This window comes from Vulpes vulpes, chromosome 1 (assembly GCF_048418805.1).
Source record: "Vulpes vulpes isolate BD-2025 chromosome 1, VulVul3, whole genome shotgun sequence".
Taxonomy (NCBI): Eukaryota; Metazoa; Chordata; class Mammalia; order Carnivora; family Canidae; genus Vulpes; species Vulpes vulpes.
The window spans coordinates 51,064,064-51,125,011 of record NC_132780.1 but is presented as its reverse complement, the minus strand read 5'-3'; the positions used below and the strand labels follow the sequence as shown (position 1 = coordinate 51,125,011).

The window sequence follows — 60,948 nt, the reverse complement described above, 5'->3', positions numbered from 1 at the left end:
AGCTGTGCTGTGGAGGTGGCAGGGCATGGAAAGGAAAGAATCACTGGGAGGGATTGGTTCTAATGTTGGATTTGGTGACTGCTTCTATCTACAAAGGAAAGAGATTCAGGAAGCTCATAGCTTCTTTTTCTTTTTTAAGATTTTATTCACTTATTCATGAGAGACACACAGAGAGAGGCAGAGACACAGGCAGAGGGAGAAACAGGCTCCCCCGTGGTGACAAAAGTCCAACAGTGCTATAAAAATATTAGAAAGAATACTTTATTTCAAAGCCCATGAATCAGAAGATTGTGTAAAGAAGTTACTCTAATCTAAATGTCTCTGCACAGTGGAATGCAGCTGGTGACTCCAAAGGGTGACCAATTTGCCTCTGGAGCAGCCACACCCTCAGAGGTCTGTGGAGGGGCCAGCCACATCTGAAACTGGTCCAGTGCAGTCATGGGGGTGGCTCTGGAACAGTTTTTCATTTTTGTAGGGCTGCTGGTGTGCCTGGTGTGCCTGGTGAAGAGTGTGAGATTCTCCAGGTATATTTTCCGACACTTCTGGAAAGTTTTGCCAAAGTCGTTCTTGAAGTCAATGGGACAGTGGGCAGGTAAATACAGCTTTCCATCTCCTGTTTCTTGTTTATGTCTTATTGTTATGTATATCTCAAAAGATAAATTGCATCCTTTCCTTTTGAGAGCAAAGATGTAATTCCTTTGGGTGACTTTTATTTGGGTGCCTGGAAAGCATGAGTGAAATTGGAATTATCTAAAAGACAAGAGGTGGGGCATGAGGAGAATTAACCAGAAGGATGCCACCTGATTCTTGCCTCTGTTTGTCCTCTCATCCTTATTAGCTGGATTTTCTCCTTTTTGGAGTTTCTGGTGACACAAATAATAGTACTGCAGAAACTTCTGCATCCTTTTCTCCAGATTTTTGAAGGCTCAGGGTACTGCCATTTTATGAAGAGTGTCTCAAAACTCGGAAATACAAATAATTTCACTTCACTTTATCTAAAAGAATTTTGCTGAGCCCTTTCATGAAGTGAGGGTATTTACAAAATCAAGGTAACAAAGGTCCCTACAGGAACACATGTTAGAGATGGTTAGATATAGAATCTCGGTTTGGTTTACATCCCAAGTAGACTGATCACCAACCAATGGGATTTATCTTCTGGAACACTCTCACAGAATTTCAGCCTGATGACTGGGTTTAAGGTGAAAAACATTAGGCTATGATTTCAGCATCTCTTTGAATGAAGTGCTAACGTTACATGAAGAAATCTAGTGACTTAAAAAACAACAACAAAGAATTCAAACAGCTTCAAAAGTACCATGCCAGGCTAAATAGGCGAGATTATAAACAACCTTATAGGGCTGCCAGATAAAATATAAGGTACTGAGTTATATTTGAATTTTGAATAAATAGGAATAATTTTTTAGTATATGGCATCCCAAATATTATGTGGGACATACTTCTACTAAAAAATTATTTATGATTTACTTGAAATTCAAATTTAGCTGGGCATGCTGTATCTTTACTTGCTAAAGCTGGCAGCTGCAACCCTACTAGCAGAAATAAGAAAAATTGACACATGAAAGTCATTTGGAATGAAAAATGGGTTTTTAACTGTTGCATGTTACATCTGAACTGTGTGTTTGTGTGTGGTTTGTGAACATTCCTTCACTCTTGGGGCAATATCTTCAGAAAACGTGCTCAGTAGCTTGAACTTGACCGTTCTGGATCTAAATATCTTGCTCTACACAGATCCAGATGCCATGCACTTTTCAAGTGCTTAGAGCTCTGCACAGTACTGCTCATCAGTGTAAGGCGAAGCCCTTCTGAAAACACACACTCTAGAAGAAGTTCACGTGGGGCCAGAGACAAGTGTATTTTGTTGCCTCACATTGAATAAACATAATCTTAACCTGTCCTTTGAATCAATATTGAATAGAGTCATCACTAGCGAGATTAAAATGTCTTTGAGCATAGGCAGATCTCTGGGAGAGTATATATTCCTGGTGGGGAGCCAGAAGAAAATCCAATCACTAAAGACGAAAGTGTTCAACTCCTCAGAACTCTGTGGTCGATTAGGCAATTATGTCACTGGTGTATCTTTATAGATTTGTGGCCCCAAAGTCAGGTAGCCGCGTTTCAAACCCTCTTGTCATCATTTTTAGCAATGTGACCTTGATTGAGTTAGTTTCTCTCCCTTAGCCTCCTCCTCTATAAACTAAGGAAAACAATGGTCTGGGCATTAGGAGCTTGTTTTGAATGTTAAAACACTTGAAACAGTACACGGCAGAAAGTAAGCACTCCACAGAAACCAGTCATTTATTGATGTTATTATTTTAACTATTTTGAAGATTCCCATAAAAGGTGGGGGGACAGTAGATAACCCTGAGCAAAGCACCTGTTTCAAGGGGATCTAGTGATATGCATGGATGCACCTAAAGGGACCCCAGTGGAGAGATAAAACCATTAGCAGTTCTGCAATGAGAGTGGCCCGGGGCACCTGGCTGGCCCCATTGGTTAAGCATTGGGCTGTTGATTTCAGCTCAGGTCTTGATCTCAGGGTCGTGAGATGGAGCCTTGAGTCAGGATGCACACTCATCGCAGAGTCTGCTTGTCCCTCTGCCCCTCGCTTACACTCTCTCCTTCTCTCTCTCTCTCTCTCTCTCTCAAATAAATCAATAAACAAACAAATAAAATCTAAAAAAAAAAAAAATGAGCGTGCTCTGCCAGTGTGTTTCTGGAAGCTTGTACAGCTTGGCTCTTACTCTCCAATAAGCTAAATGTATGTTTTATTCACACTTGTGGACAGTACAGCCTCCCATTGATGTGCAAAGGCAAGCACAGACACATAAATACTGAACTGTAGCACTGTTTCAAATCACAACATTCATGAGAATGAGGCTTACCTAGAACTCGCTCATAAAATATCGGTCTAATGTTTGGATACAAAGGGTCTAGGCCCATCTGGTTGTTACATGTTAATCAATAGATAAGCTGAGTGCAGATTCTTCAGGTCCCTTTATGTCACTGTATCCTCTTTTGGCATTTCTGTGTTTTCCTCTTTGTTATGTTCCTCATCTCCCTGGGCTTTGGGCACTGCTGACCTGTGGGGGGGATGGGAAGAGGAAAACACTCTGAAATGTCCTTCCTTACAGTGATAGTTGGATGTGTTGGTAGAGAGATAACAGGACACACTCTTTGGGGTCTGAATGAAATGTTCCCTGGCTGAGGTTCTTTGTTTTGTTTTGGAGGGTATCTTCCACAGCCTCACCTACTCTTCAAAAAAAAAAAAAAGAAAGAAAGAAAGAAAGAAAGCTTCATTTGGAACATTTCATAAGGGAAGTGAGGGCTGGTTGCTCCGGAGTTGAGTGGAATAGGGCTGTGTAGCTGAAGGATGCTGTTTTGAAACGCTGTGTCCTAGGCAGTAAGCCTGCAAAAAAATGTAACTGGTGAGAAAGAGCACTTTAGAGATTAATTCTGTCTTTTAAAACCTTTTCTGCTTTTTGCAGTGATCACTGGAGCAGGAGATGGGATTGGGAAAGCTTATTCATTTGAGGTAAGTTGTGTTCTTGGAGAGTTTCCCCTCCCTTGTATTAGACTCACCATGATCATGTGACAGCCACCCCCAACACTAGTTTTCTGATTATAAAAGTCACAGACATGAATTTGGGAAAACAAATATTTTCTATAAAAAAGAAAATTTAAAAATTATAATCTCACTCTCTAGATACCTTTAAAAAAAACCCACAGTGATATTCAGAGTTGCCATTATCATCCCTTAGGAGTTGTTTTAGGAATTTATGGGGACATTGTGATTGTCTATGAATTCCTTTTATTTATCCTTACTTTATAGCTAGGGTATGTTGATTAAAAAAATTTGTGTGTGTGTGTGTGTGTGTGTGTGTGTGTGTGTGTGTAGGCAGGACATACTACCTACAACTGTCATTTCAAGAATAATGGACATTATAAAGTATTATACAAAGAGAGGATCTGATAGGACTGAGAGTCACTGGAGTATGATTAGTATCTCTGAGTATTTCCTTCCAGGCTTCTTATTTACCTGCAGATAGATATATGGGTAATTATCATTTTTAAAAATGTACTTCTAGCATATGTAGTTTTGTATATTGCCATTATTGTTATGATTGCTATTCTTACAAATTCCACATTTTCATTCATGAAATATTGTTTCCTGGAGTTCCTCTTATTTTATTCCTTCATCATGCCTATTACTGACCTCTAGAACCATGTAAAATACAGCAGAAGAAACAATCTTTGAAATTATAAAAGGATGAAAAAATCAATAACGCTTTAGAAATATACTGAAAAGTACTTCAGTTACAAAAACCACATTCAATGACAGTGCTGTACCCATGCATCCTCTCATCCCCAAAGCCCACATCGTGATAGACGCCAAACCATCGTGTGTGAAATGGACAGTGCAAGGTGCATCGGAAGCACTTGCTAGAAACATTTTTAAAATTTTTATTTATTTATTCATGGGAGACACGGAAAGAGAGGCAGAGACACAGGCAGAAGAGGAAGCAGGGGGCAGCCCCGGTGGCTCAGCGGTTTAGCGCCGCCTGCAGCCCAGGGTGTGATCCTGGAGAACCAAGATCGAGTCCCACGTTGGGCTTCCTGCATGGAGCCTGCTTCTCCCTCTGCCTGTGTCTCTGCCTCTCTCTATCTCTGTGTCTCTCATGATTAAATAGATAAAACCTTAAAAAAAAAAAAAAGGAGAAGCAGGCTCCTTGTGGGGAGCCTGATGTGGGACTTGATCCCAGGATCCTGGGATCATGACCTGAGCTGAAGGCAGATGCTCAACCACTGAGCCATCAGGGGTCCTGGGTTCTTTATCTTAATTTGTGGATAGCAACTTTCGGATGAACTGTGGTGCCCACTCCGGACATTGCATTTGGAAACAGTGAAGAAATGAATGGCTAAGTTTTCACATGATTTCCTCTAAGTAGAAAAAAAGGGCCAAGTCTTAAGCCATCAAGGGGACAATTAGTAGGTCAGGTCAGTATGAATTTGAGGAAAGAATCTGGAAAATCATGAAGAAAATCATGGATTTCAAGGCAACCCAAAGAACTAAGAGGTAAGGCCATGGATCTTTTGTATGAGAGATTAGGTCCTCTCCAGAAACTTTGCCTCAGGTAGAAAATAGTTATATAAATGGTGATATAATTCTAATGCAAACCGCTGGAAAAGCTTTCCTTCTGATTTTTGGGTGAAGAAGACACAAGGTATGGAAAAGGTTGCTGAGTGGTCTCCTCAATCTCCACACTCAAATATGACCGAGGTGCCCCCATTCATTCTTCTTTGAATACTTTCTCTGCCCAGCCCTCTTCTCTTTTTCTGAGTCTCCAATCACATGGATATTAGATCTTTCTTATAGCCCAGTGGATTTCCGAGATCCTGTTAATTTTCTTCATTGTATTTTTTCCCCTGTTGTTTAGAGTGGGTAATTTCTATTGTTTTCTCTCTAAATTCACTGATACTTTTCTTGGTCCTTTGTATTCTGGTACTGAGCCCATCAGTTGAGTTTTTTATTTCATTTATTTTATTTTTCAGCCCTTAAAGTTTCCATTTGGTTCTTCTTAAATCATCTATTTCCTTACTTAAACTTTCTCTTTTTGTATTTGTCTAAAAAATGTTTGCAGTTGCTTTTCAAAGCTTTCTTATGATGGCTGCTTTAAAACCCTAGTTTGAGGGATGCCTGGGTGGCTTAGTCTTAAAGAAAAAATCCTAGTCCGAGAACCCTCACATCTGTGTCATCTTGATGTGGGCATGATGATTGTTTTGTTTTTGTTTATTTTTTTTAAGATTTTATTTATTTATTAATGAGAGACACACAGAGACAGGCAGAGACATAGGCAGAGGGAGAAGCAGGGTCCCCACAAGAAGCCCGATGTGGGACTCTATCCCAGGACTCCAGGATCACACCCTGAGCCAAAGGCAGAGGCTCAACCGCTGAGCCACCCAGGCAGCTCGATTGTCTTGATCTCATCCAAATTGAGATCTTTCTCAATTTTTTTTGGTTTTTGGTATGATGAGTGACCTTTGAATTGTGGTCATTTTTAGTTTTTTGTTATGAGACTCTGGATCTTATTTCAATCTGGTTTGGGTTGTACCAACACTGCATCAGCAGAGGGAGGAGGGGGTGCCAGCTTGTTCCTACCAGGTAAGGAGCCTAGGCTTTCCACTTGGTCTCCATTAGGGGACAGCACTGCCTCCTTGTCGCTGCTGGGTAAGGGTGGGACTGCTGGCTCCCTGCTGGGGGAAGAGTGGCCTCACCACCCCTGGGGTAGTAGTGAAAGTAATGAGAGTCCTGACTCTCCACTAGCTTCCTCCTTTACTGTTCCAGGGAAGGGGGAGAGGAAGAAGGGACAGATTGCCTTGGCACTGCCGGGTGCAAATAGAAGTTAAGGTCCGCTGACATGGGAGGAGGTGGCTGGGATGAATGTCCTGCCTCCCCACTCAGCCTTCCCTGATGCCAGCCTGGCCATGGCTGGGGACCCTTGTTCCAGTGGTCTCCAGGGTGGAAGACTCAGATCCTGACTCAGCTTCTGTGGGTGGGGGTGGGGTGTGATCATAAAAATTTTGTTTTTAAGCTGTTTGCCTGGAGTAAAGCAGTTCTTTTCTATAGTTTTCTGCCTTGCAAGGCTTCCTCTTCTTCGGTTCTTTGGTTAGAGAAAGCAGGCTTTTGCTGTGACTTTCTATGTCTGTACCTGCAGTGTTTCTAAATTGCCAGCTTTTCCACCAATAAGTCTGGGATATGTGAGGCAAATAGAAAACCCTTGAACTCATCACTGTGCTGTGTCTCAGGTCTTGAGGCCCTTTGCTCATCTTTTCCCTATCATTTGGAGTCATTTTCTATTCATTACGTGCATGTCGCACACTTTAGTTACATATCATAGTAAAAATGGGGAAAAGTACTTTTCCATCTTTCTGGGAGTCTATTCTATATTGCATTTTAACCTAATCTGTATTTATACTTAGTGGAGCAAAAGAGGCTTTGCCTCCTGCTAAAGGAATTTCAAGTGGTACTGGAAGGAGGTGGAAAACAATTGTGGTGAGGGATGGGGGGAAGCATGAGGGGATTTGCTATTCCCCCCTCTGAGGCCACTGCTTCACCCTGTCTTCACACCAGTTGTGCTCCTTTACACCTGAATTTCTTTTATTCAGAACCATCCAGAGGAGGCCTTGTCTTCCCTGGTGTCACGCACCTGTTACAGACTAGCAGCAGCAAACACATTTCCTGGGGCAGGCCCTCCCAGCCGCAGGGCACCTTCATCTCTGCTGCGGCCCTTCTGGAGGATGGGGCCACAGTGCATTCTGGGAGATGGGGTGCTTCTGAGCTCAACCTCTTGAAGGAAAAGAGGAAACACCTGTGTATGGAGCCCGTCAGCCTGGACATTCTAGGAATAAAATTGAACACTGCTCAAGTGGATAAAGGGAACAAATACTAGCTGGACAAATAAGTGTTTTCTGTGCCCCACCCCCTCCTGGCCCAGACCACTTCACATAGAACCTTTAAAACGTCTGTGGCTCTTGAGAGAAATGGCACAATTCAGGAGAGGCTGGACACCCACCAGGAAGCAAGCATCTTTTGTGCTGAAAATGCAAATTGTTTTTCATTTAATGGGCAATCTTCTCTTCAGTAGGCTGATGAGAAGTGAATTGTGAGACAAAGGTGCTTAATTCTTTAGCCTCAATTTTGGTGGATACCAACGCTCAAAATGAGGCTTTGGAGGTGCATGTGGGAGGTATTTCCACAGGGAGAGAGAGAGAGAGAAAAAAAAAACTCTGGGATATCACTGGAAGGATCAGCCTTGAAATGGGACAGTCTTTTGTTTTTTATTTTTTTAAAACCTTTTATTTTCCATTTAATTTTTTAAAATTTAAATAGACTTAATTTTTATTTATTTTTTTTAAAGATTTTATTTATTTATTCATGAGAGACACAGAGAGAAAGAGAGGCAGAGACATAGGCAGAGGGAGAAACAGGCTCCATGCAAGGAGCCCAACGTGGGACTCGATCCAAGGACTCCAGGATCACGCCCTGGGCTGAAGGCAGGAGCTAAACCACTGAGCCACCCTGGGATCCCTAGACTTAATTTTTAAAGAAATTTAAGGTTGACCACGGACTTGAGTGGAAGGTACAGAGAGTTCCATATCCCCTCTGCCCTAAGCATGTGTAGCCACATACTATTGACATCCCCTACGGCAGCGGCATGTCTGTTACAATGGATGAACCTACATTCACGCTTATCACCCAGAGCCCGTAGATTACCTCAGGGTTCACTCTTCTTGGCTCGATTCTTCTGTAGTGCTTGTTTTTTTAGAGGAAAGCATGACACGTGCGCAGCAGAAAATGTTTTTGTTTTAGAGAACCTTCTTCCCACATTCCCTTCCTTTCCTTTGCTCACTCTGGCCAGAATGGAGCTTCATCTAGAATCAGTCAAAATCGACATCAAAATCTTTGAGAGACCAGGATTTGGTCTCGTCACTATTTTTTTAATTATAGCCATTCTAATAGCTGGGTAGTGATGTCTCATTGTGGTTTTAATTTGCATTTCTCTGATGCCTAATGATCTTTATGTATATTTTTTTAATTTGAAGAGATATAAAGAAGAAAACAGCAAAAAGGCCATCATCTAGGCCATTGCCTAGATAATTCCTATTACAGATAAAAGTAATGCAGGTATAAAATGGAAAACTCGTAGTACAGAAAGGCACAAAAAAGAGAAATAAAGTCCTCTCCACACCACTGCCATTAGCTGCTCTGTGAAGGCCACCAGTGTTAAAAATGTCTTGAGATTCCTTTCAGAAAATATAAGGAAAAATTATAGCCGTTCCCATACTTCCACGCTGATACTACAGTAAAGATTGGCTATAGAACAGAGACCCAACAGTAATGCAGAGACTTAAAAAAAAAAATGTGAGCTTTCCTGGCTGGCAGGTGCTTCGGCAATGTTCCTTCTATCTTCAAGGTTGGAGCTGAGTCACCAGCACGTCTGTGTCCCGTGAGCCCACCTGCACAAGGAAGGCCAGTAGCATGGTCTAGTCACATGGCCAGGAAGGGGAGGAGGAAGGCCTTAGTGGCCACTGGCAGTCTCCAACAGAATTTACACTTGTATGTTTAGTTTCTGCCCATGTGGGCACAAGTGGGATCTTACAACCATGACTCTTACTCTAAACTTTGCTTTATTCATTTAATAACACAGCGTGGAGATCTTCTATAGGTGGCTTGCATTCTTTTGAATGATTTCAGGGTTATCTTATCCCAGGGATGTACCATATCTCTTTTGTCAGCCTCTTAGAGATAGGCACTCAGGTTGATTTTCACAAATAATGTTCCAAGATACACTTTCGCATATAGACTTAACGCACATCCAAGTATACACCCCTCTCAATAAGCTTGCTGGCTCCATGAGTATGTGCACTTATATGTTGGATACCCTTCACACTTGACACTAACATAACACTGTATAACAATACTGGAATTAAAACAAAAATGTGATAAAATCATTTTAAAATGTTGGACACCCTTGCTAAATAGTTCTTTATATGAGACTGAACAAATTTTAACCCATCTCCTATTATTATAAGGCTTAATATTTATATAGAGTACATATGTAATACAATATACAATATATATTTAAATATTATAAATTTTACTTTTTGTTTCTCTGATGCATGTATTCTTTACTGTTAACACCCAGAGAACACTAGAAGCAAATTGCATGACCAGAGATGCTTTGCTTTCATTCGTTCCCCTCTGGCAGTTCCAGTGGCCTTCCCCAACATCTGGGATGGTGCAGATGCAGGCACTATCCCCAACCCCAATGTGGTGGATCAGGGCATGGTGCTTCTCAAGTCAGCGCTCCTGGCAGCTGCAGGTAATGGCACAGATTTGGCCCTTGGATTATAATCACTTGGCCTGCTCTGCCTCAACCAGCCCAAGAAATATAACTGCTTTGCCCTATTTTTGAATATCATCACACATTTACTTGGCAATTTATGGTGGTGTTTTGTCATTTCAGCAAGGAAATTCCTCTTCCTAGTGTCAAAATTCCTCTCCTCTAAAGTAGTCCTGTTGCACTCTCAGCTTATTCTCTTTCATCTTGCCTGAAGTGAAAATAGCAACTTTTCATTAGCTTTATGTTCCCCTGGACTCTTTGCTCTGTTGCTGTGTGGCTTGAATTCAACCCTCTCATTTCTGATCTAGGCTTTGATGACCTCAGGTTCATGGTAGTGTGCCATTGCTGTGCGAGCATGTGTTTGTGTGTGTGAGATGGAGAGACAGAGACAGAGATGTATCAAACAGGAGTGTATGTCATCCATATATGTGACTCAAAAAGTAAAATGAGTAAAATTAACACATTACTCATTTTATTAGTAAAAATAAATTTTTATCACTCAGCTTAAGAATTATAACCTCACCAGTGTCCTTGAAGCCTGCCATCTGGTCACGTATGTCACGTGTTTCCCTTCTCTTGGTGTGTCCCCTCTCTTACTCCCACAGATAGAATGATCATGAACATTATGTTAACAGATTTCTGAAAAAAGTTCCATTACACATGCATGTATCCTTACACAATATATTGGTTGCAGTGTTTGTTTTGAACCTAATGCAAATCAATTCATAGGCCTTCTGTAATCTGTTTCTTATTGGTCAATATTATGCTTTTGAAATTCACCCATGCTGATATGTGTATAGAACACGGTTCATTCATTTTCAGTATTGCATAATATTCTGTGACGTACATATATCCCAGTTTAGTTATCCTTTCCTTGGTTGACAGATGTTTTGGTAGTCTACTTTTATGAACTCTTTGTCCATGTCTTCTGAAGGTCTTGTGCCGCAGTTGAGAACATGATCAGGGCAGAATTGCTGGCTAATAGGTTATGCATTGTCAACATTACTAGAGAATGCCAACTAGCTTCCAAAGTTTTGGTGTCAAAGTTATATTAACCTCATAAACATGAAGGGAAATTTTACCTTTTTTTAATATTTGAAAAAGATTGTGCAATTTAGACATGTTTTTTTTTTTTATATTTGATAGAACTTATCCATAAAACCATCTGTCACTGGAGTTTTCTTTGTGGGACAATTTAAACTACTCATTTATACCATTATCAGCATCACTTTACTGTTATTATTGTTCTTTTTTTTAGTGGTTATAGAACTATTTGGATTTTTAATTTTTTTCTTGAATAAGTTTTGGAAATTTATATTTTTCTCAAAATATATCCATTTCATCTAAGTTTTAAATTTATTGGCATATTTTTTTGTAACATCCCCTTCCTATGTTCAAAAAACAAAGGCAGGAAATGAACTTAGTCCGAGGCTGTCATCTAGTTCGAAAAATAACTGAGACTGTTCAGAAGGTGAGCAGAAATATCGAGAGGTTAGGCAGTGGGGACACAGCCAGGTCACCCCATAAAATAAGTCACACCAGGATGTTCACTCTCCTCACTTTCTTCTTTTTGGAATTCCAATTACTCAGATGCTGTTTGTAGTTTTTTTCTGGAACTCCTTTTATTCAGATCCTGAAATCATTCTCTATTTGTCTCTTTTTTCTCATAATTTCCATTTTGTCTCTGCTTTCCTTTCTGCAAAAGGATTTCATTAATTTTATCCTCCAAATGTTTTATTGAATTTTTTACTTTTAACTATTTGTTCTTAAAATTTCAAATTTCTAAAAAATTAAGAATGAAAAATTTTTAAAGAAATTAAAAACTGTGGGACACCTGGGTGGCTCAGTGGTTGAGCGTCTGCCTTTGGCTCAGGGTGTGATCCCGGGGTTCTGGGATCGAGTTCCGCATCAGGCTCTGTAGGATGCCTGCTTCACCCTCTGCCTGCGTCTCTGCCTCACTCTCTGTGTCTCTCATGAATAAATAAATAAGTCTTTAGAAAAAATTAAGAATTGTTTCCATTCCTGAGAGCTCTTTTGTGTTTTGTTTGCACCTTTGTAGAGCAGCCTGTTTTTGTTTTTTGTTTGTTTTTTGTTTTTTTTGTTTTTGTTTTTGTTTTTGTTTCTGTTTTTGTTTTGAGCAGCCTGTTTTTTTTTGTATAGAGTAACAGCTTCTATTATCCCTCTGGGACAGATAGATTTTTTTTTTTTTCTGCTTTCAAAAAACTGTCTTCTCCTTCCAAATTGCTTTTCCTCCTGTTGGCTCTCTGTCTTTCATGTTAGCAGCTTTCCACAGATAATCCTTCGTCTGTCCAGGTTTGAGAGCTGGGCGAAGGGGATGAGGACTCTGCCTGGACTGTCTGAGTGTGGGGTGATGGCTTATGCTGGGGAGCCCCCAGGCCCGTGGCTTGATGTGGGTAAAGTTCCCCAGAGAGAGCTAGCCTCCTGCCTGAATAGCAAAGGCCTGGCTGCCATCTTCCTGGAGTCAGAACTGGCAGGGGCATAATTTGTGCCTCTCCTTGCTCTCAGAGAGGAACCCTGTCTTCAACATGTGGGATGGAGGTGGACATCTAGGGCTTCTCCAACAGTTCTTACCCAATCTCCCCTTGTTTAGCTCCCCTCTACCCCAGGTTTGGTGCTGGCAGTGCCTGAGACTTTTGAGGATTTTAGTGCATACATTTTGTCAGTTCTCAGCTTACCCCATTGCTGGTGTGAGACTTGGGATCCTACCCATCTATTTTCTAAGAACCAAAAATTTGGGGTTGCTCTGTTTCTTATTACTCTTTGTGGATTCATCTTTTTCTTGAAAAAAGTTGCTTCCCATTTAATGGGATTTCGGGAGGTAGCAAAATTAACTGTGCGTTCAGTTTCCTCTCTTAACCCCTCTTCTGTATTCTAAATCTCATCTGGATCTCGAATTATGCCTCATCCCTAGTATTGCTTATGGTTTATTTGTGCCTTTTCTCTTTTTTCTTGATTAATTTTGTTGGAGATTTGCTAGTTTCATCAGTTTTTTTTCGAAGACTCAGCTTTCAAAAGAATGTTGCCTGCAATTGTTTACTATATGTATATATCCATTAGATCAAATGTAGATTCAATAGTCTGTATCTTTACCAAATGTTTGTGTGTGTCATCCAACAATTACCAAAAAGGGAAATTAAAATCTCCTATTCTTATGCTGTATTTTTCAAATCTCCTTGCAGCTTTATGTAAAGCTATTTTATTAGGGAATCCAGGATTAGAATTGCTTTATCTTTTTGATGACTTGAGCTTTTTACTGGTCTTTGTTTCTAGTAATACGTGCTTTAGTGTCTGTCTTGATTGACATTAATAAAGCTATGCCTTTTTCCTTTTGGTTGATATTCACTTTATGTATAAAATTGTTTTCTTCTTTTAGTTTCAACCTTTCTGTGACCTTATGTTTTAGGTGTATTTCTTGAAAATATCATAAAGTGAGATTGAAAAACTCCTCTCTTATATTCTTTGCCTTTACTAGAACATGGTAGTATACTCCTGAAATCTTGTGGATATTAGGGTTACAGTCTAACTGTTAGCCAAATAACTCAAAGGATAGACTAACATTTTATCTTCAGTGTTGTAAAAACACAATTCTCAGACTAACATACATGGTAGCACTTGTTAAAGTTTTATTTAACTTAGTAAGGAAGGATCCAGTAGGAAGCCAAATTGCTGACTGCAGAGTGTTAGAAGAATAAAGATTTATATAGTCAGTTGGAAAGGAATGTGCAATAGTATTGCCAAGTGAGGTACCAGATAGGCTAACTTTCTACAGGGTAATAACCATGTCACCTCTGGGTTAGCTTCTCAGCCAGACTATAAAGTCCTGATGACTCCCTTGTCCCTAATCTTGCTGGCTGTGAGCTATCTGTACCTTAATTGGCTGATGACTGTTAAAAATTCTCTAACAGTAAAGTGCCCCAAAGTGTCAGATGAGGTCAAGCAGGCTTCTTTGAAAACATCCTTGGGTGATTTAAAAACAACAACAACAACAACAACAACAACAACAAAACACCAAGCAATCATCATTTTGCCTGTATTTAAGCTTGGGATGAAGTTTTCTTTCACAATTTAACATGGAAATATAAAATTCTTTGTCAGAAAGTGCAAATGGGCTTATTCATTGATAAGGTTAGGGGTAACCTTAGCTAAAAAATTAGCTAGAATGGCCAAAGGCAACTGTAAAATAAGCTTTTATAAACACGAAAATTAACTTTGGTAGTATGGCTATTGTAAAACTTAGAATTGGTGTAATTAATAAGTAACAGATGGCAGGGAGATGACACAGCTACACTTATGCCCATGAAAATATAGGTCTACCAGGCAGGTGTGCTCTAGTGTTTTCTGTTTTCCTTCCTTCCCTATCCCCCGCCACAATTTCTTTTTATTCTTTTTTCTTCTCTTCTTTTTTTTTACAGTAGAATTTAATATACATATATTTTAATTGACATGTAGTTGACATACAACATTATGTTAGTTTCAGGTGTACGACACAATGATTATACAACTCTATACGTTACTCAGTGCTCACCACAATGAGTGTAGTTGCTCTCTGCCACCATAAATTATTACAAATTATTGACTATATTCCTTATGCTGTACTTCTGATCCTTGTGGCTTATTTATTTTATAACTGGAAGTTTGTACCTCTTAATCTCTTTCACCTATTTGGCCCATCTCCTATATTTATTGCAGCATTATTTACAGTAGCCAAGTTATGGAAACATTGTAATGTCCATTGAAGGATGAATGGATAAAGAATATAGGATATGTATACACAATGGAAGGTTAGTCATAAAAAAAAATGAAATCTTACCGTTCTCAACAATATGGATGGACCTAGAGGGTTTTATGCTAAGTGAAATAAGCCAGACAGAAAAACAGATACCATATGATTTTACTTACATGTGGACTCTAATAACAAAACAAATGAACAAACAAAAATCAGAAATAGACTCTCATTTGCCAATCAGAGACACAGAAGATTAAATTGTTATCAGCGATCCATACGAGGTCCCTCTCTCAATTTCTTTTCTTTCATTCCCATCCCTCATTTCTCTTTATCCCACATGCAGCCTTGCTAATATGTTTTGTGTCCTTTTGTTTATATGTATATTTATGAAATGTGTACTGTTTTGTGAACATATTTTCATTTATGGAAATATTTTAGTAGTCCAGATACAGAACTGGTCTTTCTGTATTTAGTTTGAGGAAAATGGCTGTTTTTGTTTTTGTAATTTATTTTTCAGTAAGATAGAATTTGTCTTTGCTATAGTATAATCAAGTTCAGTTCTCAATTGCCCAATATTAGGGGAAGCTGCAGAGGCCTTCTGTTGAGATAGTGGAGTCTAGATAGAAAAAGTAGGGCTGAGACTGAGGTGAGGCACGTGTGGTGACTGTGAACCTGAGAGTGAGACCCTTCTCAAAATTTGCACCTGGGTCCTTTGCTTGTCTCATCTCAGTTTGAGCCCTGGGGAAAAAACCTAGATCCCTGAGTCATTGCATGGAGGAGTGTGGCCTGAACTGTTGGATTCTCTGCAGAAGACATAGTGTTGGGAAAAGCAAACCTCTCTTTATCATGCCGCTGATTTGGGGCTATTTTGTCACTCCAGCTTTGCCTGTCCTGTCTTGCTTACTACAAAGTGAGAACAATAACAAAGAAAACACAGTGAATAGAAAAACTAAAACAAGATAGCTAGAGTCAGTGTGGTAAATTTGCAATCTCAATAAATGCGACTTGGTTACATTTCCTGATAAATAACAGATATTCAGAAAGAGCTAAAACTGAAATCCAATGGATTCCAACAGGAAGGTCGAAGGGTGAAGGTTGAAGGGATGGAAAAACATATCCTAGGAAAATGCAAAAAGAAAGGAATGGAGTGGAAGCAATATCAGTATTAAACAAAATAAAATTCAAGATAATAAAAGAGAAATGTTCATACTGATAAGCTTCATAAGATTCATGTTGAGCCTGTTCTATTTCTGACAATATAACTTTGAAATACTGAGAGTAGAAACTGATTGAAATAGAAACATTTGATGAATTTGTAACCACCATTGGAGATTTCCATGACTCTTTCAGAAACAGAAGTATACAGTCTTTTTAGATAAGTGGGCTTCGCTGGACTCCCAGGGCATAATCATGATCACAGGTTCTCTTTGTCTCTTTGAACCTGTTCTACAGCTCTGGTTCTTTCTCTGCCTCTGCTCCTGGTACTTCACTGATCCCTCTTAGGTGAAACAAAGTCCTCTGGTTACTTCCAGATTCGGGCAGATTGCAATTCCACAGTCCCAGTGTCCAGTTACCTGCAATAATCAAAATGCTGAACGTGAACTAAAGTTGAATCTTCTCCCTTCCTGCAGCTGAGACCATGCTCATGGGACGTGACATAGTGCCTTGGTCTGCTTCTCTTTCTTGGTTGCCAGCTGAGGTGTCCGAGCCTGCCAGGTCGGGGAGCAGGAGTTAGGAGAAGGTGGGCAGAGAGAAGGAAGGCTACGCCTCCTACCATGAGAAGGAGCCAGGCCATCTGGGCCTGGTAACTGTTTGATGTTCACTCCCGGAGGGGTACTTTCCTGGGTTCTCCACCACAGCGAGCTTCTGTCACATGGCTCTAGTGAGTGGGCTCTCGTCTTGCACCCTGACCTCCTGGGTCCTGAATTCCTCCCCCAGCCCTGCTTCTGCTGAGGGTTGTTTGCCTTGGGGTGGACATTTGGCATAGAATCTCACCTCACACAGCTTCTTTCCTATAGTGGGTCCAGGAAAAAAACTCAAACCAGTCTGAATGGTGGCCTAGCCCATAGCAGTGGAAAGCTCCAGTGTCAGACACAGCACCGAGAAGCCATGATTCTTGCTCTTTAGATTTTGGGGAGCACTGGTCAGATGGGTCTATAGTTTGAGCATAATAAGTAAGAGATAAACCTTTGTCATGGTAAACTGCTGAGATTTCAAGGTTAACTTGTGACCACAGCATTGCTGGTTAGCTGATTCAGGCAAAACTGAGGTGGGGAGTGATAAACAGGAAAGCAGGAGGCACATAAAACATGAAATGAGATAGGATGGCAGCCCTCTCCCTTGACCTAAGGCGTGAAGTGCATTGTGCTCCTCCCTCACCCTGCCCTTGGGGATAGGAGTCACAGCATGGCAGCAGACAGACCTAAGAAATCCTCTTGATGAAACCTCTGAATTGCTACACTCTTTATCTTGTCATATATATATTTTTTTTATATGAGTGAGAGGTGCCCTGAGGATGGGCTCGAGAATCACATTATTGGTTCTTAGATTTATTTTGAAACTTTTTTTCTTGGTTCTCTCCCTGAAAGCACTTTGTGGTCTGATTTCTATTAGGTCTATGCACTTCTGTTGAAACCTATAATTTAACATCTTATTATATAAGTAAAAACAATTAAGGTTATAAGGAATTTGAATACCCTCTCAATACCGGTTTAACTAGAACTTGGTAAGTCATTTGGTAAAACTCTAATTTAAGAGACAAAAATACATAAAACCTAGCCAACAAAGAGCAAATACGTATTCTGTAAGGACACACAAGGAATATCCATAAAAGTCCACTTATTGGGCAACAAAGAAAATCATGATAAGTTACAAATAGCAAAAAAATACCATTATGTTCACTACTATGCAATGAAATGAAAAGTGATCTTAGAGAATGGTATCCAGGGGCACTGGTGGCTCAGCGGTTAAGCATCTACCTTTGGCTTAGGTTGTGATCCGGGAGTCCTGGGATCCAGTCCCACATCGGGCTCCCCTCAGGAAACCTGCTTCTCCCTCTGCCTGTGTCTCTGCCTCTCTCTCTGTGTCTCTCATAAATGAATAAACAAACAAACAAACAAACAAATAAAGCTTTTAAAAAAAGAAGGAATGGAAAAATAGAAAAATGTTGTCAAGAAAATTGCCACTCATCTTGAGAAAAATAATGCCGAATAGTTTCACACTCACATTATTCTCAAAAATAAACAAGAAAGATAAAAACACTGTAAAAGGTTATAGGAAAATATATTTATAATCTTGGAGTAAGGAAGTTCAAAAAGGAAATTTTTAGGAAGCCATAACAAATATTCAGAAAGTTGATAACATGAAAATTAACATATAATGTATGGTCAAGGTACCATAAATAAAGGAGAAAATACTTGTTAAATATTTAGTAGGCAAATAATAAATATTCAGAATATGTTAAAAAACACAAGACACCTACACATTTATAAGAAAATGACAACCCAGTAAAAGAATGGGCAAAGTGTATATACTGGTAATTCATAGAAACATACAAAAAAGTGGCCAGCCCCACTGATAACTGGAAAAACACAAATTAAAAAAATATAGGGATATAATTTCTTGACCATTAGATTGGGAAATGTTGAAATGGTTGCTAATAAAAAGTACTGGCAGAATATGAAGAAATAGCTATGGTTGTATATTTGGTGGGATCGTTTTAAGGGACAGCATTTTGGCAAACCGTTAAGATATACAAAGCATGCACCCTTTTATACAACAATTCCACTTCTTTGCCTGTGTACTTGAGGAATCAATTCACTTGTATACACAAAGAGTTAGAGAGAAGGGGGTTTATTATAGCAATATTGGTAATTGGTAAACTTGAAAGTAACTTAAGTGCTCACCCAAAAGTGAACTATGGAAAACTATGAAGCAATAGAAAAGGATCAAGTGGCTCAGACTGGACTGATGTGGAGATAGATGTGGGATTCATGGAGATAAGACACACCATGAAGGTAAAAATACAATATTTACAATGCCATTTATAGTGTGTGAATGGAAAGAAACCCCACAAAATGAATATTTCTGTATGTACTTATATATGCACGTAGGTGCAGAGAAAAAGGCAAGAGGGTCAAGAGCAGACTAAAGGTGGCCGGAGGCTAGGGGTGGGTAGGGAAGTGGGACTGGGGGGCTTTGGGGACATTGTCTACAATGGGCTTCTCCTCATGTATTTCATAGTATAATTTAATACATTAAAACAGAAAAGTTGTAAATGCTGATGCTTCAACCCTAGACTTTTTTATTTGGATGGTTTAGATGGGAATTGGTTTTTCTTTGACATCTCCCTGGGTGATTTGGAAACCACTGGCTTGAAGATTGAGTTGTTGGCTATTGGAGATCACATATTATAGTGTTTAAATCAGCTTCTTACGTATTTTCTGTAATATATAATTCCATATTAAAATAACGGTACAGCGCTTGCTTTGGCAGCACATATACGGAATCTGGAATGTTGCAGAGAAGATGAGCACAGCCCTGCACAAGGATGACATGCACATTCGTGAAACATTCCATATATTTGTTAAGATGTCAATTTTTTAAATAGATTTATTTTTTATTGGTGTTCAATTTACCAACATACAGAATAACACCCAGTGCTCATCCCGTCAAGTGCCCCCCTCAGTGCCCGTCACCCAGTCACCCCCACCCCCCGCCCTCCTCCCCTTCCACCACCCCTAGTTCGTTTCCCAGAGTTAGGAGTCTTTATGTTCTGTCTCCCTTTCTGATATTTCTCACACATTTCTTCTCCTTTTTATACTATGTGCATTTTATCACAATTAAAAAAATAAAAGTATAAATCACTTCATTAAAACCACAGAGAAAGATTTCAGTAAAAGGCCCCTTTGCCACTAACTCAAATGTCATCAGTCTCTATTTAAATGAATGCTGGTTGTTCATGTTGTCTTCAGGGAAAGCTCTAGCTTTTCTCACCATGGCAGTTCCAGGTGTGAGGCGTCCCGTCCTGGCCCCTGGGCCTCTTCTGTGCTGCCGCTTGGCCCCCTGGTTGGGGCACCATTCACCCTGAAGAGAAGCTCCTTCCTCCCTGATCTTGGGAAAGCTTCTGCTTACCCTTGGGTCCTTATTCTGTTTGTTGTCTTGCTGGGGGCCAGAGAACAAGGAGAGAGGAGAAGGCTCCGGCTTCTGATCAAGATGTGGCAGAGTGACCACGAGATGAAGGCCCTTGTGGATAGCAAGCAGCTGAAACGTTCCTGCAGAAATACCACTTTTTCACAGGGGGTGCTGCCCTTGGCTCGTGATTATAGTATAAAATCTTCCAAATGATGAGTTCCAACTTATAGGTGACCCAGACGTTTCTGATGAGAGGGGATTCAGATTGCCGGCCTGTATACAAAAAACACTCAGCCAAGTTCTTGGCACATAATGAACACAAAAGTAAACTACTATTGTTTTGTCACATGTAGCTTGGCCTGTAGCTGTGCTCATAATCCAGAAGCCTTTGCCACATTTAAACCCAGGAGAAGCAGGCACTGCATGCTGCGACCGCATGGGTGATGCTCCAACTCAGCTTTAAAACAAGCCTTCGGGGGTGCCTGGGCGGCTCAGTGGTGGAGCGCCTTTGGCCCAGGGTGTGATCCTGGGGTCCTGGGATCAAGTCCCACAATCCCAACTCCATCCTGCATGGAGTCTGCTTCTCCCTCTGTCTGTGTCTCTGCCTCTCTTTCTGTGCCTCTCATGAATAAATAGATAAATTCTTAAGAAAGAAAGAAAAAGAAAGAAAGAGAAAGAAAGAAAGAAAGAAAGAAAGAAAGAAAGAAAGAAAGAAAGAAAGAAAGAGAAAGAAAGAAAGAAAGAAAAAAAAGAAAGAAACAAGCCTCCCTATCTGCTCATCATCTTTCTCTTTTCTGGTTTTCCCACTTCCCACGCTCAGCTAGCAAGACAAGGACTCAATGTCGTACTTATCAGCCGGACACTTAAAAAGCTACAGGCCACCGCTGCAGAGATTGGTGAGTGACCCCGAGACATAGGGAGATGTTGGAGGAAGATCTGTCAGCATGCCTGAGGCTGCTCCTGCAGCCTGGGGACTGGCCGATGCGCAGGAAGCTCACTGGACAAAGGGAAGTGCAGGGTATGAAGAGCTTTAGTTCATCAGGGATTCCTTGGCTGAGTGAGGTCAGAACAGACTCATGCTGTAAGTGTCTTCATCTCTAGAATTACTTCTGTTCATCTAGAGGTCCCAGCTGCCTTATTGCTTCTGCTACACCCTTGAAAAGCAGGATCTATGTTTGGGAATTCATTTCCCCATGTCTATGCTTTGTTCCTTGCAGGAAGGTGAGGGACGATGCTTACTGGTGGTTCAGAGATTTTTTAAAAAAGATTTGATCCAGGGCTGCAATGTACAGTTGTGAAGTTTATACACTGCACAGCTCTATTTATATTACAATGTTTTATTATTATAATTCAGTGTGACGTATTCATAGTTAATAATAGTTGTATCCGCTTTGGGGTAGTTTATTTTAATCATTAATTATTAATTTGGTGATTCCTAATCTCCTTCACTCAAAGACATGAGTCTTCAATTATGAAAACTTGTGAAGACTGGGAGAGACTGTCAGAGGATGGCCTTGTGTCCCTGGAGGAGACTTGGGATAGGAGACAGATGTGGGAGGTGTGGGGGCATTGCACTGTGAAGGCTCAGTGCCCTTCATCTAATGAATTCTCCCTTTGTTTCATGTCTGGGTATCATAAGTAACTCTGATAAGGACTAAGACATTCTTCAGTGTTTCCTTCATGATGCTGAAATGTGCTTTTTATTGTCCTCTTGAAAAGCAAGAAGTGCTTTCGGCCTGAAAGCACCTCCCACCCTCCAAACTAAGTCTCAGATCACTTGTCCCAGAAATACTGGGTCTAACCCCAAAGGTGAGCAGGCAGCCGCTGGTGGAGTCGATGTGTTGCTCTTGCATCAGCTGAAAGTTCCCACCCAAGGGCCAGGTCCACATGGGACAGTGGAGTGGCATGGGCTTGGTGGGAATGGAGTGCGGATGTCATTGGGTTAGCTCGCTTCTCTGAGCCCTAGCTTTCTCCTGAAAGTGAGTGTGATGTCCGCTTTATGGGGTTGTAGATAGGATTAAACTAAGACATGGTGCATGTAAGTGCTCTGTGAATGCCAAAGTGTTGGGCAAACACCAGGGGTCACTCCTTCTGAGCCAAGGGGACTGGTGTGGAGCAGAGGCAGCATCACCCTATGCTCTTACAGTCTCCACACCAGAGGTCGCCCACTTGGGTGTGCGGCAGAGTCACTGGGAGTGCATGCCAACACAGATGGCTGGGCCTAGTCTCGGGGTTTCTGGCTCAGTAGGTCGGGGTGGAGCCTGAGGATCTGTGTTTCTAGCAAGTTCCCAGGGAGGCTGATGCTGTGGTCTGCGGACCCTGCTTCGAGAACCACTGCATTAGATTTATTTTGGTGCACTACGGTGCTGGTCACCGTAGTGACTCAGAAATACCAGAAACCACCGCTCACAAATCTTCGAGCACATTATAGGAGCATTGGAAAAGTCCCTGAGCAAGGGAGGGATTAGGATTCCCATCACTCCAGAATAACTGTTGTCTCTCCTGCAGAGTGCGCTACGGGGAGTAGTGTGAAGATTATACAAGCAGATTTTACCAAAGACAACATCTATGAGTATATTGGAGAAAAACTTAAAGGCTTAGAAATTGGAATTTTAAGTAAGTAAATTGCAAAGTGCTCTGGAATGCATGAAATGAAGATGTTTCAACCTTCCTGATCATATCTTACAATACAAAATGGATTTTTTTCCACTAATACTGACATTAATTAGGAGAGTCTCAGAAATACCATCCTAAAGAATTAGTTTAGCAAACAAACATTGCTGTGATTGATTTATGAAATAGCGAGTCAGCATGGTTCTTTGAGAATTGACTCTCTTATTCAGAAAACAAGGTAATTTTTTTTTCTTAGGTAAGTCAGTGTGTGGGGACTTAGAGACAAGTTATTTTATGACCTCATACAGAACACGGTGTCTGTACTGTACTTGGAAGGAAGATTTGATTTCAAAACTTCCTGCTGAATTTTTAAAATAATATTTTTTACTAATAAAAATGTAAACCATATTATTGCAGGAAAACCAGAAAGAATACGTGAGCACATTGAATACTTAGAAATTTCTTAAAATCCCAACAGCCTGAGATCCTGTTTTGGTGCATATCCTTCCAGACACAGACACATACACACATGTTTTCAAAACCGGGATGAAATTTACACAGTATTTCAGAACATTATTAAAAAACCCTACACCACAAATGTTCCCTGTGTCTTCAGACTGCTAGGCAGCTGTGGCGTTGATGGAGCCCCTTGTGTTGCACCATGTGGCTGCCCTGCGGTTCCCCGGATGTGCTTCCTATTAGCGGACAATCGTTTTCCCCCTCAATTTCCTCACTGTTATCGAATCATGTTGCAAAGAACAATCTTGTCCATAAATTTTTTTCTGCATATGTTTCCTTAGGAAAATTGCCAAGGGAAAAAACTGCTGGGGTTGAATATAAACATTTTTAAGGCTTTTAATAAATGTTTGCTCCCGGCTCTTCTGACATCTTTGCTTTGCCATTGCCAGTCAACAACGTGGGGATGCTTCCAAACCTCCTCCCGAGCCACTTTCTTGATACAGCAGATGACATCCAGGTAGGCCTGGGCCCTTTTTGGGGTTTCTTTCTCTGGGGTCTGGGCGGCCTGGCTGGGTAGTCACTAGGGTCTGGGAACAGTGCATGGGAGATGGTGGAGCTGGAATTCTGTATTGCATGTGGATGCCTGTGGCCCTTCCCTTTCTTCACCTTAGTACTTGCATGAAGAGCAGGCAAGGGCGCCGCTCTTCATGACCAGCTCTGGAATACCAACACCTTCCTTCTCTGCACCTCAGAATGCACCTGCCCGCTGTCCCGTTTTGTTGGGGTTCTGCATCCTGCTTTAATCTTTTAGGGCTTTGTGTCTGCTAACAAATTGACCTCTGTGGTTCTAAGTGAGAGAAGGCCAGTTCTTTGGCTTTCTTTGTCTTCCCAAGTCATGAGATTTCTTTCAACTTTCTGTGAGGCACGTCTGTATTTGGGGGTGTTGCAGGGCCGTGGCTGCCACTGCAGGGCATGTCCTCAAAAGCACTGTCTGCTGACTCTTCCCCAGGCCCTGACTTTGGAAATCATGGCGTTATCCCCATCCTGGACAGGCTGTCCTGGCCCCTGGAGTCCTACTTAAGCCCCAAGTCTATCGTGAGGTTGATCAACGCTGGGTGTCTTGGACCCCACTGCACATCTTTGCAAAATTCCCCTCTTGGTCACTTGTCTCACCCCATCTAACTCCCTGTTTCTGGCACAAGTCTGTGTCTCTTGATTAAGCAGGCTCCATTCTAGCTTTTCTTTATTTATGTCTGCGTTTGTGCCTGCTTCTATTGGTCCCTCCTTTTCTCTCTGTCCGTCTTGGGTGATTCTAGTAGTTTCTTTATCTGGCACTTGTAACCCAGGACCTCTACCTTATATTATCACTTGCCTTTCTATTCTCTCCGCTATTGTCTTCTAGGCCCACATAGGCTAACCGCCCTTCTTCCACATGGAAAGTAAACATCTCCCTTTGAAATATTGTGTTCTGAAGGAAAATCCCTAAATTTTGAAGGAAATTCTTAATTAACTTCTGTTCAAGATCAGATTCTCAGAGAATCATAGTAGATGTCAGATGTTTATCGGTTCCAGTGCATGCTTGGTGGGCATCACTTAGGAACCTAATTTCCGGGTGGTGCAAGGGAGGAGCACTGCTCAGACATGCACTTTTGCCCACTTTATGGTTCTTTAGCACTAAGAGAATTTCTTACGTCCTCCAGCTAATTGGCAGTTGTGATTTTTTGTTACAGAGTGTCATCCATTGTAACATCACCTCGGTAGTGAAGGTATGTAGTCAATATATGTTCTAAATGCATTAAAATATAGCTGTTGGAATCTAGCAACTCAGGAGAATTGCTTTCTTTCCTGCAGAAGTCTTTGAAATTGAACTGCACTTGACTGAGAGGCCATGTAGTGGTCTTTTAATTGTCTTATTCTGTTTTCATCAAGAAAACAGTGACAAACTTATTCTCCAGAGGATCTGAATCTTATTTTTGCATCCAGTTTTGTCACACATTGGAACATGTTAGGCCTGATGACACTGAAACTTATTCAGGATTTCAGGGCAACTTGAAAAAAAAAATAGTGGTTTAGTTTCCTCTAGTTTTAGTTCTTGTTAACAGTGGAAAGTTCAGTCAGTTTGGAAAAATGACAGAAGGCCAGGCTTGGATTTTCTGGACTTCTAATGTTCAATAAATATTTATTGAAGTGAAATTCAAGTTCATATGCATTCTGAGCTCATCTCAACTACTAGTTAGTTGGGCAGTGTAGCTGTTCCTTCCACACCCTTGAACTCAGATTCTTCATCTGCTGTTCAAAGAGTGTTGGGGGGCAGCCCCGGTGGCGCAGCGGTTTAGCGCCGCCTGCAGCCTGGGGTGTGATCCTGGGGACCCGGGATGGAGTCCCACATCGGGCTTCCTGCGTGGAGCCTGCTTCTCCCTCTCCCTGTGCTCTGCCTCTCTCTATGGGCCTCTCATGAATAAATAAATAAAATCTTTAAAACAAAACAAAACAAAACAAAAAAAGAGTGTTGGATTGAGAGATGTGTCAGGTGCTGATCAGGTTCTTTGATTTGCATCAGCCACATCGGCATTTATAGGCATGACTACCACAAATCTGTCCTATATTGTGCCTTTGAGAGCATAAGAAAAAGGAACCCCCCTGGGTGGACAATTTGGGAAAAGGTGCTGCTTACAAGTGGATAGATGACGCTTTTGTGTGAACACAATGTTTCCCTTTCCTCTGAATGGGGAGAGCTCTTCTCACCGCCTGTGAGCGAACCCTGAGCTTTCAACTGATAGTCACCCCCACAGCTGGACACCTTGCTCAGTATGCAGCATTCACAACTGTGCCTGGTAGCCCTGTGACCGCTCTGGTTTGCAGTAGTGAGTTAGGTATGATCCCTGGTTTCCCAGCACTGGGAGCCCAGTTGGGGAGCAGCAGGTCTCTTCTGAACATAGTGTGGCCTGGCAGAGGAGGCTTGGGTTCCCAAAGGAAAGCAGGTTGCTGTTAACAGGAGAGAGATGAGTGCTGAACAAACCAATGTAAAATTATTTTCAGGTGGGTGAGTTGAGCTGACAAAAACTATTTTTACCATTGATCGTTCCTCTGTAAGCATACTGCTATTTTATAGTTTCCTGCTTTGTTTTTATTGGTACATACATTCTTTTTATGCTGAGCAATCAGTAGGTTTTTACAGCCCCAGCTGATGTAATTGTAAGTTTTATGTGTCCAACTGTTGTCTCCTGCCCTACCACTAAAATCTTTCATGTTATTTTACACATTGATCTTTCAGGCTTGGTCCATTTGGTCACAAAATTTCCCAAATGTATTTGACAACCTTCTGACTCCTGTAGCTGAGAATCGCTTTGATTTGTTAAAAAAAATTTTTTTTATATATATTGGTAGACACTAATTTCCTTAAATAGCAAAGAAAACCCATTGAAGATTAGCTGTGTAAGTCACTGTGCCTCAGATGGCCATGCTGGTTGGAAGCATGAATAGCATCACTTAGTTACCCCGAAGGAGCCATCTCGAAATAGTCAAGAGCAGGAACATGGGAATGAGTTTGTGTGCAAAGGTAAGGTGGGGTAAGAGACTGAATTTTGGGAGCTTTGAGACAGAGGAGAGACTCACAAAGTCCAACGTTGTCTCTTTGTTGGGATCATTCATTCAGTGAGACCAGTGCACTTGTGGGGAGGCATTGAGGTAATGCTGGTGTGCTCCAACAGTGCCCCTGTCATGCCCTTCAGGAGGCGGGCAGAGCCAAGGGCAAGGTGACAGCAGGACCTAGTCCTCATGCTTCTCCTGCCTCCTTCAAAACCCAGTATTTCAGGAGGTAGTCTATTAACACTCTGCCCCTGCTGCCGCTCCAGAGCGTGGAAATATTATCTAGAGGGCCCTGGGGTTGGGCTCCAGAGCCTGCCTTATGATGTAGGGACGATGGTGGGGACTGAGCCTACTGAGAAGCTCCTGCAGAGCCCCCAGACAATATGGAAAAATAGGCAAAATATTCAGTCTTCTTTACTTTTCTGTGCCTCCCCATCTGTTTGGATCCTTTCTTCTCAAACCTGCTCTGGAGGGAAGGCCCAATGCCACTTAATTGTACATTTGAGAACATTTCAGTCTGTGGGTTTGCCTCTTCCTTAATTCTTAAAAGGGGTGTCTTGCAATTATGGAGTGAAAAGCTTTTGTACTGGGATATTTAAGCTCCAGAACCAGCAGGGAAGAACTCTCTGGGGCCAGCAAGTTGGCACATGGGAGGGACTTATCAACACTGCGTACTTCCGATGGACAGACAGACCTGGTCTGTCTATGGAGCTATTTTGCAGGCCAACAGCAAACTGCTTACATGGCTGCTGTTGGATTGAAGAGATATCCTTCTTTAGCTCGTGCCTTGTTTGTGAGATCTCATGGACACTGGTTAGGTTTCCTGACGTCCCCTCACTTGTGACTCATGGTGAGGTTTATGATGGCCAACCTACTCAGGCCTATCTCCCAGAATGATGAGAATCTGGGGAACCTCAATGTTGATCCCATGGCTGGAAGCCAATTTCCATGAATTTTCACAGCCCTCATTTTCCAAGAAGACTTTAACTTTATGGGGAAGAAACCAGAGGCCTCTAACAGTGTGCTGTTTATCTAGGTTGCCTTTTGTGGGTTGTAGTCAGACTCCAGTGTGGCCAGAATTACCTCCTACAAGTATCAGCAGATTTTCAAGGCCACCTGAGAGATTAAGCTCTTTTCCTGGCTTCCTCCAGCACCTGTTTCCCCAAGCCCCCACCCACTGGATACTCAGCTCCTTTGTCAGAGGGCCTAACTCTATCCCTTCTCTTATAGATGACACAGCTAATTCTGAAACACATGGAATCAAGGTAAGGTCTTTTTTTTTTTTTTTTTTTTTTTTTTTTTGAAAAAAGCATGGAGCTGCATGGCCTCCCTGGCGGGGCAGTTAGCTGATCTGGGCACTTGGGACAGAGTGCAGGTGGTGGGGGGATAGGCTTCATCCGGCTGCAGCTTTAAGCAGTGGTAAAACTGTCATGAAGGACATGGAGATTGCAGGAGAAAATGTAACATTCTGGACCAGGCCAGCTTGGCAAACAGATAAGCATATTTGAAGGTCAAGTGTAGCATCTACGGGAGGAAGAGAATAGCCATTTCAGCACACATTGTATTAAAAATATTAACTCATGTTGAACATAAAGGAAACTTCAGAGGTTGGCCTGAGATGAAGGCCAGCTCCTGTTATTACTCAAATTTTGTGGTAAAAATCGCCACCTATTGGTGTCTCTATTTAGTCCATGGTTTTATTACTCTATTACAACATGCCTTTGGGAACTGGTTTTTCTCATGTGGTATTCATTAAATGCAAATGGTTGACAGTTTGATCTTTCCTAGAGGAAGAAGGGGCTTGGCCTTATAGTGTAATTTGGGGTTTCTTGGTTTTTCCAGATTGAACTCATCTATTTGGGAAGAATTAAAGTTACCAAATTTGAAAAGGATTAAGTAAGATCCCTGGAGACTCAGGTGTGGGTTCCTGGGTGAGCAGATGATGGACTGTCAAATGCCACCCCAGACAGGATTCTTCACTTGCCATCTGTCCTGGTGTGGGTCACCTCTAGGAGTTAAAAGGGATCTTGAGCTCATGTGGTCCCACTTGAGAAAGAAGGGTCCCTTCTCACTTGAGTCTTGTCTGAGCTGAGTGGGTCCCTGGCATTCTGGGGGGGATCTTCGCTGTGGCAGAGCTCGTTTCCAGTCCCAAGCCCATGGTGTCCGCAGAGCACTGGGTGGCATCACCAGTGTCATAATCCAGGCCGTAGGGAAGCACCACTGGCAGTTCTGGGGAGCAGAAGTTGTGGTGCACATGGGAGCTTAGCGAGGAAGGACTCCAGTGGTCCCAGGAGCCCCTTTGCTTTCTCCACAGGATGTGTGGGATCAGGCAGCAACACATTCAGAACTTCACTTCTTTGTTTTTTAGGCAGAAAGGGCTTATCTTGAACATTTCTTCCGGGGTGGCCCTCTATCCCTGGCCTCTGTACTCCATGTATTCAGCTTCCAAGGTGAGCGCCAGCATGTAGCCCAAATTTCCTTCTTTGCCTTCCCCTGGTTTATCCCAGTTGGCATCTTCACCTGGACGTTGGCTCGTCTGGCAAGCTGGGGGGCAGATTCGCCCCAAGGGCAGATGCCCCGGGCCTCTGTGTGCAGGGCTCAGCAGCCCTGTTAGACCAGAGCACTGCCGGGGCTGGTGGAGCCCCTGGCCAGCACCCGGACTAGTGCGTCCCCGGGGCCCCGGGTCCGCTCACCTCCTCGCCCCAACCCTCAGCCCTGCTTTCTTGCTGTGGGCAAGACACATGGTAGCTTTCTTTGTCCTGAGGCCCAGCCAGGTGTCCCCAGGCCCTCGTCATAAAAACAAACCCTCAGAGGTGGGGATGTCCTGGGCGAGAAGACAGGCAGGGCTCCTGGGGAAGGGTTGTCTCCATGCAGGGGCGCCTGGCTGGTATTTATCCTGACATGGGTGTTCCTGCTCATTGGTGGGGCTCCTCGCAGGCCCAGAAGTCAATTCCTGGCTCCCATCAGACCAGCTGCTGTGTCTTAATGGTGGGGTGGGTAGGCTCCCTGCAGGGCCTCTGGAATCGAGGAATGATGACAAAGCTACCTCTCCCGTCCTGTGTTTTCTCCTTCTTGCTCCAGGCTTTTGTGTGCACGTTTTCCAAGGCACTGCAAGCAGAATACAAAAGGAAAGGGATCATTATCCAGGTGAGGTCAACAGCTCTGGGCCCTTGGGACTAGGAGGTGTGGCTCCCCATGGAGTCTGGGACAGGCTGTATGTGCCAGGCCAGGAGGGAGGTTCTGGATGACAGCACATGAGATCCTATGCCCATCCGGGGCAACTGTGCCCCACAGCTCTCCTCCGTGCCCTGGAGGAGTTAATGGGGTGGGGTGAGTGAGCACCAGGACAGATATCAGGGTCTTGTCTCACCACCCTTTACTCTTTGACCCAGGTATAGGAGATGGGGTTAGCTGGAGGAATTGTGGAGAAGAAACAAAAGAAAACTGAGCAATCCATCCACGTTGGGAAGAGGCGGTGGGGGGTGGTGGTAGTGTACTTTGGGAGCTGCTCAGCTGGGATGGGACACACAGATCCCCACACTGCGGTTCTTGAGCATTTGGGAAGAGGTCCTGGCTTCCCCTTTCACCTATGATGGCAGAGCCATCATGAAGATGCCCTTACCTAGCTGGACACAGAGCTGCATTGTCACAGCATCTGTAGGCTGTGTAGTGATGTCGTGAGGTGTCCGTGACATACCTGTGCTTTGTTCAGAAACACAGTTAGATTTAAGTGCTTTCTGGAACCTGGAATAAACAATTTGCAGACATTTTTATTATTGTTTGGGAGAAGTTTTATGACAGACTATTAGAAGTGGAAAAGGTACACTCACAGTTAAATCTTGAAAATTATTGCTGTCTCTACTGATGGTGTTGGATTTGCAGGGCACAATGGGTGATTGTTTATTTTTCTTACCACAACAGGAAAGATTGTGAGGTACGTGCCACTCCTGGCTCCTAACTGAAGTATGAATGTGGGAATCCAAAGAGCTTTAAATTGCTCCAACTTTGGCTCCATGTAACGTGTTAGAAGTAAACTTCTCAGTTAAAGTTGTCAGATAAAATGCAAGACATCCAGTTCAATTTGAATTTCAGATAATAACTTTTTTTTTTAGTATAAATATATCTGATGCAATCCTTGGGACATACTATACTGAAATTTTTTTCCTTATTTGTCTGGATTTCAAATTTAGCCATCTTGCATTTTTACTGTTAGTCTGGCAACCATGTTCAAAGGCTTAACTCATGCCCCCAGTCCCTCTGTGTACATTTGAGCCACCTGACGTGTGTGGTCAAGGGCTCAGCTTGACTTAGTGATAAAGGTAAGCCAGAAACCAGTTTTTCTGATTCACAGCCCTATGCCAGTTCTACACTTTTCAGTGCTCCATTGTCAGCTGAGATCCTGAGGCTTTCTGTAGGAAGAACAGAGATGGAAAACTAAGGGGTGGTTACAGTAGGTGTGAATTTCTCAGGGGTGGGCAGATGGCTCCTGTGTGATGGCCTTTATTCCCCGTTGTAGGTGTTGACCCCATATGCTATCTCAACCCCAATGACAAAGTACCTAAACACCAACATGATAACCAAGACTGCTGATGAGTTTGTAAAAGAATCACTGAATTATGTCGCGATTGGAGATGAAACCTGTGGCTGCTTCACGCATGAAATCTTGGTAACTGGTAACTTCTTTCCTAAAGCACAGGAGGCGGTGTGCAGGCTGTCCTAGCAGAGCTCTTCCTTGCCATCAACCACGTCCTCTCGTGGCGAGGATACACAGTAATGTAGCCAGTGAAAGAGCCATGTGTAGCAAAGGGGAAAAGCTGGAGGCCTGGGTGCTCAGCCCATACATAACCCCCAAGTTGTCAAATATCACCCTTGGCTGCCTCACCTCTTTCCTCAGAAAGTAAGGTGGCTTCCCGAGCTCTTGGGAAGGGCAGACCAAGATACAGGGACCTTTCCTGGGTAGGGATGGGAGTTGATTGCTGCTGTCTTCTCTGGCTCCCTGTGTTAAGAAATCTTTTAGTATCTGGCTCTCCAGGGGGGAAAAAAACCCCAAACACTTTGATTTGTAGGGTTTGCTGATTTCCATGCTTTAAATACTGCCCCCATGACTGATTTCAAGCTCCCATTGCGTTATCACTGCCTCTGAGTTTAGGAATGTGCATAACTGGCTCTTGTGAGCAAGTACAAGCTGGCTTTAGCACAACATGAACTCCATCAAATATGGAAATAAAATTCAGTGGCATATGGTATGCTGCTTTTAGAAGCAATCACAAATGTGAAACAAAGGTAGACTTGACTTTTGCACACTGATACTGAAAACAAACACACATAGTGTCAAAAAATCTTAGACAGATCATTACTTTCCCTACATATGTCAACTTTGTCCTCTGCCTCATGTGCTTTTCTGCCATGGGAATTAGGTTCCTCCCCCTTCTCTTTCTCTCTCAGAAGGATTTGTGGGTGAATATGCTAAATCTTCCCAAAGCATTCAGTTACTCCCTGGGACTTCTGAAGACTACAAGATCTGAATTGTCTTAAAGGATTCCTTGCTACTTTTACTGTAGAACCTCAACAATGCACAGCATTACCAATTTAACATACTATAAAGTGGACGTGCAGAAAGAATATAAGATTTTGATTTTGCCTATGCTGATCTGGTCTTTCTCCAGATTACCACTTGCTGCATGGCAGAAAAATAAATTAATGGAATGTCCAATGAGTTTAAATTTAGTTTGACCTGGTATTCTAAACTGGATATTGAGGAAATGTGTTTTTGTCTATTACTTAATGTGTTCAATCTTTCTGGGAGCATCCCTTTTTCCTGCCTTTCTCAGTAAGATGGTATCAGGGAGAAGAATCTTCATGACCTCCTGCTGGTCCTTAAGTATGTGTGTCAATGTCCCACATCCAGCTGGTGGTTGTGCACCTTGCTAATTTGTGGCTATGGGGAGTGATGACCTTTTTTATCCATTTGGCTTGGCCAATGAACTCCCAGCTACTGATGACTGCAGGGCCTTGAATCTCTGCTACTTCCCTCAAGCAGCCACAGGTCTAAGGTCCTTCTGGAGCTTTGGTTCATAAAGGCCCTTTGGCTCTCACTTCTGTATTAGCATCAGCATGGACTTGACTCACACTGGAATGTCAGCTCCTCTCTTGCCATGCTGAGATAATGTTCTGTGGTTGTACTCTCAAAGGATGGGGCCAATATCTCTTCCCTTGGCCTCAGTGCCATTCTTATTTATTGATTAAATGTTCATATTTTTCACCTGAAACCCCGGCCCCCCACCCCCCTGTCTTCCACCCAGCCTAGGCCCACATAGAGAAGGACACACACCCTCTGGGATGTTGATGGAATCCATCAGTATTTAGAAAATGTTTCTTGAGACTGTAGCCTGGCTTGCAAGGTTATCATCTTGCTATATAATGCAATTCTAGAGGTCAAAAGTTGAAAAAAATTTTAGCTTTTCTCTTTTGATTTCTTATGCAACAAATCAAATCTCTTCTGGCAAATAGATGCTGAGAACAGACTAGGCAAAAGAGTCTTTATGCTTGTTGAAGCAAAAGAAAAAACAAGGAGAACACACAAATTATTAATGCCAATTTGGAGTTTAGAAAAGATTATTGAATCTAAAGGTATGAGCAATCAAGTAGAATTGACTGGTAAGGGGGATCCCTGGGTGGCTCAGTGGTTTAGCGCCTCCCTTTGGCCTACGGGGTGATTCTAGAGTCCCAGGATCGAATACTGCATCAGGCGCCCTGCATGGAGCCTGCTTCTCTCTCTGCCTGTGTCTCTGCGTCTCTCTCTCTCTCTCTCTCTCTCTCTGTCTCTGTCTCTCATGAATAAATAAATAAAATATTGAAAAAATATTTTAAAAAAAAGAATTGACTGGTAAGCAAGCAACCCTTGTATTTATTACAAAAGGGCAAGGCAAAAAGACAGCATGCTCTTCACTCCCAAGGAGTTCTGGGACAGGAACTGGGGCTGGAATGGAGCCTCTAATGTAGATACCTGAGGTTACTTTACTTAGTCCTTCTAATAATTTTGTAAGATAGGTCATTTGGCTCCTGTTTACAGTTGAGGAAATCAAAATTCAGAGCTACATCAGCTACCCAAGGCCACTGGATGAGTAACGGTGAAGCTCAGGTTTAAGCTCACCTTTGTCCAATGCCATGCTTTTCCTGGTGTCTTCCACACCCTCCTTATAGATTGGGAGGAGGTAAACAACAATGGGGATGAAAGAAGGGACCTTTTAGAACATTTTCTAGGGACCTGGAATTTTAATTTATTTTCTTTATGGCTGACTTCACTAAGCCAAAACATTTAGTTTAAGGCAAAGCTAATGAAAGCACTTGATTTTGCTGATTAAAAAGCTCTAAAGAGCAGAAAAATGAAGTCCTTGAGGAAAAAAAATTGCATTCACTCATTGGCTTGGCTAGAGGAAGAAAGGTTCTATTTTGTTTCCACAGAAGCCATCTTTGGTTCCCTGCTTTGAAATATCTCAATGAATGCAATGATCTGAGAATCTCAGCTGTCTAAAGAATAGGAACACTCCCTGAAAAGCCCACATTTTCCTCTGGTTGAAATTCTGTTGTTTGGTGGGGAGTAGGTAGGTTGAGGAATGTTGGGTGCCCAGGATTACACTATGGACAAAATAATTGCTTCTGGAGGCCTGGACCTGTCTTAGAGGACATGGGTGTGATTTGAGGGCAAGAAACCTTCCAATGCCTGTGTCTACTGCATGATGTGAATCCAACTAAGCATTCATGCCTTGACTTGAAGTCCTCCTCAAAGCTCCCCCCACCTCAGCTTTTCCAAGCAAATGCTCCATGTTTTGATTTATACTTTGCTATTGTGCCAGGTGATAAAAGCATTTCCAACTGTTTTCTGGAATTTCACTGTAGTAGAACCTTGGTAAAAAGAACCTGAAGACACTGGGAGTTTGAGCACCAGGAAGAAGAGTACTTGCTGAGAGAAGGAGAAAGGGGAGGAGAGTGTTACTGGAGGCAGAGTTCTCTTAATTTAGAATTTGCTCAGTTCTGATTCTACAGGTGACTGGTTTCTGAGAAAACCTTGTTTGTTGAGAAAGTTTTTAATTTAGCATGTGCTTAAGGGATTTTGAGACTTAAGTTCAGCAGTCAGAAAAAAAAATATATATTTTAAAGATTTTATTTATTTATTCATGAGAGACAGGGAGAGAAAGAGAGAGAGAGAGAGAGAGAGAGAGAGAGAGAGAGAGTCAGAGACAGAGGTAAAGGGAGAAGCAGGCTCCATGCAGGGAGCCTGATGTGGGACTCAATCCCGGGTCTCCAGGATCACACCCTGGGCCGAAGGCAGCACTAAACCTCTGAGCCACCCAGGCTGCCCCAGAAAAATATTTTTAAAGATGATGAATATACACTGAGATGTTTTGTTCTAACTTGCTTGTTCTTCATTCTTCCACAAACACTCATATTTTTGTCTATTTAAGCGGATCTTCCTGAGCCTGATCCCGTCATGGGTTTTGTACAGCAGCACGTTCCAGAAGAAATACAAGGACTACCTCAAGCAGAATACTGGCACTATATAGTCCAAGTGCACTGACATGCTATCCAGCATCATTCTCTTCTCCATGTTCCCTATTGGCTGCAGAAAATGAAGGAGCAGCTCAGCCCCTGCCACTCTCCTGAAGAGGCTATGTAACACACACAGTTCCAAAATACAACTTTTTTTTTTTTTTTTTTTTTTTTTGCCATTTTACTTGAGTCTGGAGATCTTTGGGAATACTGTAGTATAAAAACATGTGTTGTTCAATGGGGTTTTAGGGTTTTGTGTGTGACATGATGAGTGTGTCTAAAGGAGAAACTGGAAGAATTTCTACGTGGGATTATAATATAAATGTGCTGAGAAGAAAGCCTTTGATAGTTCGAATATTGAGAATAATTATGCATATAAACTTTTATAGCTATGCTAAAGAATGTCAGAGGTTACTAAACTTTACCAAGAGTGCTGTAGTTCTAAGGCATCAAAATCAGCTTCTTAGAGACCCAGGAAACTCTAGGGGAATATGTGGGAGCCACAGCTACATCAGGCCAGTTTCTGGAGCCTCCCATTCCAATTGATGCAAACCAGTTTTATCAGTTTTATTTATATTTGGGGTTCTATATCAGAGTGTATTCACAAAAATTAAACAGAAAAGCATACATTGATACAAATAGTTCAAAAATCATTGCTCTCTAATGCAGGAGTTGATATCTGCAGAAATTTATAGGTCTCCAGCTTTTGGGGTACTGGACTGAGTGCTTTACTTGTTAACACATTGGGGATGGTGTGTTGAGGGAAGTACTAGCCTTCAGCATTTGGGGAAGTTGGAGGAGGAGCACACCAGCTGGCGACCCTGTTCTGGCTGACATTGGTTAATCTACCCCGTGCTTCCCCCAACACATCACCATGCTCTAGACACTGAACACTTGGTGGCACTCATCTTTTCTGAGACCATCACTGGCACTTATGGTATGAGAAAGAATTTATGTACTGCTGCTCTAGTTATAAAAGGAGTCTGGGAGGTTTGGTTGCAATTTATGGGGCATTTTGCTGTTTTGGGGGAAGCACTGTATAGATAGAACATTTAAAACCAAAAAAAAAAAAAAAAAAGAACATTTAAAACCTTGGTAAGCTTGGGAATCATGGGCTGATTTTATTAAACCTGCTCTGGGGAAAGGACTGGGACAGGTTGTCCATTCTGAGGTATGGATTTCTGTTTAAATTTTCTCAGTTATGGATAACAATAATAACTACAGTTTCTATGTTACCCATAGATATTGGTTATTTACTGTCATCTTCTCCTCAGCCCCACCTTTCATACTCTGATCTTTGATGGTGGGCTGGGAAATTTCAGACTCAGGTCTTAAGACACTTATGCCAACTGGCTTTGTGTGAGATTCTGCCCATGGGAGGCAAATTTGGGAGAGTAAGAGGAGATTGAAGGGCGAGGAAAACTCCTTCCTGTTTGCATTCTTGTTACTGTCCTTCAGCCTAGGGGACAGCATTTAGCCAGACTCAGCACCAACCTGGAGCCAGCCTGTAAGGATGTTAGCACTGGTCCCACTGTGCTGCCTTTAGGGAACTGAGCATTAACCATTCAGAGGTTCCTCCTTGGAACACCCAGTTCCTAAAAACACTACTCCTCTGCTGTTACTGATAACTGACTTACGTAGTATCCTATTTTTGCTCTTTCAGCCTCCTGACTTTGGTGTTACCAATTCCTTCTACTATGTTCCTTCTCTTTGAAGTGCTCAGTGTACTTTCTCCCTTTGTCACTGGTCCTGACTGAGACTCTCAGTTGATTATCTTGCCTGATCTGGGATGCAGGCTGGATGGATGGACTCTTTTTTTGACAGTGAAGAATCAGAAACTCCTCATTAGTCAGGGTCCCCAGAGTAAACAGCAGACATGATTAAGCTATTGGAGGAATTATTTGCAAATGTGTGGGAAGGGTGTAGGGAAGTTATTGAAGTTAGTAGAGTGATGCTTTTATGACCCTAAAGCCCAAGATGACTGGGAAGGGAGCAGTCATAGACCCGGTGAGAGAGACAGAGAGAGAGAGGTGGTGGTTGGGGGAACGGAGAGGAAGAAGAAGAGGGAAGGATTAAGAGCAGTATGAGGAGCACTGCCTCAGAGGACCTGTGTGTGACCTGTAGCTGAGAGATGCTGCCAGATTGCGACCACCCCATAGAGAGGGAGAGAAGAATTGTGATATTGTGATCTATTATAAGAAATATGTATGTCAGGTAGCCCGAGTGGCTCAGTGGTTTAGCGCCGCCTTTGGTCCAGGGCGTGATCCTGGAGACCCGAGATGGAGTTCCACATTGGGCTCCCTGCATGGAGCCTGCTTCTCCCTCTGCCTGTGTCTCTGCCTCTCTGTGTGTGTGTGTCTCTCATGAGTAAATAAATAAAATCTAAAAAAAAAAAAAAAAAAGAAATATGTATGTCATCTTCATCCCCATTTCTTGGAATTTCCCGGGTGATAAGAGCAGTAAATGTGCCATTTGTTATTCATAACAAGCCCCTTTCAACCACACTTGAGTTTATATTAATGATATAACTTTTGGAAAGCCCCTAAGGATGGGAGCTGTTTGCCAGGGAAACTGACCATGTTATTAGAAGGTTGGAACTTTCAGTATTATTCCTCAACCTTTGGAGAGGGTAGAGAGGATGGAGGTTGAGTTCAATCACCAATGATCAGTAATTTGATCAATCATGCCTATGTAATGAAGGCTATGCCAACTTTGGGGTTTGGAGAGCTTCCAGGCTGGTGAACATGTGGAGGTGCTAAGAAGGTGGCATGCCTGCAGAGGTCATGGAAGCTCCACACCTTTACCCATATATCTGGCCCTATGCATCTCTCACATCTAGCTGTTCCTGAGGCATATTCTTTTACAATGAACTGGTAATCTAGTGAGTAGTTTTCCTCAGTTCTGTGAGCCATTTCAGCAAATGACTGAACCTGAGGAGGGGTCATGGGGACTTTCAGTTTATAGCCAGTACATTGGTCAGAAGTTCAGGTGACAACCTGGGCTTGCAGTAAGCATCCGAAGTGGGAGCAGTCTTATAGGATCTGATGCTCTCTTCAGGTAGAGTGTCAGAATTGAGTTAAATTGTATGACACTCACCTGGTGTCTGAGAATGGCTTGGTGTGGGAAAACCTCTCTACACATTTGATGACCAGAATTATTGAGAGTGTTGAGAGGAGAAATAAGAGCATTTTTCCTTTGCAGGACTAAATTTCATTCTTCTCAATTTCATTCTGCTGTCCTCTGGGTCTCTTGCTGGTGCCTCTCACTGGTCATCTAACTGGAAGCTAGCTCACTGATGTAATTCATAAGGTTAATCTCCTGAGGCACCAGGTTGGGGATTGGGGGAAGAACCAAGATTGGATTTGGAGAGATGGGATGCAACATAACACCCATATATTAAGTGCTTTTCTCAAAGTCATACACCACTAATAGTTGGTAGCTCCTGAATTAGGACACTGGGCTTGTGCCTATACTCTATGTTTCAAAAGGGGTGATACTTTAAACCCAAAGAATAAGTGTCTTATTGTGGAATTCAAGATTTCAGCAAAGTAGGAGCTATTTCACAGACATTAAAGCCTAATCTACTTAAACATGAGACAATCATGCTTGCTAGCATTTCAGTTATTATTGCCATGTAACAAGTGATCCCCCAACTTAGTGGCATAAAATGACAACCATTTTCTTGTGCTCACAGATTTTGTGGGTCAAAAAGGGCACAGATTTTGTGGGATGGTTGGTTTTACCCCATGATATCTTGGGGCTTGGCTGGGAAGACTCCAAGACTGGAAATGAGTCAGCCTCTGGAGCTGGAAGCATCTGAATGATTGCTTATCTACATGTCTGGCAACTGATGGCAGTTACTGCCTGGGACCCCACTGGGGCTTCTGGATGGAAACCTGTACACAGCCCCTCTATGTTCTGTTTGGTTTTACTCGCAGCATTGTCAGCTGGGTTTCCAGAATGAGCAACCCTGGGACCCCTGGGTGGCTCAGTGGTTGAGCACCTGCCTTAGGCTCAGGTCGTGATCCCAGGGTCCTGGGATTGAGTCCCACATCAGGCTCCCTGTAGGGAGCCTGCTTCTCCCTCTGCTTATGTCTCTGCCTCTCTCTGTGTGTTTCTCATGAATAAATAAATAAAATCTTAAAAAAAAAAAAAAAAGAATGAGCATCCCTAGGAAAACTAGGAGGAAGTCATACTGTCTTATATGACTAGACTTGAAGTCACATGATATTCTCTGAATCCTCCCAGATTCAGAGGAAAGGAACACAATGCCCAACTCCTGATGGAAGTACCGTGTGTAATAAGGAATACTGTTGTGGCCATCTTTAAAAAATACAATGAATCATACTCATTAATCTTACAATGAGTGTTTGCCCTAGCATGGATCATGAGGAATTACTTGGCATTTTAACTATTGATGGAGCCACTTACAAAAAGGTAGACATTATGTTCTTCATACATCCAATCCTAGTAAATTTGCCTTTGGGAAGGATCTTCCACAACCTGCAGCTTAGGTGAGCAAAGGAATGTGCGTCAGCATACACAACCTAGGGCAGATTTTAGGTACAGTTTTTAGTTGTGTAATATGTGGGTTTATCCAGTGTACTAATCCTGGGTTGATTTGAATGATTGTCTAGCAAGCTTTATGAGGGCCTTTATTTTGTTTTATATTTAAAAGAGATTTATTTATTTATTATTTGAGAAGGGGAGGGCAGAGGGAAAGCATCTGCAACAGATTCTCTCCTGAGTGCAGAGCCAGCAACGGGTTCAATCTCACCACCCTGAGATCACGACCGAAATAAAGAATTGGGCAGTTAACCAACTGAGCCACTCAGGTGCCCCAGGAGCCTTTAAATTAAAAGCGGATTTCCTCATAGGAAAGGCCCTAGCATGTTGAATTAAAGTGAGGGTAAAAGATCTTTATCCAGTAACTACTAGCACTAGAAACTGGCTGACATTTGTTGAGTACTAATAATGAGTCAGGGACGATGTAAATCCTCATGACAACTTAGGAAGTAGGAACTATTATTATTACCTTCATTTTACAGATGAGGAAACGAAGACACAGAGAGATTGAATAATGCCCACAGGTTCACCTGACCAGTGAGTGGTAGAGCTGGGGATGGAACACGGGTCATCTTCCAGGCCATGGTCCTTACTCACCTGGGATAAGGTTTTTTAATTGGGCTCAAGAGCAAAGGGTGAGCACTATTCGCCAACACTGCATTTTCACTAACACACATTGCAGAGAGAGGGGAGCAATCAGGCTTTGCAGCCAAGCCCACGCACCTCAATTTCAACACTGACCACTTTCCAAATTTACCATCGTCTGGGAATCATTTGGGAAGAGGGAGGCTTGCCAAATTTCTCTGAACTTTTGTTTCCGCTGAGCAGTCCTGGGCTCTTGCGTCTCGCCTGATTCTCTTCTTGTTCGGACGGCTTGGAACCCAAAGGAACAGTACAAGCAGCTGGTCGTTTGATAGAAGGATTCACTTTGTGTTCTTCCGGCCTTCCATCTGTCTACCTCCCAGGATGCCAGAGCCTGGAGAATCCCTCTGACAACACTTGGAGCAAGAAAATGAGGTGATTATGGGTTGCTGTTCTGAAAAAACTTGGGAGCTGTTGATAGGGCAGCTCCCTGGGGCATCATCCATGTCCTGCTCTTGTGGGATTGGAACCAGAATGCCCCACTTCAAACAGACTCCTTTACCCAACACTTGCTGGAGAAAACTGAAGACAGTCATCCCAGGGTCAGCTTGATTTTAGTCAAGTTTGTCTGCTTCTGACGCCAAAGAATGATGTTTATTCTCACTTCAGTTTATCCACTGTGTGTAGGGCTCAGACTGGTCTGACTTGCTACCGCCCTCTAATGGGCTGAGTGGGTCTTTCTATCTAATTTTATAGGAATTTTAGAACAAAATCTAATCTGAGAAAAGAAATCCCTCAAATCTTTTTTTTTTTCAGCTTTTTAAAAAAATTGAGATACAATTGACACATAACATTATATTAGTTCCATGTGTACAACATAATGATTTTATACATGTGTATACCACAAAATTATCCCACAATAAGTCTAGTCAATATCTATCATTGCACATGGTTACAATTTTTTTCTTACAACTTGAAGATCTCCTCTCTTAGCAACTTTCAAATGTAGAATATGGTATATTGCTAATGACTGTTACCATGTTGTACATTACATCTCTATGACTTATTTATTTTATAACTGGAAGTCTGCCCCTTTTGACCACTTTACCCATTTCACCCACTCCCTAACACCCCACCTGTGGTAATCACCAGTCTGTTTTCTGTATCTACGGGCACAGGTTTTTTTTTTTTTTATGATCTCTACATATAAGTGAGATCATATGGTATTTGTCTTTCTCTGCTTGACTTATGTGTCTTAGCATAATGCCCTTAAGGGTTTTCTCTCCATTTTTTTAGTGCTTTCTTTGTGTGTGTGTATGTGTAGGTGTGTAGGGGGTTCATTAAGAGAGAAAGAAAAGGAGTAAAGAAGAGAAAATGATTGTTTTAGATTCAGACACTGATGAGATGGCTGACAGTGCGCCTCTTAGGGCACTCTGGTTACCTCATCAGTAAAATTAGAAGGTCTGACCACATGTTCTATAATTCAGCTCTTATAGTTTATGCATTTTAAGTCAGCTTTGGAAATAAATTTTCTTTCTCAACTTTTAAAAACTAAATTCCTGATTATAAACATTTATGCAGTGTAGGAAATACAGAACCCATAGAAGAAAGAGAAGAGAAGAAAAATAATCATTTATCCCACCACCCAATATGAACCATTCATCATTGATTGTGGGTATTTATTTATTTATTTTATTTTTTAAAAATTTTAAAAGATTTTATTTATTTATTCATTCATGAGAGACCCAGAGAGAGAGAGAGGCAGAGACACAGGCAGAGGGAGAAGCAGGCTCCACGCAGGGAGCCCGATGTGGGACTCGATCCCAGGATTCCAGGATCATGCCCTGGGCTGAAGGCAGGTGCTAAACCGCTGAGCCACCCAAGGATCCCTATTGTGGGTTTTTAAAATAAATTGTGTGTGTGTGTGTGTGTGTGTGCGTGTGTGTGTGTGTCTAAGTGCAGATTTTCTGTTCTGCCTTTTCTTTTAAGATTGCACTATGAGGTTTCCTTGTGTTGATAAGTATTCAAAAGATGATTTACAGTGGTTACCTAATACTTGTACATATGAGCAAACATAATTTATTTTATCATTCTTTTTGCTTTGCGTTTAGGTATTTTTGACTTTTAAAATCTTACAAATAACTCATAACAACATACATCCTTGGACACGTATCTTTTTGTTCTGTTGATATTAATGATGTATTTTTATAATGGCTTATCAATTCACATACTATATAACTCTCCTGTTTAAAGTTTACATTCAGATTGTTTCTAATTGTGCAACCATTGCCACAATCAATTTTGGGATAATTTTAGAACGCTTCATCACCTTACCTGGGAGCCCTGTACCCATCAACAGTCACTTCCCACCCCACACAGCCTCCTAAGCCCCAGGCAGCTGCTAATTTACTTTCCATCTCCGTGGATTTGCCTGTGCTGGACTTTTAATATAAATGGAATCATGTAATATGTGACTTTTTGTTATTGGCTTTTTTTCACTTAGCATAATGTTTTCAAGGTTCATCTATGTTGTAGTGTGTATCAGTACTTCATTCCTTTTTACTGCTGAATAATTGTCTAATGTGTGGATAGATCACATTTTAATTATCAATTCATCAGTTGATGAACTGATTCATTTTGGTTATTATGACTAATGCTGCTATGAGCATTTGTGTACATGCTTATGTGTGGGCATATGTTTTCATTTGTCTTGGGTAGCTACCTAGGCGTGGAGCTGTGGATCATATGGTAAACTTTTGAGGGACTGCTAGGCTGTTTTCCAAAGTGGCTGGAATTCTACATTCTACATTCCTGCCAGCAGTGTGTAAGGACTCCAATTTCTCCACATCCTCACCATACTTGTTATAATCTGTGTTTTTGATTATAGCCATCCAGTGTATATAAAATGATATTTCACTGTGGTTTTGATTTTGATTTTTCTGTTGGCTAATGATGTTAGGCTCCTTTTCATGTGCTTATTGGCCATTTGTATAGAGAAATATATATTCAAATCATTTGCTCATTTTGAAATGAGGTTGTCTTTCTAAATTGATGTGTGTGCATCTTTACTTACTATTTCCTTGAAGTAGAATTTCTGGATGAAAACATTTAAACATTTTAAAGTTCCTAGTACTTATTATCAATTGTTTTCTAGGGAAGTTGTATAAACTTATACCTCCATCTTTAGCAGTGGTTCTCAACCAGGGTTGTGATTTTGTCCCCTTGAGAACATTTTAGAAAGTTTGGAGACATTTTGGTTGTCCGAAAATGGAAAGGAGGATGCTACTGGCATCTCTCATGGGTAGCGGCCAGGGATGCTTCTAATTATTCTATAATGCACAGCACAGCCCTTGTCCCTCCACCCAAGACAGAATTATTTGGCCCCAAAAGTCAATGGTACTGATGTGAGAAACATCACTGAACAGAAACATAAACTGATGTTTATGAGGGTGTCTGTCTCAATATATGATTGTTTTCCCCCATCAATTCTTGGCCTGGCCAAATGATAAACCATTGTAATTTTTAATTATTCTCCTTTGGATCAGTATGTCTTCCTTCAACAAAAACTGTGTGTGATATATTTAATTTACTCCCACAATTATTTATTATCTAATGCTAGACCCAGAGTAGTTTACAGAAAACCAACAAGACTTTAACTCAAAGGATACAAAGCTATTATTTAGTATTATTTTGATACCTAATATGTGTTGTGGACATATGCCTTTCCACATATCACTGCACAATACGAAGTTGTTATCATGTTAGTTAGGTTTAATTTCACTTGTAATTGTGTAATAAAGACTCCAGCAGTGGCTTAAAAAGGAAGACATGCATTTCTTTTTCATCTGCAGGTTTGGAGATAGGCAATGGAGGGCAGGAATGGTAGCCCAGCTGAACGATGCTTTGAAGTGCCTGGGGTCCAGCTGGCTTACCACTACCCTACTCCTAGAGTGTCCAGTTAGTGTGGCTGGATCTCCAGCCATCCATTCACATTCAGGCAGCAAGACGGAGGAAAGGAATGATAAAAAAAGGAGCAGAGAGTGTATGCCATTTTCACTTTAAGGAAGATTCCTAGAAGCTGACACGTAATACATTCTTTTATTTCTCATACACAGAGCTCAGTCATCCTGCCACCCCTGGCTGCAGGGAGGGCTGGCTTTCTGCAACACCATACACACATCCTAAGACTTCTATTACTGTGAAAAAATGGGCAATAGAGAGAGGGGGACAACAGCAATCTGTACAGTTTTTGCCCTCCCATTTTACAGAAAAGGGCATGGATATTAAATTGTCATAAGCCTCATAGATTAAAAATGGGAGACCTGGGGATCCCTGGGTGGCGCAGCGGTTTGGCGCCTGCCTTTGGCCCAGGGCGCGATCCTGGAGACCCAGGATCGAATCCCACATCGGGCTCCCAGTGTATGGAGCCTGCTTCTCCCTCTGCCTGTGTCTCTGCGCCTCTCTCTCTCTCTTTGACTATCATAAATAAATAAAAATTAAAAAAAAAAAAGGGAGACCTGAGATTTACCCTTACTCTGCTTGATAACAAAATTCAAGTTTTCTTCTCCTGGTATATCACATTACCTTTCACTTAAAGTTTTAATGAGGTAGCAAGGCATGAATCAATTATAAAACAAGGCAGATATTTGTTAAGTGTTAGAATATGTGGCAGAGAGCTGTAGTCTCTCCCCAGCAGTAGGCTGTGGTTTTAAAAGCACACATGTGCCGACCTCACACCAGAGCTGTGACTCAGCCCTCTGGAGAGAGCACACAGGATCTGTGTGGCAGAGGCCCCTGACTTGGGCAGGAAGTTGGGCAGCTCATCAAAAAAGTTGGCTAATTCTGGGAATCAGAGTTTAATACGTACCTTAAGCATTTTAATTTAAAAATTTATTTTTATTTATTTATTTTTAAAGATTTTATTTATTCATGAAAGACAGAGAGAGAGAGAGAGAGAGAGAGAGAGAGGCAGAGACATAGGCAGGGGGAGAAGCAGGTCCCATGCAAGGAGCCTGATGTGGGAGCTGATCCTGGGACCCCAGTCACGCCCTGAGCTGAAGGCAGGCACTCAACCACTGAACCACCTAGGCGTCCCTAATTTAAAAAATTATTATGGAAAATTTCAAACATACACAAAATAATAAGAATAGTATATTATAGCTTCATTATACTAATCAATAATTATCATCATTTTGCCATTCTTGCTTTATCTATAATTTCATTTCTTGCCCATCCCTCACTTAAGTTTTAAAATTCCATTTTCTTTAAGTAAAATTTACTTACATTAAAATACACAAATCTTAGCTATACAATTTTGACAAATGGATACAGGTGTGTCCTATCAAGATATCGAGCATTTTCATTACCCCAGAAAGTTTCCTAAGTTCTGTCTCTATAGATTAGTTTTGCGTTCTAGAATTTTATATAAATGAAATCTACAGTATGGGTTCTTTTATGTTTGGCTTATTTGGTATCATGTCTGTGAGATTCATCCATGTTGTTGCATTCGTTCCTTTTACTGTTAAGTATTATTTCATGTAGGAATATATCACAATTTGCTTATTCATACTTCTCTTGATAAGCATTTAGTTTTCTAGTTTGGGTTATCATGATAAGTACTCTATGAACATTTTTGCCCAAAGTTGTTTTTTTTTTTTTTTAAACATATGTTTCCATTCTCTTAGGTTTATACCCAGGAGTGAATGTACTAGGTTAGTGTATTAAACACTTTATTTTAACTTAAAACATATAAAAGTATATTCTTTTGCCAACCTTTTGATGTAGGGCCAAGTCCTTTCTTTTAAGTATTCATCCCCTGATTGGAATTGCGACTAGTCTTTCTCACATAAATCACATCTATATCATGCATCAACTACAACATGTAGGTTTTATTTTTTTAAAGGGGAATGAGAACTTAAAGACATTTTAAAACAATTTGAATGCTGAATCCTTTTGGATTTTCAGACCCTCAACAATCTTTTACAGTTGTCGACATCTAATTTAACTGAAGTCATTTTTATCAATTTGCTTTTATTATTTCCAAAGAATTCACTGTAGTTTTCCTTATAATAATGCTTTTTCTTTTGATGCCAAAATTTTATTGGTTTATATAATTTTAAAATCAATTGTATGATTATAATAATAAATACAACTGACATTAACAGGTTTGGGAACAACATAATGCCTTTTAAATAAGCACAGAACTCAATGGGTAGGAAGAAACGAAAGGGTGCATAGCAGAGAGGAATTTAATGCTTCGTAGTAGATGTTTAGTAAGCATACTCACTGATTTGCAGTCAGTAGGTTTTAAAGAGAGAACAAAGAGGGCCAGTTTGCTCTGGTTACTAATGCTGGGTAATGATTCCAAAACTTAGCAGCTTAGAGCAACTATTTTATTGTGCTCACGGATTCTGCAGGTTAGGAGTTCATATAGGGCATGGTGGAAAAGACTTATATCTGCTTCAGAGTATCAGTTTCAGCTGGGAAGTTTTGATGGATGGATGTGACAATGGCTGAGGACTGGAATCATATGGAGGTCTCTTGATTTACACATCTAGCAACTAATGTGAGCTATTGGCAAGGACCTCAGCTGGAGCTGATTGAAGCCTCCCTGCGTGAGCTTCCACACAGTATAGAGATCGTCTTATTTGGCAACTTAGCTTCAACAGAGAGTGTCCCAGTGAATTTGTAGAATACGTGTTTTTAAAACTGGTATAGGGGATCCCAGGGTGGCTCAGCGGTTTAGCGCCTGCCTTTGGCCCAGGGCACGATCCTGGAGTCCCGGGATCGGGTCCCTCTTCGGGCTCCCGGCATGGAGCCTGCTTTTCCCTCCTCCCGTGTCTCTGCCTCTCTCTAGGTCTATCATAAATAAATAAATCTTTTTAAATTTTTTTTTTTAATTTTTATTTATTTATGATAGTCAAACACACAGAGAGAGAGAGGCAGAGATACAGGCAGAGGGAGAAGCAGGCTCCATGCACCCGGAGCCCGACGTGGGATTCGATCCCGAGTCTCCAGGATCGCGCCCTGGGCCAAAGGCAGGCGCCAAACCGCTGCGCCACCCAGGGTTCCCAATAAATCTTTTTAAAAAATAAAACTGGTGTAGAGTTATTTCTATTTATTTCAAATAGATGATATTGCACATCTTTTTATGGACTTTTTTTTTTTTTTTTTTTGCCATCCATGTATCTTTTTTGGTGAAGCACCTATTCCAGTCTTTTACCCATTTTTGAAATAGATTTTTTTTGTTTCTTACTGTAGAGTCTAGATAATTTTTATGTACTCTGCATAGAAGTTCTTTGAGTTTTGCAGATATGATTTGCAATCCTCTGCTTCTCCCATCTCCTGTCTGTGGGCTTGTCATTTTATCCTCTTACTATTATGGGTCTTTTGTAGTCAGTCATCTTGTGAAAAGACCACCCCTTTTCCATTGGTTGCCTATTGTATCTTGGTCTAGATTCAGTTTGCCACCCTTGTGTGGGCCTATTCCTGAAACTTCTACTCTGTTTCATTTATTTATGTGTCTATGCTTCTTCTGACACCACATTAGCTGGTTTTTTTTTAAGATTTTATTTATTGATTCATGATGGACAGAGAGAGAGAGAGAGAGAGAGAGGCAGAAGCAGGCTCCATGTAGGGAGCCTGACGTCGGACTCGATTCCAGGTCTCCTGGATCACACTCTGGGCTGAAGGCAGCGCTAAACCACTGAGCCATCCGGGCTGCCCCATATTAGCTTTATTGCTATAGCTATAGTAAGTCTTAAAATCAGGTAATACTTTAAAAACATCATTTTAGTTACTTTGCCTTTCTGTATAAACTTTAGATTTAGCTTGTCTATCTAAATCTGCAAAGAATATTGCCAAGACTTTTGATAGAACTTATGTTAAACCTGTAGATCATTTTGAGAATAATTAATATTTTACTATGTTGAGTCTTCACAGTTCATTAACATGGTATATCTCTTCATTTATTTAGATCTTCTTCAATTTCTTTCATTAGAGTTTTGTAGTTTTAAGCACACAGATCCTGTACATATTGTGTTACAGTTACTTAACCCTTTCTCTCTCTCTTCTTCTACACAATGCCCTCCCCCCCACCCCCCCCACCCGGCCCCGGGAATTATAAAAGGTATTGTGGTTTAAATTTCACTTTCCATTACTAAAATATAGAAATTAATTTTTTGCATGCTGATCTTAAATTCTGTGGCTTTGCTAAGGCCACTTATTAGTACTAAGAACCTTTTTTTGTGGGGTGCCTGAGTGACTCAGGCGGTTGAGTATTTGACTCTTGGTTTCAGCTCAGGTCATGATCTCATGGGTTGTGATATCAAGCCCTATGTTGGGCTCTGCACTTGGCAGAGAGTCTGTTTGAAGATTCTCTCCCTCCTTGGGCACACACATGATCTCTCTCTTTCTCTCTAAAATAAATAAGTAAATATTTTTTTAAAAAAGAACTTTTTTGTAGATTCTTTTTTATTTTATACATAGACAGCCATGTCATCTGCAAATAAGGACAGTTTTCTTTCTTCATTTCCAATCTGTATGGAAATGTAATGAAAGGAGAAAAATCCTTGTTTTGTTTCTGAGATTAAGTGGAAGTATTCAGTTTTTACAATTAAGTAAATGTTAGCTGTGAGTATATTACAACACTTTTAATATTCTAGTGTATTTAGCCAATGCCTCTATTGGGCATTCAGTTTATTTATTTATTTTTATTGCAAACAATGTTTCAATAAATGTTCTTATGGCTAAAGCTTTATGTACATCATTATTGCACACTCCTAAATGTCCACATTCTTTACTTTCCTCCTTTTACTATAAAATGAAAGATTCCTGCTCTCATCCAAGGCCACTGTCCTTTGGTTTCCATATCATCTTGGCTATAATTGTCTCTTCTCCTTTCTTCATTGTCAGTTTTTCTCCAACTCCTTGATCATTCTCATCAGGATGCAAACAAGCTCTAGTATGTACCATTAAATAATATTCCTACTTGTCTGTACATCATCCTCCAGCTGCTGCCTCCTGTCTCTGTTCCCTTTCACGGGCTTCCTGAAAGAGTTTCCCTTTGTCACTGTCTCCATTTCTTCACTTCACATTCTCTGTTCAGCCAATTCCATTCAGCTTCTGTTCTCATGTCTCTGCTGTGACTATGTTTGTCAAGGTCAGCAATGACCCTTATTTTGTTAATCCAGCAGTCACTTTTGGGTTCTCATTTTGTTTTTGTTTTTGTTTTTTGTTTTTTTAGATATTATCTCCACTTTATTTTTTTTCTTTTTTCTTTTTATAAATTTATTTTTTATTGGTGTTCAATTTGCCAACATAACACCCAGTGCTCATCCCGTCAAGTACCCACCTCAGTGCCCACCACCCAGTCACACCCACTCCCCGCCCACCTCCCCTTCCAGCACCCCTAGTTCGTTTCCCAGAGTTAGGAGTCTTTCATGTTCTGTCTCCCTTTCTGATATTTCCCACTTATTTTTTCTCCTTTCCCCTTTATTCCCTTTCACTATTTTTTATATTCCCCAAATGAATGAGACCATATAATGTTTGTCCTTCTCCTGGGTTCTTATTTTGATTGTCATCTATGTGACTTCATGATATCACACCTTTATTTCTTTCTATCTTACCGGCTTCTCCAGAACAAGCCTGCAATTTTTTAAAAAAAGATTTTTATTTTTATTTATTTGAGAAACAGAGAGAGAGGCAGAGACATAAGGCAGAGGGAGAAGCAGGCTCCCTGTGGGGAGCTGGATGTGAGATTTGATCTCAGGACCTGGGATCACAACCTGAGCCGAAAGCAGATGCTCAACCATTGAGCCACCCAGGTGCCCCCAAGCCTGCTAATTTATCCTTCCACCAGCCATGGCATCAGGATTGTGCTAGTTTAATAAAACGAACTTGGAAGTTTTTCATTTGTTTCTATTCTACAGAACAGTTTAAATAGCAAAGACATTTCCAATTCCCTGAAGGTTTGAAAGAACTTACCTCTACAACTGCCTGGGTCAGCATATTTTGGGGAGATGGTTCTTAATTAAGACAGCTTATTCCATAACCATTGACTCATTTTAATTTGCTAACTTCTTTAAAGATCTTATCTTCAAACACGGTCACATTCTGAGGTTCTGAGAATTAGGACTTCCACATATGAAATGTGGGGAGACACAGTTCAGGTCATATCACAGGGGAAACGCAATGGAAAGATCAGCATTATCCCCATGAGGTGGGCTCCAGGGCCAGAGCTCTCTATTGGAGATGTAGTGTGGATATGCATTCCAGGAGAATATTGTCAATCATCATTGCCCTCTGTCATAGGGGAAGCACAAGAGGAACCAAGTTAGTGAAGACATGTGCAAACCACTTGGGCACCAATCTGGATTTGAGTGCCAGCAGTTCAAAAGATTCAAAAGAGTTATGTGGGAAAGCACAACACCTGTAGACCTTGGGAAGTCATAGCTCATCAACCTGGTGGAGAGGAAGAAGCCAAGGATCATGTGGGAGACTGAACCTGATGCAGCATCTCCTGTTGGGATTGGTGAGATCCCAGAGATCTCACTGTTCAGGCAAAGCAGCAGAGTTCAAAACAGGGTCATTTCAAAAATTATGGAATGTGTGTGAGGTGGAAGAGGAGAGTAGAAGGCCATGCAGATACTTCAACTTTCTTTTTATTTCCCTTAATTCTATAGCTTGTGTGGGGCAGATTCACTGCTTGACATTGCAAACATCCTCATTCTCCTTATAGAACAATGTCCTCTGGACCTACCTGAAATAAATAAAATAAATTAAAATGAAAAGACTAGGGTCCATTAAATATAATTAAATACATAAAAATCTACTCAGCTATTTTCTTCTAGAACACTCCTATTATCTATGCCAGTCGAAATCTTGATGTTAAAAACATCAAAACCTATCTGAAATTCAATCTTTCTTCTTTCTCAGAACCTTCTTACCACTTGGCACCTCTTTTATATGATGCTGCAAGAACGATATACGGTTCAGAGTTAAGTACACGTGTCTTTTAAATATTATGTAATTTCTTATATTTACTTTCTTATTTTCAAAACAAGATAAAGAACGCAATCCTTGGTGTCGTTGCGAAATAACAGGCAGGTGAAGCCTCTAGGACCTGGCTCATCCAGGCACCCAACGAATGCCATCTCCCTACATTGCTACTACAGTAGCAATCTGCCTTGTAGTCAGACATTGATGCTCTCGGCATCTTTCCCCTCAAGGGCAAGAAAAGAGCCCACCTGACTTTATTATCTACATGCGACTTCCTGTTCCAGCAGCATGTGCTTGATGAACATGTGCTGCATAGTGGAGTGTACCAGAGGAAACTGAGTCAGATCCTTCTCTCTGGGCTAGGACAGTTTGGGTTATATCCCTTTGGGGACTACTAGAGTCACTGAGTGGGGCTCTGCCCTCCTGGGAGCCCCTGTCTGGAGACTTTGACCCTATTTCAAGTTTTTCTTTTTCTTTTTTTCCTTTCTCCCCATTTGATAAACATTTGATAAAATATGCTGTTATGTCCATTTGATATTCACCATGTGGCTAGTGTATGCCTGGTGGTGTGCACGACACTGAAGACATGGTGTAAGCTGCCCTGGAGCTGTGGTCCTGGGGAGGAGACAGATAGCCAAACCCCACAGAAGCGGAGGGAGAAGTATGGCTGTGGCAAGCGCTGCAGAGAAGGGCACCCAGTGTACGGGAAGCCTCCTGGGGACTTGCAGCAGTCAGGAGGCTGAGAAGCGGGCTGAGACTCTAGCAAGGCAAACAAGGTGTGCAGAGTGCAGAACATAGGGGGTACTCACTTTCAAGTTCCTGGTTTTAGTGGCCTCGGCTCCAGCTGCTTCTCTTTTACATTTAGTTGGAGATAAAGGACACAGAAAACCTTGCTAATGTTTTTCTGTGAGCAAAAAGTTTTGAAAATAATGGGATTCAGGAAGAGTAGTACTTGATGAATTGGAATCTTTCATTTGGGGGTGAGGAGATACAAACTGTGTGGGGCTGAGGGTTCAGGTCTGTCCTCTGGCAAGTTTGAGAACAGACCTGTGCCTGTCCTCAAAGCTGCTGCTCTGCTGGAGGGCGCTGGAAGGCAGGCCACCCTGCTCCCCAGCCCAGACCCTGAACCCACCTTCCACCTGCCTCCAGGAAGGCCCCTGCCTCCCAGAGGCTCAGAGAACCAGGGCGAGGTGCAGCTGAGCCCTATCTTTAATAGCCATGAAGGGTATTTTTTTTTTAGTTTTAAACAGTTATATTTATTAAAAAATAATTTTTCATCAAATAAAAAGATGCAAGCTTATTTTGACCACAAAGCTTGCTTCACATTTTCAACCTACTGGAAGCTTAAGAACTAATGGTTTCTGAATATGAATCAGGTGTGATGATTTTCTATGTTGATTCCCACTTCTGAGTGGTTCTTGATAATTGGAAGTGTTTCACAGAACGCATTTTTGGTAGTGCCAGGTTGGACCTTACGCTGGAATAGGCCAGTTTTTTGAGAATAAAAACTAACAGTAAGCCTTGCTCTCTGCTTCAGGGTACCTCTGTAAGCCCCTGAAACTAAAGGAAAATAAAACAGAAGAGCTTACACACTGGCACCAAGCAGGGGGTACGCCCCCAGCCTCCCCACCTTCTGCCCGGGGCTTTGGCCTTCATTACTGCACTGCTTGGCTCATGGCCCTCCTTCAAGGCACAGGCATATTTTATGCAAAAATCACCATTTCCCTGGGTCTGGGTGTGATCCTTGCATAGGCGGGTCAGTGCCCTCAGTGTCCTGGCCCTCCAAGGGCTCATCAGATTTCTCTTTCAGGAGCCTGGGGATCAGAAAAAGGGAGACTGAGGTTGGTGGCCGCATTTTGTAAACGTGTGACCGTGAACAGATAGGACAGCCCAACCGGGACACAGATCTCGGAGCCAGAAGCCATGTGAATGACAAAGGGAGGAGTCAGGGGCTATGATGTGGCATGGCAGCCAAGGGGACACCCCACAGGGCCAAGCCTGCACTGCGGTGGAAGGGCAGCCCTGTCCTTAGATTTGGCCCGTTTCCACTGTGAGGCCACAGTACCCCCGCCTTGTCTGGAGTATCTGCTCCTTACAACCGAAGGCTCCCAGGAGAGCCCCAGAGCCAGGCTGCACTATGTCGGAAGGCAATGTGTTTCTTTAAAGTCCTTTTAAAACTGGACAGTGACTATCTTGCCATGTGCAAGCTTGTGTGTGTGCTTGTGAGTGTGCATGTGTGTGTGGTACAGTCTGTATCACACCTATTACCTCGTGTAACCTTTACAATTACTCTGGATGTAAGCAACACAGTTTTCAACTATTTTCCTGCCTTTGCAGAAGAGAACAGAGAATTCCAGCACCAGAGCCAGAGCTTCAACTGTGGCTTCACCTCCGGGTCTGGCACGCCGTCCTACCCAGTTATCAGTCAGCCAGATGCTTGGTCCAGCCATCTGTAGCTGGGACACAGGCCAGCCATCCTGAAATCTAACTCCCACAGCCTGGGGGGCAGAAGCGGTGGCAAGGGCCCCTGGTGGGCCTGTAGGCCAGGGGCGTGCTGGGAGCCACCACACGGGGGCAGTGTGCCTCCGTGCTAGTGCTCCAGGCCCTCACCCCACCCCAGAGCCCCCCCTTTCTCAGTGAGGCTGGGAAGAAGTGTGGGAATGGGTTTGAGTCATCGGAACACCTTCCAGAAGTTAGAAAAAATTCGAGGGTGTAGGATAACGAGGGCCCCCATAAGTGGGAGAGCAGCGTCTTACATCTTTTGTGACCAGGGCCTGTGTTTGCTTTCATTGATGAGGCTGAGGTCAGTGTGTCCAGGGTCCCAGGGAGATGTCTAGCCACTGCCTCTGCTTAGAAGGGTCAGGGCTCAGGCCTTGACCGGACAATGTGTCAAAGTAACACTTCCTGGGACAACTAGTCGGTGTGATCAGCCCGCGGGGGAAGAAAGTTTCAGGATTGGTAGGGGAAATTTGGTCCTTTGCTACACGAAAAGCATCACGGGTCAGCAGCCATCCACAGGCAGGGCGTCTGCTGGGCCTGGCAGGCGCTGTCCCAGGACAGGTCTCCCCCGCACGCTCAGCATGGGCTTGATGAGAAAGACCCAGGCTGGGGCCACCGGTTGGTTTTGGTAGCTTATCTTTTTACTAAGAGAGACGTTGGGATTTCTTTCCACTTCCTGAACCCATCCAAACAGGACGCCATCCCTATAAAGCTGAAGGAGCCTTCGGCAGTGACCTCCTGGCCTCTCCGGGGAGACTGGAAGGCAGAAAGGGGAGCCACAGTGCCCCAGGCTGGCCGCGGCCCCGGCGCCCCGAGGAGGGCCTGTGCTCAGACTGGGTGGGGAGAACCAGCTGCAGCTCTCAACTTAAAGGAAGCTTGTTCTACTCTGGCTTCTGTTGGACAGAGCTCCAGCAGGGCTGGCCTCCTCTCACTAGCTGGGGGGCCTGCGGCTGATGAAGATGACCTGCAGGCCTTATCAGCACTTATCTTTCAGTAAAGCCCTCAGAGGCCAAGCGTTGTGTGTGTCTGGCACTCTGACAGCTCGGGAGGGCAGGGCCGGGCTTTTGTTCCTTGTTCTTCCCCGGCTGTTGGGAGCTTTGCGGTCAGCAAAAATCTCTCCCATGGGTTCACAGCACAGGCTTTGAATATGGACACCTTTTCTTTCTGGAAAGTTTTACTTATTATAAAGTTAATGCACGTTTTATTTTTTAATTTATCATTTTGGAATAATTTGGGGCTTATATAAAAGTGGAAAAATTATACAAACAGTTCCCATTTAATTTTCACTCAAATCCCCTCAATAATAGCAGCATTGGAAGGTGACTTGCAGACGTGATGTCCCCTTTGCCTCTTGATGCTTCAGGCTGTATTGCCTAAAAGTATGGCCACGGTCTAAGGATCGAATCAGGAAATTAACACCAAGGCAGTAACTAGTATTTCATCTCCAGACCCCATTGCCCACGAACGTCCATTTTGGGATCACACTTTGGGTTAGTTACGGCATCTCTAATCTGGAACAGTTCCTCAGTCTGGCTTTGTCTTTTATGAGCTAGACATTTTGGATGAGTATAGGTCAGTTATTTTGTAAGAAGTCCCTGAGTTGGGCTTGTCTGACGTTCTCTTGTGATGGGACAGAGCACAGCCCCACAGAGGCGGCACGGGGCTCTTCCCAGGACATCCTGTCAGGAGGCAGATCATGTCCTTTTGCACACTGCTGGGGAAATTACTTTTCACTTGATGAAGTGGTGTCCTCTAGGTTTCTCCAATGTAAAGTTATAATTTCCGCCTTCATAATTAGTGTTTTGTGACTATCCCATTTCTTATATGCATTATATAGTTTAGATAATCGACAAGTATAGTCAAAGAGAAGGGCAAAAATTCACTCCCAGCTCCCCACCCAGAGATCAGCACTGTTTTTGTACAGAGTACTTACCCTCTTACGTTCACTGGAGTCTCTGCTGTCTTCTGCAGCTAATCCTCAGACCCAGCCAGAAATGATGTGATCCTATGCTGATGTGCTCATGTGGCCTCTCTTGCCATTCCCCTGGGGGCTCTGTGGACAGATGTGTGATTCTAACTGAACTTGCAGGTCTGGCACAGAGAGGAGGGAGAAGTCTTTCAGCCTCTCTAAAAATCAGAGCCCTGGGGGGAATGAACGCAGCCCACTCAGAAACATGGGCTTTCATTCCCCGTGGGCAGCAGAAGGGCCTTGGGCCCTGGCATGCCACCAGGGAGCTTGGGACTTCCTGCCCATGCCCCTGGAGGGGCCTGAGAGGCAAGAGACGAGGTGGCCCATAGCAGGTGAGCACTCAGCCCACAAGCCCAGTGGAGGGCTGGGGCAGTCCCACGTGAAAATTCAGGGACGCCCACATCTCAGATTAGCCAACCCAAGGCCGAAGGGAGTTGGGGGATTGACACACTCAAATTGAGAGTAACAGACTCAAGGGTCTCAGTGGGGGCGGCAGGGGTGTGTGGACTAGACCCTCACACCTTCCTGCCTGTTGCAGGAACCTGGCAGAATGACTTCTGAGGTGCTGGGGGAGAAGTCTTGGGCCAAAGATGCAGATGCTGGCAGCGGGGGGCCAGGTTGTGGGGGACCAGGGGACACCAAGACTTACTTCACTGGCAGCCCACTGGGCTCTACATACAATGTCTGCTCATTTCTCTTCCGTTCAACTGCTACTGAGGTCAGTGTCCTAGCCCAGCTGCTGTCCCTGACCACTTTCCTAAGGCAATAGCTTCCTAATGGGTCTCACTTCCTGATGATCCTTTCTCCACATAGTGGCCAAAATGAGTTGTAAAAAATATGATTCCCACTAGCCATTCCTTTGCGTGAAACCCTCCAGCAGCTCTCTGTGGGTTTGGGGTGAATGGCAATGCTCTGCCCCAGTCTCTCATTCTCACGTGATTTGCCGGCATATGTCCACACTTTCAGTGTAGGAAGCTTGGGAGTATTTGGGTGCCAAAGGTCAGAGAAGGAAAGGAAATCCGATTTTACTGAGCCTATCCTTGAGTTTTTGCATGTTGTTCTCCTGCCACACCTCCTTCAACCCCCCGCCCCATCCCGGGCATTGGCCTGGTTATGTTTCTGGGACCGACTAAGCTTGTCCCCGCTGCAGGGTCTTTGCACCTGCTTACTATGTTGCCTGGAAGTCTCCTGCCTCAGATTGGGCCTGACCGCTGCTGCTTGGCAGTTGGGTCTCAGCTCAGAGTTGAGCAAACCTAGCAGAGCTTCCCCCAGAGGGGGCCGTGGTATGGGGACAGGTCAGGAACTCAGAGGAGGCAGAGAAGTCAGTATAAGGGGAGGTGAAGGGGCAGAGTCCTTAGGCTCCAGCCTGAGGGTAGGACCCAGGGAGTTGAGGGGCGGTGGGGAGTGGGAGGCCATCAGGCTGCAGGGGTGACTGGGGGAGAGGCCAGAGAGTCCTGCTTGCCTCTGGGCACTTGTGCATAGTGGTACTGGGGGTGCTTGGCCCCAGTGCTTGGGAACATTGTAGGAGAAGTGACAATAGAGGGTCTAAGAGCCAGACCTCCTGGGTTCACAGAAGCTGATACGGAATGGAAGATGGTTATTCATGAGAGTGCAAAGATCTTGAGGCAGATAAAAATGGGTTTTGTTCAGTATTCATCAGACTGGTTGTGTTTGTTAGTAGAAAACTCATTAGTTTTCATGGAGTGAATTTTGGCCAGATCAGTTCTGAGGGTATCTTGAATTTGGGGGGCCCTCCAGGTCTTGGGGCATGAAGAATAGGCCCCAGTGGGTTCCCAGAAATGGTGGGCAGGCCGATGATTGATGGAGCAGCAGGGGCCCAGCAGTTGGAACTGAGTGTAGACAGTTTCTCTCATGGTTTTGGGGGGAGTAAAGAAGTGGGGGGCAAGGGGAAGGGTGGAAGCGCTGCCCAAAGCATCTTTACTTTTCCAGAGATTTTAAATTTCAGAGAACTAAGCTACAAGTCAGCCAATGGGCTCCTGAATGCTGGGGACAATCCCAGTTCTAAAGCTCTGCTCTCTTTTTGCCTAAAGTGTTGTCAGGTCTTGGCGTGCTCAGATCGGGTCCATGGGGGCTCTTCTGGAATAGGCATTCCGCCAGAGCCTGGCACCTTGACTTTGCTTCTGCTGCTTCTCAGTCAGGATCCTTCTCCCCAGCATACTTATTTTCCCTGTCACTCTTTCCCTTAGAAAGTTATTTATGGTAATTCTTTGAGGCTGGGAATAAGGGAGTGTCTTTGGGAGCATCTGTGCTTTACCCTGCCACCTGAGGCCACTGTCTGTCTGGAACACTCTTAACTAAATTTGCAGCTTGAGGTTTTGTATAGTTGGAAGCAAACACCCGTGAGGGTGGGCTTGTTGGTACAACTTTTCAGGGTTGGTTCCCTCCTGACACCTCCCCACCCCCCCACCGCCCCAGCACCAGGCAATGTTTCCTTGCGGTTCCTGGGTGGGGGGCAGCCTCCATGGTCACATTTTTATATTAGACCTCCCACCTTGGGTGGTCCCTAGGTGTCATCTCCCCAGTGCTCCAGGAGGCTGTGAAAATTAGGGCTCAAATGGGCCAACTTCAGCAGAGGCCCTGGGGCGAAAGAGCTTCAGATCACAGCTATCTCTCTGGGTTTCTGCTTTCATTTAGATTTGGCTTGATAATGATCATTCTTTGATGCTATACAGAAGAAAAAAAAATCAGCATTTTTTTTGGTTGTTTTCAGTGGGAGAGTTGGTTTAAATACCGCCCAGCTGAGGTACCAGAGCCTTAGGAATTCCACATGGAGACCTTTATGTTGGTCGTCTTTTGCCCCCCAGGCTTGCACACCATCAGCCATGTGGGCATACACTAGTAAGCAAAATTATATTGCCTCCAAGTGGATTTTGCCTTCTACCTTCCATGTCTTGCTGTCTACAGGGTGACCTAGGAGCCAAGCGATTCCTAAGTGCTCAGCAGTTTGGGGCAAGCAGTGAGCTGTTGGTATTGAGGGTGCCGGTGGTTGTGGGAAAATAGCCTTCTTTTCCTTCCACCCTCCCCCCCCCCCCCCCCCCCCCCAGCCTGAGATGTTTCAAGTGGCTTGTTTGGGAGCAGAGGAGCTTCTATTCTAGGGATTTTAGACAAAGCTCAAGAAAGAAAATGTTCTTTTCCTGGGGCATGAAACAGACTCAAAACAAAGGACTTTATATGCCAAGGCTTTAAACAAAGATCCCATAAAGCATGTTTCCCTCAATCTAGCTTTAAACCTTTAAAGAACTTGCCCAGCCCATGCCCGGAAGGGAGAATTTCATTTTATTATTACTGTTTTGTGCCTGCTACAATTATTCTTAGAGCCATTGGATTGCACTGGATCCTTTGTTGTGTGTGTGTACATGTGTGTTCATGCATAGGAGTGTGTGTGTGTGTGTGTGTCTGCGCATGCATGAATGCATGCGCGTGTGCTTAGGGGTGTCTGTTACAGATAATGGAGAACTCCAGATTCCCCTGTCCATCTGACTTCCCATCCTAGTCCCTGATTAGACAACTTCTTTAGACTGTGATGGATACTGAACAAAATTTAAGACTCAGGAGTGCCCTATCTTGTAATGATACAATGTAATGTAATGATACAATCACAATAAAGTGATTTTTAAATAATTCATTGAACTTCTCTGTGAGTTGAGAGTAAAACTCATACCTTAAGGGATTGCAGTAGGCATCTAATGAGATAGAATATGTGGAAGGGCTCTGAAGCTACCCACCCTACATCACTGCCATCTTGGCTGACTGTATTTCTGCTTGTACTGAGCATCTGCCCTGTGAGGTTCTCTGTCCTAAGCTCATGGCATTTGGATCTGAGTGAGAGATGGCTTTGTTTCTCAGGACTCAGGTCAGCCGCATATTGTAAGGTGTGTCATCTTCAAACCATGTGAGGTTTGATAGTACAACTTCTCACAAAGGTAATTTAGATGTCAGGAAAAATCAGAGACGATGACAAGGTAATAATACATTGCATTTGTACAGCATTTTAAAATTTTCATAGTGTTTGGGTTTAACTCAGTTGGTTCTCACATTCATTCTGAGCGGCAGGCAGGATAACTCCATTTCATAAGGAGAGAAACTGAAATTCAGAGAAAACGAGGGATTCATGTGAAAAGTGATCACCTGGGCCTGAAGCTCAGGTCTGAAATATTTCCTAGAGACCTACTGGTGTTCCAGTGAAAATGCCATCTTGATTTAGCCTGGTGGTCCAGTTCCTTGTTTCTCACAAGGGTGTCAACCACTCTTTGATACAAGAATGTGATAGAATGTTTTCTTTGCCGTATTAGCTGTGAAAATTTAGTGACACTTCCATAATGGTCCTGTGGAGTCCTTTGTAGGGGATCCAGAGATGGTGTAGCTGAGGTGGCTGTTCATTCCCTGTCCAGGGATCTCCTTCATGAAAACTCAGCGGATGAGCCATCGATATTCTCCTGAGTAGTAGGCACAGGCTGGATAATCTAACTTTCCCAAGGTGGATTCTGTCATGTTAGGTGTTCAGTTTCAAATAAATGATCACATTTCCCTGTTCATATTGACTGCTAGAACATGGGAAGCCGAGTTTAAGGGGCACTCACTGAGATTACAGAACTTGATACACAATAGTATATACTCTTATCTTGGTTCCATTTTACATCTATACTCTGACTTCTCCCTTTCCCCCCACATTCTAAAGTGTGTTAATTATAGCATTATATTTTATGCTCCCTTATAAACCACTTAGAGACTTTTAGAAACAAGTTCCCAATTAATAGATTAAAATTAAAAGAATGAATGTATGATGAAATTCATAAAAAGGGTAGAACCAAAATGTTATTATGGGCTGACCCAATCAGTGAATGCTTAATTGAGGTAGTGATATTTGAGGTCAAATTCATTCAAACTAAACGTGGAAGTGATATCAAATGAAGAAAGCAATGCGAACAAAAGAATGAAGTTGGGAATGGGTGTGGCGTTTGCTTAGAGGTGAAGGCCTGTATGAATTCAGGGTGGGAGATCAGAGTGAATGTGTAAGTTGGGCCCACTGATGGATAAAAGCTGTGTAGAGAACTCCACTCTGATTCAAACAACAAAGATGGCTTCTTATTAGACATGGTGGATTGGCTGCATGTGTTTATCTCCTATGCCCTCAAAAAATCACTAAGATAACAGTGAAGGAAATACAAGAGTATAACCCACAAAGGCCAGCATATCAGTAGAAGAGAGATTTTAGAACATCTTGGGAAGACAGCTGCCAGAGAAGTAATAATGGACAGAGCAGGGCCCACATTGTCCACTGCAAGTGTTGGCAGAAGGAA

General features: G+C 42.6%; 1 protein-coding gene and 1 non-coding gene across 3 annotated transcripts; both read left to right on the top strand.

Annotated features, from left to right (window-relative positions):
- The first annotated feature begins 350 nt into the window (after positions 1-350).
- HSD17B3 (hydroxysteroid 17-beta dehydrogenase 3) lies at positions 351-37,419 on the top strand. 2 transcript variants are annotated; one of them, XM_072763904.1, is made up of 12 exons: positions 351-393; positions 476-592; positions 3,507-3,553; positions 20,624-20,699; positions 22,312-22,419; positions 23,325-23,392; positions 24,606-24,641; positions 27,694-27,728; positions 28,832-28,913; positions 29,545-29,610; positions 30,980-31,129; positions 34,929-37,419. In XM_072763904.1, the coding sequence occupies exons 2-12, from the start codon at positions 577-579 to the stop codon at positions 35,025-35,027; spliced, it is 783 nt and encodes a 260-aa protein (XP_072620005.1). In that variant the 5' UTR covers positions 351-393; positions 476-576; the 3' UTR covers positions 35,028-37,419. The 2 variants fall into 2 exon arrangements, with proteins under 2 accessions (XP_072620005.1, XP_025840020.1); XM_025984235.2 differs by having other exon boundaries at positions 351-592.
- On the top strand, positions 19,149-19,254 carry LOC112908745 (U6 spliceosomal RNA). Its single transcript, XR_003232978.1, has one exon. It is a non-coding gene; the product is annotated as a U6 spliceosomal RNA (small nuclear RNA).
- Positions 37,420-60,948: the final 23,529 nt, after the last annotated feature.

Coding starts and splice junctions, on each gene's coding strand:
- HSD17B3 (XM_025984235.2), top strand. CDS start 439: ATGGGGGTGGCTCTGGAACAGTTTTTCATTTTTGTAGGGCTGCTGGTG. Junction 22,420..23,324: donor CTTAGAAATTGGAATTTTAA/GTAAGTAAATTG, acceptor TGCCATTGCCAG/TCAACAACGTGGGGATGCTT. Junction 31,130..34,928: donor GCTTCACGCATGAAATCTTG/GTAACTGGTAAC, acceptor TGTCTATTTAAG/CGGATCTTCCTGAGCCTGAT.